Source organism: Lissotriton helveticus, chromosome 2_1 (assembly GCF_964261635.1).
Source record: "Lissotriton helveticus chromosome 2_1, aLisHel1.1, whole genome shotgun sequence".
NCBI classification, from domain to species: Eukaryota; Metazoa; Chordata; class Amphibia; order Caudata; family Salamandridae; genus Lissotriton; species Lissotriton helveticus.
The window spans coordinates 997,970,767-998,042,855 of NC_136059.1; the positions used below are offsets into that span (position 1 = coordinate 997,970,767).

Sequence of the window (72,089 nt, forward strand, 5' to 3'; positions counted from 1 at the left end):
GCTATGCATGATGCTCACGGAATGCTCTCTGATTAGATGCAAATATTTGCAGAAGCTTGAAAGCAAGATTAATGTTTCTTTGCTTTCAATATAAAATGTTCCTAAAAATGAAAGTAGGGAAATAACATTTTGCTAAACTACGGTAAAATTTCAAGTACCATTTCTTTGCAGCATAATTTAGTGAAATGTGTTGATGCATGCTAGTATTTCCCAAAAATATTCATATTGGAAAATGTGTAACCAGTTTCAATAAGATTATGAGAAACAAAAATAAACAAGCCTTGGCAAAGCCAGAAGGTCTGACATTGGTGGTTAGCTTTTTAGTTTTGGCAATGTGTGACTTGTTTTGGCATGGCTTTTGTAAAACCTTATTGATGTGAGCTGCCAGGCCCTCACCATTATAACAAACATTGGCAAAGGCAAAAGTCGTTTTTGGTCTCAAAAAAGCACACATTGCCGATTTAGTTACGGTCACTGAACAAAACTACTTTGTGTACCGATATACTCCTTGTGAAAGAGCAGAATGCTGTCACTCACAGTGAAGCCAGACGATTCAGAGAGAAAGAATTTTCATAAACACAAATGGTCATGGTTAACGCAAGACCAAATTAGGGGCCCAATTATTAAAGAAAGTCTCAAAAGTGCACCTTTGGTATATGGCTTTCGTGAATGCACAAGAATTTACATTAGTAGGGTAAGAAATTGTACTGCTACAAAATATTTGTGAACTGCATTTTAACATGAGCAAATATGCATGTGCAGATTTGCTCAAGTGAAAACCTGGATGTTTGAAAGTTCATTTTCCCTCCAGCTACTTTTTCCCCCAACTCTTAAAGAAGGTTTACGTATGCCACTCTCAGGAGTAAATTTCCAACATTTCTCAGTATGGGAAAGACTAGAGAAGATTTGTTGAAAACCCTAAAACATGCAAGTTAGTAGGTTTGCACCGACGCAATTGGGTATTCCAAGCCTGGAACTACTGCTTACCACCATCTTCAGTCCCAGTATGTGTAGCTGCGGAAACGTGGCAACATAAAATAATTACTAGTATTTAAACACTGCTATGGGATATGCCCTGGCATAATCCCAGAGGCTATATAAGAGCTCTTATATAATGAGATTGCTGCCATAAAATTGTGGCAGAACTACATGGCACCAAAGGGACAAGTGGATTTTGTTACAGGACAAGTAGATTTATGAAGCAATCTGCCCCATGGACAAGTAGATATTTTAATAAATTCCACACCCCCGTGTACGTATATTCTTTATTCGATCAAAAATATGATCATTTACAGTAATAAAAGCATTTCAAATATAAAACGATAAAAGATTAAAAACAGTATTTCCTAAAAGTCTTATGGCAGGCGGACTATAGCAGCACTAAAAAGGGAATACATAAAATACTTGATTTCATCACCAGAACTTATAATAGTCGTTATTAGCCAGTCGTATTTACAGCTGCACTTTTATACAGTTTGGACCTTCTCCACCAATCATACAGCAGAAATCTTGATATTGCAAATACGAGCCACCGTGTAGTATTCGATCTAAAAATATGTAGGGCTTCAAGATCTGAACGACAGTAGGCGGCAAACTGGGATTATCCAGGTTTTCCTATGATCAGCATGGGTGGGACAATAAAAAAAGAAAATGTTCAATGGTCTCAGAACTGGTGCGACACGTAGGGCACAGAGGTGTTACAACTGCATTAGCCCATGTGCTACTTCTATGATTCAAAGGTAAAGTTCCAAGTCTAAATTGAATGTACAAAGCTTTTGCCTGTGGGGGTTCAATATCGTCCATAAATATTTCAAAACCAAATACTCCTTTAAAATCTAAAAACCTAGTGGTTAAAGTGTCATGTGCAATACCTTCTATATTTTGGTGATCCCTGTACTCCCAAAACCTTTTTTTTTTTTTTTTTTTTCAAGGAGATGAACCATTGATTTTGTTATTTGAGCCCGGGTCATCCCAAAGGCACCCCAACCCCAGTGCCAAAAGCCAGTCCTTGATTTTGTTGAACCATTTTATACGGCCTGATTGTTTGTGCAAAACAATTTGTTTTACCAGGATCTCCTTCAACGGGACCTGTTTTTTACTGGTCCAGATTACAATACAAAACAGGAGAGCCCCAAGGATAGCAAAACGGTCTATGGGTTTTAGGCCAAGATCAAATCTTAGCAGCAATATGGTGGTGCTCGCAGGTAGGATCAGAATCGCCCTGATGAATTTGTTTTCAGCTAGGGTTAGATCTTTTATGTTTTCTAACCCCCAAAGCTCGGCACCATAAAGGGCTGCTCCTAGACCTTTGGCCCTATGAAGTTCCAAAATAAGAGACACTGTGCAGTAAGAGGACACCGTGGCCCTCCTGACTATAGCGCAGCCAGCATGTTTGAGGCTCACAATGCTAATCTTTATTTGGGGCATCCAGGACAACCCATCGCTAATGCGTACACCCTAATAGTCAAAATATTTGACCTGCGCCCGTGGTTGCGAGCCCAGCATGAGTTTGCCCTGGTTTGATTTATAGGGATTAAAAGTCATGTATTTTGTTTTGGAACTGTTTACTTCTAACCCCTTCTACCTACATACTTTATCAAATTTGTTTAAAGGATTCTGGATCCATCTAGGTGTCCTCGAGATAAACAGGGTGTCATCAGCAAAGAGTAGACAGGGCACAGAACTGCCTGCTAGTCTTGGGGGGTCACCACCACAATTGTACATTTCTTCTATTAGTCCATTATTATAGAGGGTGAATAGTGTTGGGGCTAGGACACAACCTTGGTGCACAGCTTTCTGTACTAATACATCTTTTGTAACGCTGCCTTCAGTGTTCCACCTACTCTTTGCATAGGTATTACGATATGAACGTATCAAAATATTAAGTAAATAGGCTGGGAAACGCAGTTCCCTCAGAGCAAGACAAAGTTGGTTGCAGTCTATCGAATGAAAGGCAGATTTTAAATCCACAAATACAACGTACAAGTGGCCACCTCTTATGGTCACTTCCTTCCAGATTAGTAGGAGAAATCTAAAGACTTGGTCAGTGGTACTTGTGGCGCCCTGAATCCCGCTTTGAGGTCTGACAAGATGTTATCCTCAATCCAGTTTTGGATCCTAGTCAAGATTATTTTACAGAACATTTTTGGGGACACATCTATAAGGCTGATCGGCCTATAGTTGCAGGGCAGCCCTTTATCTCCCTTTTTAGGTTTTGCCTGGCGAAAAGATGCGCTCTGCGCATCTTTTTCGCGCAGGCGAAAACCTGATGAGAACTGTAGTGTGGGTTTGGGTCGGCCCTCGTCATTCATTGGCTGGCTCCATAAATGGAGCCTAGCCATTGGACGAGGGGCCTGTCCGTCAATGCCGGACCAGATTCGGGGGCGTTCCCAAGATTCTTTGGCTTTTGCCGACGTCACGCGACGTCAGCCGAAAGCCGGGAACGCCCCCGAATCTGGTCCGGCCGGGCCGCAGGCAAGCCGGAAGTCCCGCCGCCGGTCTTTCTATGCCAGGAGAAAGGAGTGCGGCTGCCAGCGAGGCCCCGGTGCAGGAGAGCCCCGCCCGCGGCACCCGAGAAGAGAGCCCAGGCCCCGGCAGAGGAAGGACACCGCAAGCGCCCCCGCCGCCTCCTGGGAGCAGTCCGGTGAGTTTTCAGGTTCTCCGTGTCCCTCCTCCCGCCGCCGTCCCCCCTCCCGCTCTCCTGGTTTGGATGGCTCCAAGAGGACGTGTTATTTTGAGAGGACCCTTAATTGATACAGAAAATACATTTTTAATCTGGTTCTCATCAAATGTTTATCCCCTTTGATGTCATTCAGTAGCAGCTCTCAACAGCTCTCTATCAACACACCTTCAGGGTCAGCTGCGCCACCCGCGCTCACTTGCAGGGTTAATGCGACCCAGGCCGCAGCCACGGCTTCGTGTGAGTTGCTTGTGCCTGGAAGCGCCACTTTCCTTCGGCTCGGCCCCAGCGGTCCGGCACTGGATGTAGCTTCTATCTGCCTTCTACGAAAGTGCTCAAACTTCGCCTGCAGCAAGACCACACACCATGAGATGCCGTAGTACCCTCAGAAGATTTGGGCGGATGAAGTTAGACTGATGTTTTCGGGAGTGGCGCAGCGAAGCTCGGCTACCCTGCGGCCATGATTCCTGTCGGCAGTTCTGCAGGCACTTTTTCAGTGGAAACATTCATCTTCTGCCCAATCAAAATCTGTAATCAAGGGAATCAACATTTGGTTGTGGCCAAAGCCTAACTCTCAGTAGTGCTTCCTAAATCTCTTTTTCTATTCGTCAGGCATGGTTTGATGACAGCTATGCTACCAAGCCAAACTTAAAAGTGCTCTTAAGCTGCCTGAAAGCCAAAACAAACTAAGTAAGATCTGCTGGACACCCTTTCCCCAGTAACTATTTTTAGCATAATAATTTGTTGTGAAGAGTTGTGCTTCCACGAAGCAATACACCCACATCTGGAGACAGCAAGACTGTTGTGGTCTTCCTTTTCATACAAAGATCACAAAGGGGGAGCCAGGTGACAGAGGCTTTCATACAGAAGAAATTCTCGAGCAATCATCTCAACTCACAGGAGGGGAAACTGTGTGCAGAACAGGAAGAGGGGGTAGTTCCTCATTCGATATAGTTGGATCTGGGAGGGAACTCAGAACACATGAGAGGGACACTCCCTTCTGCCATCTTGAATGTGTGGGGGGGGCTTGCAGTGTGTGTGTGGGGGCTTGCAGTGTGTTGGGGGCTTGCAGTGTGTTGGGGGCTTGCAGTGTGTTGGGGGCTTGCAGTGTGTTGGGGGGGCTCGCAGTGTGTGGGGGGGCTTGCAGTGTGTGGGGGGGGCTTGCAGTGTGTGGGGGGGCTCGCAGTGTGTGGGGGGCTCGCAGTGTGTGGGGGGCTCGCAGTGTGTGGGGGGCTCGCAGTGTGTGAGGGCTTGCAGTGTGTTGGGGGGCTTGCAGTGTGTGGGTGTGTGTGTGGGGGGCTCTGTGTGGGTGTGTATTGGGGGGGCTCTCTGTGGGTGTTTGTGTGTGTCATTTGCGAGAGATCAAGCTAGTGGCATTGTAAATGACAATGCTATTTATTTATGTTAAAAAAAACATAAATAAAAATATTGTCAAGAGCAATGCCAATAGCTCAAACTTTAACAAAGGCAAAACCATTGCATTGTAAATGCTTGTTGTAAATGGGAATGATCTTGGCACCCCTCAAGGTTGCCGGGATTTCGCCATCAGAAAAGACAGCATTAAAAACTGCTTGTAAAAAGGTCCCAAGATTGATGGTTCAGCCTTGTACAGGTCTCCCGGGAGCTGGTCTAGGCACGGAGCTTTCCCTCTCTGGAATGCATTTATAGCTACGGTGGTTTCCTCTACGGTGAAGAATGTCTCCTCAGTTAAAACTGTATTTAGTAATCTAAGTTGCAAGCCTGGATCAAGTGTAGCACCCTGTCCTGCGTATAATTCTTTGAAGTACTCCTCCCACACATGGGGCTGAATATGAAAATCAGTTTATATTTTTGAGTTTGGGGAGCCTTTGGCAAGGATATGCCAAAACAGCTGGCTATTCTTTAGCTTTGCCGCCTTTAATTGTGCCTGCAAAGTGTGGTGAATATTTCAAACTTTGCACTTCTCAAGCACTAAGAAATTAGAACAGTTTTTTTGCCAGACAATTTTCAAACAAGTTTTGTTTTTTCAGAGATTGGTCCCTGCAAACTCTGCCTTCGCAGGACCTTGTCTCGCATAATAAAACGTTGCAGTCTTTATAAAGATGACGAAGTTCCTGTACTTTAGAATAACACAAATGACAGTTTGCCGAGGTAACCCTTCTCAAACTTGCGTGCGCATCAGAACTACTATCGAGTTGATGTAAAATGGAGTGAGTGATGGGGTAATGTTTCACGTCTGGTCGCTCTGAAAGGCCACAAGGGCTGGGGCTGAATCAGTCAACTGTCATAGTACGGTGGGGCCAAGTGCTGCTTAAAACCTAACTCAAGACAGGACCGAGCCTGCATGCTTCCTGCACCCACTTCAGCCACGACCACTCCATGTACAGTCTTCCCACGTCCCTCCACCCATTCTACTCACCTTTGTCCACAACTCTGGGGTTCAGATTACTCGAAGGAGCACACTTCGAACCTGCCAGGCCCTCTTCCACCCCACAGAGGGTGGGCATGTGTACAGTCTGGTGTGCAGAGGTGTCTGTGGACTCCCCCTTTGCTATGTGTGGTCCAGCTTCCGGGTCTATGCGGCACGTGAGGCTGTACTCTGCCCCGGGCCGTGTGGAGGGGGACTGGATAACTATCAGATTTTACGAAGTGCGCACAGTACCACATATTTACCTTAGGTTGCCCCGGGGCTCTCACGATGCAAACGTGTCCAAACGGCTGAAGCGCACTGCACGCGCAGTGCCAGGCCCATGTTACTGTATGCAAAGGAGTGAAGTGGGACGGGAAAGTGCAAACCCCGTTCAAAATCCACACAAGGGCTGATCTCCTAATGTACCTAATCTGGCATTAAGCGGCACTCTAGTGCACAATGAAAGCAGAGACAGGGGGCAGGTGTAAACTATGGCTAATGCATGCAATGTTCTCAAAATTCCACATGTGATGTGCCCCGTGGCAGTCTTGTACAGCAAGAAGCTTGCACAAAAGCGAGGCCCCTCGGCGACAACACTGCTCGCGTGCCTATGCGCGGTGGCATAGTGCTACTAAGCCTTGCACACAAATGACGCAATGGACGTGAGGTCGTTGCGCAGTTTTTTGCCCTCCGCTAATGCAGCGCTGCAGATTTTAATGCAGCTCTGTGCGTACGCTGGAAACCCTGGGGCAATGTTGCAGGAATTGTTCGAAATTACAGGCCGTTTAGGCCTCAAGTGGGCAAAGAAGACCCTGAGCACTGACACGATCATGGCATCCCATAGCGCCTCCCCACCGACCTTTACACAACCGGCTGTGAGCTACCGACCTCTGCGCACGAGGTTCTCCATGGAGGTTACCTGTTTACACCCCTGAAGTGCAGCCCAAGTGCACAGAAAATACAGAGGCCAGGCAGTGTCCCACGTGTGCCGGACCCCTTAACACAGTGGCACTTCCTGCCCCAGGTATTGTTGCAGAATATCCCATGCCCATAAAAGGCTCCATCGGTAACCCAGCCCTCTTTAGAGAAGGTGCGATCTAGAAATATTTACGTGAAAGCGCAAGCAGACTGTGGTTGCTTAACCGAAAGTGAAAGTGGGCGTCGCCAGCAGCGTTGAGCCTGGGGACAGACTACCTTCGTGTCAAAACGATCATCGCTCATGATGACATAGCTAGCTGCCAAGATTTCAGATTGCCATTTGTGACATTCATAATTTCAGAGTAATGAGTGACATTTTTCAACGATTATGAGTGACACTTTCTCGCGAGCAAAATCAATGTATGAAGGAGTGAAACGTAAATATCAGACATTACACTAATTCAAGGAATGATCAAATCCAAGTTAACGTGTGCAAAGCGCAAGACATAATTGTTAAATGACTTCCATTTATGAGACTCATGACCAAGTAATATACTTCGAATCATACAATAGCAGGAAGTTCATTTGCAACATATTAAGACTGCATACTAGCTCAGGAAGTTTTTTTTGCGGTTGTGTTTTATTTGAGGCTTGTGTTTCCAACCGTTGTGGACTCCAGCAGAAAAACACACACAGATTGTCAGCCTTTGTGGTGGGCCCTCTTCCAGGCAAAATCAGGAAAGCATCAGGCCTGGGCTTCTCTCTGACGTCACGTGAGTGACCCGGCCCAACAGGGTGTCAGAGGAGACCCAAACAACATCACACTCAGTTACCAACCTCACGTGGCGGAGACCGACCCACCTATTTCACCTTTTCAGTATCAACACCGGCAGGCGCTGCAGCCGCCAGATTGCTCGTTGCCATACACAGGCTAGTAACTTTAACATACGCTTGGGCGGCGGCCGCAGATGGTAGTCCGTTCGAACTGCGGTGGTGGTGACGCTCCATTGGAGGCAGCGATACAGACTGCCAAGGATGGCCAGGAGGCTGCAGGCACTGGCAGGCTCAGGCCAAGAGCCACTGTGGGCCGAGGCAATTTGGGTTTACCATCGGGCCCCAGCCCGCCTCCAGTGTCATCCGGGATGGCGAATGAGTCCCCCAACACACAGGAAACCATAGCCACGCCGTGATCGCAAACCAAGTCAGGACTAGAGCCATAATCACACAGAGCAATTGGGACACCTTGCAGGACCCGCATGCCTGTGTTTTAGTCTGATTTGCACACCAGCTAAGGGGGCGGTGGCCCAGTCGGGTGCAAGCGGCAGCAGGCATCATGATGCTGCGTGCGCCTTGATTGAATTTGGCGCCGCCAGTGGAGCACAGTGTGTGTGCGACAACATGCAGTTACAGTACTCCAAAGTGGCAGGCTGCATGGCCAAGTTGCTTAATGTCCCGAAGTCACGGTCAGTCCCCAGCTGGGTTGGCGAGGCTACCCTCCAACGCGGGTAATATGAGCAGCACACTTAATGCCGGGAGGGACGCAGACAGGACACAGCGAGCGACTGCCCAGCATGTTTTATTCCACTTTAAACAAGGAATACGCGCTGTTGATGCTCATGAGACAGTCTACAACCTGTCTTGATCACGCTGCCTGCACGCGCCAGTAGGAGAGCCAACTAGCACGTGCAGACATCGTGGACATACTGGTAGACACGTCTCATGGGAGTGTCAAAGCCAGAAAGAAGGAGGGAGGGGTCGGGGGTAAGGGGTTTTAGAGTGAAAGCCTGCGATGCGTGCGCTGTGTAACCCTAGCCCTACACGGGGACAGGAGATGTGTACGCATACAGTGTCCTGACGCCGTGCACATCGCCTGTCCAGGCGCGCACATGGGTTGTCTCCCTTCGCAAACCAACGACAATAGCCTCGCCAAGGCAAAGCACCGCATGTGCTGGTTCGCTAGGCGAGACCTAAAAACTACGAGAACTTTCCTGTAACTGCAGAGCGGACCAGTGACAAGTGGACCTGGACAGCACACAGATGTTCTCTGCTTGACACCCCCCCCCCCTCTCCTGGAGTCTCAAAGTGACTCCCCTGAGGTCTGTGGGATGCTTTAGAAGTGAACTCCTGTGATTGATGGGACTCAAAGGACAGTGTTCCATCACTGTAAGTCCCATATTGTGCATAGGTCCATCACGAGCACCATCATTGGCACTTTGTGCTTCTTGGCAATGTTCCTAATTACAAATTTGCATCTCTAGTTCCCCTTACTGGACTTCTCATTGTGGTGCGAGTTTATTAAATGTAATTATTTGGTTTGGGATTTTCTTGTTTTGAGACTTCATTACTGTATAAATATTTCACACATTGCCTCCAAGTTAAGCCTGTCAGCACTGCACAGCTACCAGGGGTTGAACTCAGGTTAATTAACTAGCTTTAGAGGTTCACCCTGTCAGCACTGCACAGCTACCAGGGGTTATTTAACTAGCTTTAGAGGTTCACCCCAACAAGAATTGTAATGACTACTTGGTGGGTTACATACCCCGCTCAATTAATACTCCTATTTTACAGCGGATGACAATACTTTGGTGCAAATGTAAGGGCATAGAAATTACAGCAAACATGCATTTTCATGTAAGAGGGGGCTAAGTGGGTGTGTGCTACCTGTCCTCCAGGCCAGCCACCCAGAAAAGTTATGGCTGGATGTTACTCAAGATCACGCAGCATGTACCAAGCATATTTGTTGTTTAGTACATGAACATTTTTGGAATCAAACCGTACAACTTCACCTAGGAGCAATTTCTGCTTGCTTATACAACTGAAGGATTTTAAGAACCATAGCAAAAGCAACTTGCTGTGGAACAAGCTTGGGGATGCAGACATGACAAGGTCTCCCCAAACCACCCCCTAAGTCCACTTTGAGAACTTACTTTAAATGCAAACCTGAAACCCCTTGTATGTTCTGTAGTATGGCAAAAGGATTAGATTAAACACCTGTTGCAAATTAAACAATTTAAGTGAAAAGACAGACTTTCGCAGTACTACCAGTCTACTGTAGAGGAAATGGAGGTATCGCTGAGTATCTGTCAAAGCAGAAGAGGCAGCAACCCACAATGATCTGTTCATGTAGAGAATTCCATTTTGCAAATCAGGTTAATTAATAAAGTGTTTATGGACTAAATAATGCACGTGCTAGGAAAAAAGGGAGGTTACATAAAATCAAATGAGTCCGACAACAAAACTGCATCAAATGAAAATAGTAGACCATTCAATAAACAAATCCATCTGTACATAATTTTATTTACATAATACAATATAGGGTAAATGCTGAACAGCATGATTATGTGCAATACATAAATATTAACTATCTGTACATGTTTGCATATCTAAGAACTGAGAACTTAAGTACATAAGTTTTAAAGCAAAAAAGCTTGATGCCTTTAAGTAAAACTAGGACTGAACACTGGAGTAAAATCATAAAGTAAAGACTTTTGTACATAACTATTTACAAATTAGAACAGGCATTACCACAATACTACTCTAAAGTTGTACATGTTTATATATAAAAACCCACAAACTTTCATACATCACAAGAAAACCTTCCATTAGAACACAGAAGTGATACCAGACAAGCATCAGTGAAGTATACTGCCTTTTCTAGAGTTTTGTACAAGATGCAGCCCATGCAATACACCCAAGAACACTACAGTCCTACACCCAAGAACAGTTAAAATGATTAAGCATCCTCAAAGAACCACTTAACAGCAGCCTTGGTATACCAATTGTTTCACAGTTTAAAAATAAAGAAATAGGTCACCTGCACACAAACAAAAGGTGAAATTTAATAGCAGTTTGAGATTAGTTTGTCAATGCACATCACATGCCAACTTAATTCAACAGCTGAAGCTACCATCAATGGCGTAGCGTGGAGACTACGGAGGAATTGTACTAGCGAGACAACCAGTATGTGCAGTGGGAAGCCAAATGGCAAGCTTCAAAAGTCACTCACCAACTTAATTTAAGTTGGTAAAGATTATGCAGCTTTGAGTCAGTAGGAAATTCATAGAACCATTACACAATGGCTGTCCTGCGACACTCTGGTGAAACACTGCATTCTGCTTCCAATGCCATGTACGATGACAAACTAAAGTTTGCAGTATCAATTTTGATTACAGGCACATGAACCAAATTACAGGTAACTGTTGCACACATTTCTTTTGGCACGCAAATAACGAAAATTGGTAGTTCCCCAACAATCCATTTATTCTGCAGGCAATGCATGGGGCTGAGGGAATATTAAGAACTGGGCTGCATCTCTTCAAATCTGCCTGTAACATACATACATCCTAAAAATTGACTAAAGAAAAACAAAAGTGAACATCAAAAGGAAAATGGCCATGCATCTGCTCTTTAATGTCATCCTAAGAACTATTAAAATAAAACAGAGTCTCTTCATAAGTAGCAACTTTATATTCTTTGAATCTTTTCAGCCACAACAACTGGATTTTCTTTTCTGATTTTTGCTGCAGCTTCTGCCTTGTAGTCATAGGGGCAGTTATGTTTGTCAGAGTAACGGTGAAGTCCACAAAATAAGTTACCACAACGGCAGTCAAATCCTATTGGGGAATAAAACAAATAAATTGTCAGAGATACTATGAAGGTTTTTTTTTTTTTTTTTTTAGAGATATTACATTGTGCAAAAAAAGCCACTATGAATAAAGGAATTAAGAGCGAGGAGTGTTATTCATGCAAAATAACACAAGCTTGAATTAAGTCTTGGCACAACTGATCACGGCAGCAAGCCCAGTAGTGCCTAGGAACACCACTTTTTCCAGCAGCTGCTGTAAGTTAGCAGATGCTTTGAGCTCTAAATAACCCGGTCGTCACGTTCCTAGCTTTTAGATTTGCAATAAGCATAGGAGGATTGAGGAAGGGCGGATGACCATTACCCTCACATGTATGCCGAGTTCAATTAAGGGGGAATGACTGCGTAATGTTAGAAGAAATGTGCTGAGAATGAACAAAATGAGAACTAGAACAGCTATATCATGCTGTTGTCCTAGCCAAAAAAACAAGCATTTCCAATGCAATAGGTCTCGCATTTACAAGAGTTTTGTAAATACGACACCTATTGCATTACAAATGCTAGTTTGTATAAACACCAGTTCAGCACTTACTGTCGGCTACGCCCCTTTCCATAGATAGAGGTGTCAACAGAAAGGGGCGTGGCCATCATTAAAGTGATCGCACGGTATGGGGCGCTGTTACAGAAAAAAGCATTTGTCAAGTTCACAAACAAATGCTTTTTTTGTAAATGTGTCCCATACTAGGATCTCACTTCAATAGCGGCCTTGACCCTTTTAGACATAGCTCGTCTAAGGAAAGGGGATCAGCCAACAGTAAAGAGCAAGTGCATCATGGGACAATAAAACAAAGAAATAGATATTGCAAATAGGTGCCAGGTTGTCGATCTTGTGTCTGTCATTGCTGGGTCGCATACCCCCCTATACCATCTCAGACTGGTTGGCTTCCAACCATCCACTGATCAGTTATAGAGTTTATTTTGATTAAGCACTCCATAAGAAAGCATGCGTTTTCTACTAGTGCTTCCTGAGTGTTCCTGCCAGATGCCCTTCACGGTCCTACACATGCCGTGATACTCATGTCCAAGAAGGACCCAGCCACGCACCCCCTCCAAATTGCACTCCATGTTGTTCTCTGCCCTTCCCATGCTGCTTACCTTCTGTTGCAGTCAGTGTTCTTTTCTCAATGTGCACTTGCCCTCTAACCCCCCCCTTTAACCCCCACCACTGTTGCTCTTCTGTGATGCTTTGCCCGCTCGCCTCATTCGATCCTCTGTTACACCCAACACCTGCAGTCTTTAAATGTCTCATTATGCAGAAAAAACCCATCCGTATAGAGATTAGACAGACAAAGTAATTAAATTGCACTTGTGTCAATCCGTGGGCATTCCGACGCATGCACTCAAGTATTGCATGTGCATTCCAGTGGAATGAAGACGTCCAGCAGTGCCCGTGCCACCTCATGCTCAATTTATTTTTGGACCATGCTGCACATCATTAGGAAAAAGCCTGGTGCTGTACACTATTGCTAAAGGGTATGAACAGAGCCAATAGGTCTCATGGGAAATGCCAATGCTTGTTCCAGATGGTGGGAAAGGAGTCATTCATGAAGCAAAACGTATATATAGTTCTCAAACCTAAACTGTTCTTTTCTGCAAGATAAACAGTCTACCCCTTCCTCATCCCTCACATAAACTCAATAGAGAAAACAAACTGAAAATGAGTAATTTGAGACGTTCTAATAAAGTCATAGCTATTCAAGTTAGTACCCTGCTGTGTTGCCTAGACTCTTCTGGGCATACGAATCTAGTTTCTATCTTTTGAGAAAGCGCGATACCCAGAGCCTTTGCTCATCAGTTTCAAGGCCAGCGGGAAGCTATGGAATAAAGACAACGCTCAGCAGAAAATGGTCTGTATGCCCAGCAGCGGGAATGTTTGCCTCTCTCCCAATAACTCCATAATGGCAGTTTGGCAAGTGATGTTTGGAGTCTAAGCCTGAACCTGACAGTTTACAGGAAGGTTCCTACTACAAATCCTGGCGTTCCCAAAACACTCACATGACAACGGAGCAGAAACTCTTGCCAAGCTGTTGAACAAATCACAGGCGAAAGATGTACAGCCCATGATTAAGGGGGAGCATGGGTATGTTGACTCCTTACAACCAAAGTCTCATTGAAGAGCCAGTGAGGATAAGAAGTTAGGAGAAATACTATGGCCTATGTAGGATTATGACAGTCCCTCCCACTTACCCATCGCAAAGTACTAACATCTAACAGATGCATCAAACAGTTAAACTACCTGTAAGGCCGATCTTCTTTCTACACATAAAACATCTGTTTTTCTTTGGTTTAGGCAACTCTGGAGACTTTTCTTCACTCGTGTACGGTTGGGATACTGATGGACTTGGTTGCGTTACAACTAAAAATGTAAAGAGAAAAAGAAATCAGATTTATGCATAAAATAAAATGGACTAGAATATTTGAGCAAAATAAACAAGCTTTACAAATTTTTAAAGGTAAACAATTTCCATCTTGCGATTACTTGTACAGACAGAAGTTTAGCAATAAATATGTCTACTCCAACCCATCCCCTAAATGTCAATAAAGCCGTATCAGAAAAAACCCAAAAAAAAACCCACCAAGATTTATTCTACGAATGGATAGGTGCTCAAACCCCTCTCCCTTACATTAACTAAAACCAATCATTACAAGGTGCGGGAAAACAATCTCAACTTCAAAGTAAAATTATCACAGATCATAAACGGGAATGAGAAAATTAAGATACTCAAAACAATCACTGCTCATCTCAAAACTAAGAACTACAAGAGTCTGGCTAGTTAAACTGAATAGGTATTCTACATGCATCATTGAATTTTCGTATAGTGGCTTATGACAAAGGTTTAATTTGTTTTTTGTCCCCAACATACCTGCGAGACCAAGCAAAGTGTGTACAACGTTACTAGGCACCATACAGGATTCAAAAAAACAAGCCCCGCAGTAAACAAAACTGAGTGGAGAGGCACATCATTCAAAATTTTCATCTACACAAAAACCAATCTGAACAGCAGCAAATGCCTACAGAGCAAAGAGCGTAGCATTTTCAGCATATAAATATATTTCATTTCCCCCAGCTGGCCATAAAACCTAGGTTAATAGCTCATAGATTTTTTCCAGGGAGGGGAGAAATGTAAAAAAAAAAAAAAAACTCCGTGATCAGGATCTAATTGAACAAAGATGTCATAAACAAGGCCATCTACCAGATCTCATTTTTTCAAATATAACGGATATGATAACAGAGGACCCCCATAGAGATTATATTGTCAGATCACAAAATACCCTTCCAACTATGCAATACAAATACCAAAGTCACTTCACCTTACCAATCCAGACTTGCATGTAACTGGGCGAAGCTGGACGTGGAAGCATGGCAGAGAATGTTAACCAGCTCAAACCCTGACCTGGTCAGATCTTTCAAGCACCTATAATAGCTTTGCGGTATGGATGTTAAATGCCCTAAAATATTTTGGTACCTCTGAGGCAGAGGTAAACACCTAAGAGATAAGGCTCCTTGGTTCGCGACAAAACTTAAAGACCGAAACAATAAAAAATAAGGAATTTAAAAAAAAAAAAAAAAGAGAAAAATGAAACGGAAGAAAAAAGGTATGAGGTCATTGTCAGACATCTAAAAGAAGGCTGTACAAAAATAAAAAAAACACATTAAGCTATTAGAGGGCCACGAATAAAGTACTTTGCTCTAAAGATTGATAGTGCAGCAAACTCAAGGAACAGCTCCATCTAGTGAGCAGTATGACAAAACCAGAAAATAGCAAATCTGGACACAAAAGGCGGGCCAGCGGCCTTGATCCTCCTGGATTTTGAGCACAGCTTTTGACAGTCACATCCGGGGTTAGTCAAAATGCTGAAAGATTCAGGTATATCCGGATAACAACTAAAATTGCTTAACTCCTTCCTCCAAAATAAAACATTCAAAGTATGTGAAGGAGTAGTACAATCAGAAATTACATTTCTAAAATTCATGTTGCCTCAGGTCTCCTCCCTAACCTGTACGTCACGTCCCAGGAGGTCAGAAAGAGTCTAGGCTTCTCTTCAATATCCTAAGCAGATGATACACAGATCATCTCACTTTCATCACAAACTGACAAACCTGCTGTCCAACTAAAACCATTGACTGGATGGCAGCGAGCAGGAAAAAGGCGATGGACGGGACATAACCCCACAAGGTGGCTGGAGATGAACTGGCCAAACTTTCTGGGCAGTTAACTAACCCCAAATCAGAGGTTAAAAGACTAAGGTTTGGCCTCGAAGCTCTCAGTGGCATCTCAAGCAAATAAAAAAAAAAATTAAAAAAAAAAACCCAGACCTGGCAACCTGCTTTGGCCTGCTCAGAACACTGAGAAAGCTTCTGAACTGTGTACCTGAACCACTGTAGTTCAAGGATTAGCCATTTCACAACTACTATGGTTGCTCCCTACACCAGGTAAGCCCCAAGGCTGTCATAAAAAGACTAAACGTTATCCAAAAGTTCACAGCCCACATACTGATGAAAATGCCCAAAATCTGCAACTATGGCCCTGCCAAGCCTGCATTGGCTGCCAGTGCTTAAACGATTACATGTTAAAGCACTGGGCTTAGATCATCGAGCAATGTACAAAAAGGGTCCAACGCAAAATCATTCTTGCACCCTACAATACATCAAGAATGCTGCACTCCGACCAGCAGCTGTTTGCAGTAGCCCAGATAAAGAGAGCTAGCAGGGAAGGAAGCTCCTTTGCCTTCCTGCTCCCCCCCCCCCTCCAACAGCTCTGAAACGCACTCCCCACATCACTTAATGAAAACTGAAACCAAACCATAATTTAGGAAATTGGTAATAGCAGTACTATTCAACTTAACCAAATCTTTGAGAAGTACCTGTAGCTTGTTAGCGCTGGGAGGCCCTTCCGGGTAGCCATGCACTCTAGAAATTCCACTGTTACTCCACAAACTGGAGTCTGAACTCGAAACCTCAACCTCGAAAGCATCCTCCTCGCGGAGTGTTTTAATGTAGGTACCTTCAGCTTCATTAAAGCGTCCTTGCAGGTGGCAAAAGCTTACAATAGATACAGAGGAAAGGAGGGGCACGCCCACAACGTATGATGCATAGTACTTTAAACATAAAGCTGGCTAACTGCAGTAATTCACTTGATCCAGTGGGAGAAAGTTTAATTGAACAGAGTGGTTACTTTCATCAAGCCTAGCGTCTTGACTCGGGCACAAATACCAGCATATAAACCACGGGGGAAAAGATACTTCATTAGCTTAGTCCAAACGTGAACATATGATAGCCAGTGTCTTGCCATCCTATATAGGACAAAAGGACAACCATATATGTTTTTTCCAAATTGAAATAGCTAATACATACCTAGAACGAAATGAAGATTTCATTCAGTTAAGGTACTAAATGTATTCACATCAGAAGGAAAAAGTGAGTCTGCCCTGCCAAGATTTAATGCGATCTCCAGAACACCATAGTAGTGTGCAGTGAGCATTCACCAAACTATGGTGCTGTACCCCTTTGTCGCATCTTCACTTTCTGCTCTAACTATTGCAGAGTAAATCTACTAAAGGGAATACAAATGAACACTGGATTACTCTATTGCACGAGGCTCGCACATGCGAAAGAAAACTTTTAATCATTGCAATTTATTTAAAGCATCTTTAATCCTAAACTGAACTCCTTGGTACACAAAATACACATACTAGAATATAAAAACTACCAGAATAGGATGTATGAGGCCACAACAAGGGTCATTTCTGGGTCATACTGCTGTGAGCTCCTTGGACTCTTGTAATGGACCCCATACGTGCAGTAAAAAATCCCACAAAGTAGGAGAGGGCAATACGCGATCTCTACACTCGACTCAATATCTGATGTTACTGCAAAATCTAGTTATTACAGGGTCAAATCAAATACAGAAACCAAACTGAGTCCTACCTCTACATAAAAATCACTTTACCTGGCATCTGACCTTTACATGGATATGGGAGAAAATTTAAATAGGTCTATCCTATTGCAATCACAAATCTTCACAATTTATGATCAGAACTACCACTTATGGTTCCTAACTGGCTACAGACGGAGGCAACTTGTGCTCATGTTAAGTGCTTAGGAAAGCACTTGTTCTGTCAGTACAGCTTTGTGGAAGACGGATACAACATAGTTACAACAACCATAAGCTTTTTGATTCGGGGAGCTGTAATATTAAAGTCAGCTTTAGCTCCCTTCCCCTGAATGATCTTTAAGAACAACAATTTTTGCTCCACAAGTATTTTCAGATTTATTTAACACTGAGGGAGAGAGCTTTGCTCAGCATTTCTTTTTTTTTCTTCTTTTTTTTTTTAAACAGTTGCTACTTGCATCATCCATCTACTATAGATGGGAGCTCCTAACAAAACCCACCACCAACTATGCAACTCAAATTGACACCAAAACCTAAACATGCTGAAAAAGGAAATAGGGGCAGTCGAACGAGGTGGCAAGTTAGTGCAATGGCAACTAGGATCGTGATCCCAGTTCCAATTTCACCTGACCCCATCCCATGACCAGAACAATTTGCTACAGCTCAAATTTCACTGTGCACATTAGTGTAATAGTTTCACATAACACTTCGGACAATATGGTCTCATAACGAAATTTAACATCAATTTTCATAACAATTTCACCGATATGTTCAACCCTCATTCTCTCCCCCAGTGTTACAAGCAAAAACAAAGTTTCCCTCTAAAATTGTTATTGCATACCTGGCTCAGACTCCACTTTTGCAGATGTGAAACTTTCATCTCTTGAAATGCTCATTTCAGTCATTTGCTGTGTAACAGGCAAGGCAGACCCAAGTACACTTCTAGAGAGCCAAAAAAGAAACAGAAGTATGCTTAATACAGGATACCAAATCCATGTCAATGCAACTTGCTCTTTAAACAAGAGATCCAAAACGTCCTCTGCAAAAATATATGCTCTAGTTTAATGAAAACAAAGCCATAGATCAACTAAGGCAATAAAGCCACAAAAAAATTAAAATACAAGAAATACAAAGTGGATTCAATACCATTACCATACAGACATCCTATTGCCACCAGTTAACATTTGATCCAATAACGGAAGAAAAAAAAATGCAATACTGGAGAGTCCTGCAGCACATCAACTTGATAAAGTCTCAGGTTAGCCATAAATTAGAATAGTAAAAGTACAAATTGCTTGTGCACACATAACATGCCTTGTTTCAATGACAAATATGAAACCTTCAATACGCTTTTTGTTCCCAGAACCATCTACGAACTTCAAAAGTTTTCAAACTGTGAAATCTGGTAGGTTACTTCTGAGGGATTGGGAAGAATCTGAATGCTCAGCTACGTGAAGCATGAATGACAAAGAAGTCTCCCGAAAGCTCTGGCATATGTATATTCAAAATTGTTTTCTGTGTAAGCTAGTGCCCTATTTATCCGATACTCAAGTAGCAAAGCTCTGGTTTGATCTTCATGCCATTTATACAGCGCACGGCTACGTCCAACGGTGGTGTCCTGGCGCTAACAGCAGATATGAAACAAGAGGGGGAGGAACAGACTAAGGTAGGCCGAACAGCCAGGTTTTCAAAGCCTTCCTAAACATAAGTTCTGACTCAGCCTTCTGTAGGTGGTCAGGCACAGAGTTCCAAAGAGAAGCAGTTTTCACTGAGAAAGCTTGACCGCCAATTCTAGCTGTTACGAAGCGAGGAATCCGGAGCAATTCCTGGAGATTCGATCTCAAAACCCTGGTCTGGCGGTATTTCTTGAGTCTCTGCTTCAGGTTTCCTGGGCCAATGTCTCTTGTTGCTCTATAAGCAAAGGACAGCGCCTTGAAGTCTATTCTCCTTTTGACCTGCTGCCAATGGAAGCTACGGAAATGAGGGGAGATATGGTGACAGAGTGGCACGTTTTTAATAAGCCTAGCCACAGCGTTCTGAATAGTTTGCAGTTTCCTAATCAAGTAGGCTGGGAGACCCAAATACATGGTTAGCATAGTCAAGCTTATACATATCTAGCGCGTGGATCACCGTATTCAGGCAATCCATAGGCAGGAGGTGAAGGAATCTCCGCAAGACTTTGTTTCCAGAAGCACGATGAACAAACATGGCCAATCTTACCCGAGGTTGGAATCAAATTTAAAAGCTAGATTTCTAGCTGAAGTAACTGGAGGATTTAGCTCCGTCTGCCACTAGAGTTGGTACCATGGAGAAGGTTGGTTGAAAAACAATACCTCCGTTTTGTCGGCATTTAATTTCAAGCAACTGTCTGTCATCCAAAATGAAATGTTGTTCAAACCGGGCTTAAAACCGTAAAACGCTGCCTCTGCGTGATCTTAAAAAGAGAACACCAGATGAGTTTTGTCAGCATGAAAGCACCCGCACCACATTGCTCGACTAACAATGCGAGAAGGGTGGGGGTGGGGGGGGGGCAGCTGGGTGACTCCACACATGAGGACCAGAAGAGGAGACATGGAGCGGAGAAATACTTGCGCATTGAGAAATGAGCAGAACCAAGCAAGGGTGGTTCCCGTCACTCCCAGATGCTCCAGTCTTTCCAGCAGAATCTGGTGCGATAGTGTCAAAAGCTGCAGACAAGTCCAGCAGCACAAGCACTGCACAGCTACCCTGGTCTAAGGATTCACATATAGTTTCCGCCACTTCCAGCCGAGCAGTTTCTGTGCTGTAGCCCGATCTAAAGCCAGATTGGGAATCATGTAGATGGTGGTTAGCCTCCAGGAAGTCAGATAACTGCCTCTGAACTTCCTCCTCAAGGATTTTGGCAGGAGAGATAGGCCAACAGTTCTTAAGTACTGCCGGATTTGCATCCTCTTTGAGGATCAGCAGGACATATGCCTTTTTTCAAATGGAAGGCTACCTGCACGTTGGCAGGGAAGCAATCCAGATGGGGTTTAATGGAGGGTTGAGCCAAGAGGCGAACAGCTTGAAAAATCTAGCTGGTCAAGGGGTGAGCCAGATTAAATTTTCTTCAGTTCCAAAAGGGATGCTTCTGGTCAGAATGGGAGAAATTCGGTCCATACTTTGGAGTGGTCTGGAGAAGGTAAAGTCATGGTAAGGGACCCCATCAAGGGGAAGAGGGGTAAATAGCTTGAACCTTCTCCTGGAAGAAGATAGAGAAGTTATCACAGAGTGGCTAAAGGAGCAATGGTACTCTTCACGGCTTGTGGGTTAATGAAGCCTTTCACAATCTTAAAGACTTCTTTAACGGACGTATCAGAAGCCATTATTTGATTGGCAATGTAGTTCCTGAATGTATAGCGTTTTAGCCCATGGAATTTTTTTGGGAGCTGCTTTGTAGGCACACGTGGCCTCTGAATTGTAGGTTTTCCGCCTAGCATGCTCTAGCTTCTTACATAAGCTTTTCTCCAAGCGGAGTTCTGTAGTGAATCAAGGGGCAGATGGCCTAATCCTGGCTAATTTCATAGTCTTATTTGGTGCAACATTAGCAAGGGCTGAGGTGACCCAGCAGTTGAAAGTAGATGCATCGTTGCTGGGGTCACCGGTGCCTCCTTTGAGTCCTATGATGGACAACAGCTCATTTTGAAAGAGAAGACAGGTGCATTAGATTAGCTAAGCCCTGTTACCACACAATTAAGATTCTGAATTCAATTGCCTACATACTTGGTATAAGTTAGCCCTTTGCAGATCCATTGCTCCATCCTCAGCGGTGGATGTGAAGGCCTAACAACCTAGAATGCCCAAGTACAGCATTGTTTAATGTTGTTAGGGGGTGCAAATGGCAAAACAATTACCAAATTCATGCACATGGCCAGAGTCAGAAACACGTCTCTTATATGAATTTAACAAAGAGGGTCCTGCTACAAGAGTATAATGTAGTAGAAGTAATTAAATGTCTTAACATACCATAAACATACCCTCCCTCAGCCCCACTCCAAAAAAAGGTCAGCAAAACGACCCGCTGCTAAGGTTACAATTACCTTGATTTTTCTGACGTGCTGCCTGCAGCACCTTCACAGTTGCTTAAGCTTTCTACTCGCTGTGCAGGTGAATCTGAGGTAGGGCTGTTCGAACCACTAGCTGAACCTGCAGATATAAAACATTTAGACTAGCAGTCAGATTTTGTAAAGATTTGATGCCATGGTTAAGTAGTAAGAACGCAAACAGTGTAGTTTAACTTGCGAGTCATAGACCTAAACATTAAACTACCTGCAAAAAGAGTCCAGGCATGGATACCCAGACCATGCGTACCTTCAATTGTGAGCACCTAGCCATTTGAACGTGGCACAAATAAAAGGCTGGCTTGAATGTTTGGCTATTCTTAGGCAACACTTACACACTTACCCATGGGACTCATTCTGCCGCTGTTTTGTCTCTGAAGATGTTCTTTGTAACACACCGAGCACATTCCATTTGTCCTGGGATTCCCATAAAAGCCGCACCCCGTGTTACAGAGCATAGGCCCTTGTGTTTGGTTGGTCTCCTGAGCCATTGTGCTGTAAAACAGAAAATCCAGACATTGGATTTGGTCGGACTTCAGAAACTCTACATTCAAGGAAAGAAAAACATCAAACGCATCCCAAGTCATTTTGTGCCAGATTTCCAACAGGGGGCTCAATATCGGGAAACAAGATGTAGAGCCAAATGCAAATGTCATCAACAAGCAAACAAACGTCCCAAACAAACACACAAGTCTCAGGTAACAAGTTTGATTCTAACACCTTAATATGGCATCCGCCGTGCACAAAGTCTCAAGGGCTCCCAGAGTCGCCAATACACAGCAAAGTTTCACATAGAGTACACCCCAACATCCTCACAGGCTGTGTTGCGCAAAACACGAACGAGTACCATGTACGAGCTGCAGGGGGTGCAATGATAGTACAAGAAGGTAAAAGACTGAGCAGTGGTTCCCAAACAGACCAGCGGCTCCATTAACCTATTGGCTGCGGCTCCCCATTGTTACTTTTTAGGTCTCGCCTGTCGATGCGCATGCGCATCGAGCAAGCGAGACTATAGGGGCTCATCCAGACTTTATCTAACTTGCAAGGAATCGTGGCGATTCCTTGCAGTGCCCGTGACTTTTAAGCTCAATGCGCATGTGCATTGAGCTTAAAAGCGCGTGCACATGCCCCCAGCCGCCTGCCTTGCCTACTCTCTCTCACAGCCTCCCCCAGCTCCGCCCCCTCACTACTTGATTGCACGGCCGCTAGGCCGTGCCTCCCCTACTCTCCTCCCCCCTCCTCCTCTCCTCCCCTGCCTGCCTGCCGCTAGGCCGTGCCTCCCCTACTCTCCTCCCCCCTCCTCCTCCTACTGCCGTGTCGCACCTCTCCCCTCTCCGCCCCCTCCCCTGCCAGCCGTGTTACGGTGAAAGGCTTGTTTGTTTATTTTACCCGCCGTGTCTCTGCTGCTTCCCCCTGTCCTGTCTCTCCTCCTCTCCCTCCCCCCCACCACTCCCATCAAGTCCCTCTGGCCCTTCCCTCCTCCCCGGACCCCTCCTCCCCTGCCCCCTCCACCCTTTCTTGTTTCTTTTCTTGGCATAGCTGATGACGTTGGTGGCCTCTGCTGCGCGAGCTCAGTGATGAGCGCAGACTTTACCCGAAGGTGTCAGAGCGCTTGTTTAACTAGCCGCCTCTTCCCGGCTAGCCCCACACTCCTCTGTGATCCTCAATAGAGAGCAGTCCTCGCACAGCCACGATAATGGAGAACAGGGTGTTCTGCTTTTCCGCCTTCTACTCGTCGGCCCTGGTGACCCCCCCTGACCTGTGCACGTGAGCTAGCCTGATGGACCCTCCCCCCCCCCCCCCCCATCACTGGCCTAACACTCCCTGCTGGCATGTGTGAGTAAGTGTGATGGAACCGCACACCCCTTGTGGCATGTGTTCCTCAGTGTGATCGACACTGCCCCAGGCTTGTGCCCTTGCCCCCCTCATCCTGCCCACCCCCACCCCCCCATTGACTGATTCTTACCAAAGTTCGAGGGGACCATTAAGAGGAGACAGTTCTAGCCGGTCACATTGGGTGTGAGGTATTGCGGGTGTCTCGTGTGTGTTTGTCCGTGTGTTCGACTGTACATGTCTCTACGTGCGTTTGTGTATTTCTTTCTGTCTGCCTAGTTGTGTGCCTGTCTGCGGGAGTGCATTCGGACTGTGTGTCCCCATTTGTTTATGTGTGTGTGTGTGTGTGCGTTTGTGTATATTCCCCATCGAGGATCTTATCCAGTCTTTCCTCAGCCTGCAGCCGATTGTTTCTTTCTCCTGTTTGTTGGTTGCCTCTCCACAGTACTCCCTCTGTTTCATGTAGAATTTACAGCGCTTTGGAGCCCTCTGAGGCGCTGCACAAAGACCGCGTTATGGTACTGAGCAGATTATGCCAAATTTCCCTTCCTTCTGTTGCTCCTCGACCTGGGGCGCGCGGACCTGGGCGCTGGCTGACCCTCCCCGGGCCGAGGGGCGGCGCTGTCCACTCTCCGCCAGCTGGACCCCCCCCCGACCTGTGTACGTGATCTAGCCTGATGGACCCTGCCCTCCCCCCCTTTCACTGGCCTAACACCCCCTGCTGGCATGTGTGAGTAAGTGTGATGAACCCTCACACCCCCTGTGGCATGTGTTCCTCAGTGTGATCGACACTGCCCCAGGCTTGTGCCCTTGCCCCCCTCATCCTGCCCCCCCACCCCCCCCCCCATTGACTGATTCTTACCAAAGTTCGTGGGGACCATTAAGAGGAGACAGTTCTAGCCAGCCACATTGGGTGTGAGGTATTGCGGGTGTCTCGTGTGTGTTTGTCCGTGTGTTCGACTGTACATACCTCTACGTGCGTTTGTGTATTTCTTTCTGTCTGCCTAGTTGTGTGCCTGTCTGAGGGAGTGCATTCGGACTGTGTGTCCCAGTTGGTTTATGTGTGTGTGTATGCGTTTGTGTATATTCCCCATCGAGGATCTTATCCAGTCTTTCCTCAGCCTGCAGCCGATTGTTCCTTTCTCCTGTTTGTTGGTTGCCTCTCCACAGTACTCCCTCTGTTTCATGTTGAATTTACAGCGCTTTGGAGCCCTCTGAGGCGCTGCACAAAGACCGCGTTAAGGTACTGGGCAGATAACGCCAAATTTCCCTTCCTTCTGTTGCTCCTCGACCTGGGGCGCGCGGACCTGGGCGCTGGCTGACCCTCCCCGGGCTGAGGGGCGGCGCTGTCCACTCTCCGCCAGCTGGTCTGTTGAACAAGGTAAGTGGTCTGTGTTTACTTTTCCAGAGCGCGGCGCCAACCACGTGTGTATTATAATGTTGGACTTATGCTTTTTTGTGAGACTGTGATTTTAATGCACAAAGTGTTGTTTTTATGTTGCATGTAGGGTGCTGTGAGCATAGGAGTGTGCATCCCAGAGCAGCCCGGGGACTGCAGCCTGGAGGGTGTTTTTCTTCCTTACACCCAAGCGCATGCCTTTCAGCCAGAATTTAATGGATATAAGTGTGTGCACAATTACATGTTGGTGGTATGCTTAGCCAGGGCTTGGTGGTATGCTTAGCCAGGGCTGTTGTATGCAGTTAGGGAGTGCAGGCATGGGAACTGTTTCTGCAATGATGCAGGAATAGTGTTCAGGGTGATGTGGCCCCATGACATTAATGTAGGTCCTTGCCCTGTTCCCCTGACTTTTGCATCAAGGAGAAACTATGGCATTGTCATACACAATGCCAATAACTCAAACTTTAATGCTGCGAGACCTATTGCATTGTAAATGCTTGTTTTCGGAGGGGGAGGTGCATGTAAGCCAGAACCCGGGAGTACTTCCATTTTTCTCCCTCAAAATAATCAGGATGAAGCTAATGAAGGTATTCTAATCATATACGCAGGGTGTATTACTATCGCGGCACTAGTAAAATATTCCTAGTCACACTTCTTTGCCCATGCATTTTTTTTTTTTAGAGAACCCCCTCAACTTTATCCCACTTACAGTACTAGACAGCACCCCATGCATGTAAACCCCATTGCCCAAAGTGCTTCTAAACTTGAATATTTGCTAGTTTTGACGGCGCACCAGGGAGCCACGGTGCACAGATTGGGAACCACTGGATTAGAGTTTGTGTGCATATTTTTAGAACAGGGGGGGGGGGGGGGGGGGAAGAGAGATTGCACAGGGCCATTTCCCTTATATACCCGAACATGTAAAGTTTTGGGGTGGGGGACCCCAACATAATATTGGGGCAACCTTGATCAGCACTGAAGAGTTTCGATTTTTGTGGTGGTAGCAGTCCTGGACAGCATCCACGCAGAAGTTACAATGCTGCCTACATGTGCTCACTAAAGCGCCAAAATATGGTTTGACAGAATGAATCGTTCTAGATGGTTAGCAGAATTAAATACTCACTACATTTACCGGCAGGCCATCTTCATCTGTATGAATCCTAGCAAGGCTGGTTCTCCCTTCCCAGGTAAAGGAAACAGTACCACTGAACTGCGCAACGGTAACACCTGATATTTAAAGTGCTTATGCAGAAGCGTGGTTTGTATTACTGTTAGAAACAGACTAGGATATGCACGTACGGCATGCTTCTGCCTTCCAGTGAGCGGCTAAATAACTGCAAATTAGGTGGTATATACAAGTGCCAGAGTAGTGTCGGACCCATTTCTGACGACAGATGATACTAGCTTCTAAAGGGATCGTGCACTCCCCACAAAGTGTAGTGGTTCCAATAGTTCCTCTGATGCGACTGAAATATTTCACATTGAATCTACTGTACTGGTATTTGTCCAAAACTTTGCACCTTATTGGTTTACTACATTACTGTTACCACCCATCTTGCTTCCCGATTTCTAGCTACACAAAAACAAGCATTGGCAAATTAACAAGTCCGGCATTACCGTGCCAATTAAAGCAAGAGCATGCGCAAACACGGTTTCACAGGATAATGCCAGGCTTTGCAAATGTAGGTGGGGGGGGGGGGGGGGGGTGGAAGAGAGGAGTTAACATAAAACGGCTGTGTATGGAACACACAAAAGAGCTGGAAGGGACCATGTCTACTGTGTGATGGAGTGTACTTTTCAGATGACAAAGAGTCCCTAATGCATTCCAAAGGAAGCACTTCTTGAAAAGTCAGAAAGCTAAAAGCCGGAAGGACACATCAAAGGCGGCTCCACAGGCGTGGCTCAACTGGGTCACGTTCCTGAGGGGGGCGGACAACATAACAGCAAAACACACACCGAAGACGCACAAACAGTCGACCATGTGGGGATCTTTAGATCGCTACCTGTCATCATCATACAAGCCGCCATGAACATCTGGGGTCACAGGCCGAAATAGGCTAGTGCCAGCAGAGCACCGAGCACATCTCCTACTCAACCTATAACCTAGACTTCTCTCTACTGTCCCCCGGGGTGGCGCGGGGAGCAAGCCGCCTGACAACAAACGCCAAGGAACACCAATGGGCGCAATATGGACTACCAGACTATGAGACTTTTGGACTATGAGACCACGAACTGGGAACTGGCGAACGATCTCAAGAGTATGCAATGCCCCCCCCCCCTCTCTCTTCTTTTCTCTCTTTTCTTCTTTCCACTCATGTATAAGCCTCTTCCATGTATGTAAAATTATATTTTTCTATATACAATAAAGAATTTCAGAAATAAAAAAAAAAAAAGAAAGCTAAAAGCCACAAGTGAGAGAAAGCTATCAGGGTGCAGCTAGAGCACTCTGTGTTTTTAAGAGCTGCCAACCACAATAATAATAATAATAATCCACATTTGTATAGCGCACAATCACCCGTTAGGGTCTCTAGGCGCTGGGGGGCCGTCGGGAAGATTAAGCAAGCTATTGCCCAGAGTCGCATGGTGCTGGGCTAACCTGCCGCCGGAGCCGGGGATCGAACCCTGATCCCCAGATTCCAGCGTCAGTCGCCCTGGCCGCGGCGCCACACCTCTCCCACAGGGCATCCACACATGTGGGTTGTCGACACAAATCTAGTATCCAATTAAAAAATACAGAGTCTACCTTTTTCCAGGTTCGAACCTCCTATCCGAGGTGTTTCAGACACCTGGTGTAACACCTGTTATAATGCATGAACAGACTTGTATCTGTAGAAATAGTGTGGCAACAATAGATATTTAAAAAGTGGTGAATCAATAGAATGAAATGGACGGGGAGGGGGGGGGAATAGAATACTAGTGACCATTCTTAATATTGTGGCTATTCCTGGCATAATAGTGGCCTATCCCAAACCTTCAATATAATCCTGGCATATGCTATAAAACATGACCATTTGCAGATGTTGCCATCCTGGACCATCTACAGGAAAAATGTTGGGGAAATCAAAACTGTATGAACAACAATGAACAGTAAAGGCAAATCTATCCATAAGAGTCAGTACCATGTATGCTAGGTGAAACTGACAATCTGAGGTTTGAGGATTAATAAAGATGAAAATCTGACGTTCTGGGGATGAAATGGTTCTTTCAAAACAGTTCTTTCGTGAAAGAAACCTGCTGTTTGAGGGAAAAGTACTGAGGAGTATGTCCCAACCCTACTAGGAAGTGCAAATATTGCCAGGCACACCCTGAAAGTATTGAAGAAAAGTATGCCATATGCAGTAACACAAGGCCATTTGTTTTTATCCTTTATCCACGCCCCCCTAAATAAATCTTGGCTGCAGAAGTCAAATTTAAGGAAGGCATCTTCCTTCCACCACCAAAAACCAGCAGAAAGAATCAAGTGAGGAAAGTAAGCTTTAAACAATTTAGAACTAAACCGGGCCAACATTTGTTCAAGAATCACCAACAGCCAAGCTACCACTCTAGAGGTGACGCTCATTTAGCCTCCGTGTCTTTAATAAAATCCAGATTTTCTGCCCACCAGGCTGTGAAAAATCTAAATTCTCTTGTTTAAAGGCCCCTATGCTTAGAAGGGGTTGCTTATCTTGCTACAGCCTATAATAATATAGTAGATTGTCTCAGGGTATTGACTTCATATAGGTAGCCTACACTATTGATCCAACTACAATGTTTAGTGGCTCAAAATTTACAGTGTTTTGTTTTACTGCATAGAAGATACAACTGCTCTGAAAAAAATACATGTGTTGCTTATAAAGCCCTTCCCGCCACCACCACCAATAAAATAATCCTGTGACTAAGACTGGTGTAGGAGGAGGGCTGCAAGCTTCAAACAAACCATACCTGCAGATCATCCTGCAAGAAGTCACATAGTCCAGACCTGTGGTACTCAGTATGGCACACTGGCTGCTTGGGCAAGCCCAGTACAGCTGCTCTGTAGCAGGCTCCCCCAAGCCTTTCAGTAAATACAAGAGGGCCGCTGGAGCATATGCAATAGCAACTTCAATGTGCATGCTCCAGTGACTCGTTTAGTTTTCCAAATTACTAAAGGACACTGTGTGTCCCAGTTTGACCCCACTCCCAACGCCCCTGGTTGACTGCTTGTTTGTTTATAGGGTAATATCAGCCTACCTGTGTTCATAGGTGAGCAGAATCTCACGTTTCTGCAGGTCTGTTTACAGAATAATGCTGGCTCACCTGTAACTGCATGTGTGTTATATGTTATTGCAATTTATACCACGCACGAAGACCCTTTGGTGTCTTCGCACTAGCTGAACCAGAGATTTAAACCAGTACGCTTGAATTATTGAAAAAATATACTTGTTATTAAAAAGCCATGCTTTAAGTTCTTTCCAGAACCTAAGCAATGAAGAGCTGGCCCAAAAATGAGGCGGGAGACTGTTCCAGAGTTTTGTAGTACCAATAACAATGCTTCTGTCCCCAGGTTGTTTCCCTAACTCTGGGTATTAGGAGAGTATTACATCCCAGAGAGCAAAGGGGTCTGCTGGGAACGTACCACTGGAAAATGAGTCTCAGAAATTCAGGATCTGTGTTGTGTTGAGTTTTGTGAGCAACACACACCGCTTTCAATTTTACACGACTTTGCACCGGAAGCCAGTGAAGCTTTCGGATTCCAGGCGACATAGCATGGAATATAGGAAGTTCTAACACTAATCTGGCAGTAGCATTTTGTAGTGTTTGAGCCTGTTGATGCGTTGTTCCTGAAGACTCCAGTAGAGGCCATTGTAATAGTCTAGCTTAAATAGAACAAATACAGGGACCACCTTAATTAAGGAGTTAATAGGCTGATTAAAAACATTTTACCGTACATCCCTAAGAGTGAACAAGGCTACTACTGCCGAAACATGTGCACCATAGTTTAACTTATTGTCAACATAAAACAGATTCTTGGCTTTTAATACAGGGATCGGAAAGGAGCCAGTCTCATTTGGCCAACACAAAGTGGACCAGGAGGGGGATAGCTTGCCAACGAACACCACTTTAGTTTTCCGAGTTGAGCTTTAAACAGTGGCTGTTCATCCAGGAGCAGACTGCTCTCATACAGTCGAGGAAGCACATGGGCACTGTATGGTCATTGATAGGCAGTGTCATCAGGGTAAGTGCGAAGTTATATCTTATGATCAAAGACAAAATCGGACAAATATATTAAAACGTGCAGGACTAAGCGATGATCCCCAAGGGTCCACACAGGGTAAGGAGAGGAGTCATAGCAGCCTAAAGCCACTGGTTGATTCCTACTTCAGAGAAAGGGGGTCAAAAGGGCCAAAGCCTGGTCTTTAACTTCTAGTTCAGGCAAACAGTTGATCAAAATGTTATGGTCAACCGTATCAAGGCTACAGATAGGTCAAGGAAGGTCAAGGAGGATAAGGGGCCGCAGCAAAACCCTAGTCTACGGTGGTGGCGATTTCCTCAGTAGCTTTGAGGGATGTGCCTGTGCTATGCCCTGGCCTGAACCCAAACTGAGTTGGGTCTGAGCCAAGAGCTGGTTCTCATGAATGAACAGAGATAGATGTGTTCAGCATTATTTCAATGATTTGCGGGGAGGCGATAATTGTTGGGGTCTGCTGGATTCAGACAGGGTTTCTTTATTAGACAAATGATGGAGGCTTTTTCCCCAAGCTAATGGAAAGACTGGTTGGTTGAAAAAACAAAAACAAATTAAAGATGGAAGAGAGATTGGTGGCAATCACTTTCGGTGCAAGCTTGAGAATCCCAGTAGGGCAGGATTGTGCAGGGAACCCCATTTCACTTCCATGGAGTACTTTAGTAACTAGCTATGGAGAGGTAGGTGGAAATTCTACAAGAGGAGCATACAAGCGGTCTTGGGAGTTAGGTTTGGATCATCATTTAACATATTAGATTAGTCAACGTTTCTAAAAATGTGGTCCACTTTGTCTTTGAAGCTAAAAGCTAGTGTGTCACAGAATTGGCTGAGAGTACCCAAGTTAATACTGGGAGAGGAGGAGAGTTTAGAAACCACCTGAAATAGTTCCTCTGTAGCGTTTGAATCAGAATCAAATCAAGTGTAGTAGTTACTTTTGTTTTATATTTAGCTAAAGAGAGTTTATAAGGGTGCTTTTCTTCTTGGTCATAGCTTCTACGCCAGCATCTTTACCATCTTCTGCACGCTTTTTTTATTTTTTTTTGGAGTTCGAGAGCCTCAGAGAAACAAAGGGCAGAGGATTCCCTTCTATTTGTTAGGAAGGGGACATTTTTAGACAGCTGTACTTAAGCCATTCAGTATAGTCGGCCACAGCCACCTACACTTCAGGTATAACAGTAGGCTGGGATAACAGGTAGTTGAGTTAAGATATTATTTTAATCAACTTAACTCCAAGTCTATGGCTAGAGTGACCACCTGAATTAAAAGGGTAGTTCCGTTTGTAAGGGATATTTAGTGCAAATAGAATTGTATGGTGGTCAAACCAGCCCGGTGGCAAGCACAGATTGCAGCATGAGGTGTGGATTGCTGCTAAAAGGCCATCTGGATGTGTCCTGCTGGTTGTGTAGGTTGCATAATAAGTTGGCTGATTCGAAATGAGATTCGTATTACAGTGTGATTCTAGGTGAAAATTAAAATCCCCTAGGAGTAGTAAAACAGTCTTCGCATAGGCTGTTTTCTAATAATGAACACAGGCTGTCCAAGAAACTATTTCTTGGACCTGGTGGACGATATACAAGCAGGCCTTTAAAGATGAGATTGTTAAGTCCAGGTTTAAAAAGAAGGCTTCACACTCTGGAGTAGATGCAGGCTCACAAATAGCGGTAAGGCAGCTGCAATAAATAAAAGCAAGCCCACGCCCCTTTTAAGTGGCCTGTCTAATCTAAGAAGAGCACCAGGAGGGGACAGCAGTCTTAAAAGGATTACAAGAGCATCACCCCAGGTCTCAGTGTTAAAATGTCGGCCTAGATGTTGCCTATCCAAAAGGTCTGCAATTTCCAATTTGTGTTAAGGTGGGGGCATCAGGTATTGATAAGAGCAAGCCAAACCATGACCCTGTTACTTCAATGAGAGGGGGCCGATTATTCAGAACAAGGTGGAGTTTGGATCCAGTTACACACCAGTTGCAGCAGGGGCAAGCGAATGTAGGCATTGTTTCAAGAGAGGAGGGATTGAGGCTAATGCAATTAGTGGAGCGAGGAGGGCAAATAGCACGAAGGTCCTTACCATTATAGATGAGGTTGTCCCCAGAGTGAAAGGACGAAGATCCAGGTGTCCTGGTGCTAGGTGCGATCTCACCCGGACAGGTGTGTCTTAGGAGCTGAGACACTCCTGCCATGTTTAAATATCTTAGAGGGAGCATGTCAAGAATAGACACTGCAACACAAGCAAACCCCGATTGGCCAAAGTAATCTGAGCTTCTAACTGGGGCCCAGCAACCCCTATAGCACTTGAAGGCTCATTTGTGGGTGCTGCCTACTGGCAAAGTAAATTTATAGGTGAACAATACGGATCTATCATTGCACATAAACGTCTATCAAAGAATGCTTCAAAGGTAAATGGTTTATTTATATAGCATGTTTAAGTGTTTCTTCAGTGTAAGTGCAGCGCTGGCTTGTAATATGCAAACACGGCCCACTTTGTTTACATATGTAATTCACAGATGAAGGCCACTTATTTCTGCCTATTTTCTGTTCCAGTCTGACGCTGCTAAAAAAGGATTGCCAATAATAAGGGGGTGACATCTACTGGTTGGGGCTCTGCGGAGCCTTACATTGGCGGCGTCATCCTAGGAAGGGGGTGTCCTTGTGGAGCACTGCATGCACTTGCCCTGACACTCCTACCCTGGGAATAGTCATGTCTTTTTTACATTTTGTTTACTCATGAATTCCAGTGTTCAATTTTTTTCTAGGATGTTTTTCTGTAGTTAACATCATGCAATATATTACTTTGGTGTGCTGTACTGTGAAAAGAGCTGCCTTCATATCTGTGTTCAGGTTATGAGCAGATGTTTATAATGGGGCACAGTTGAGAACTGTGCAGTTCAGGCTTGAGGCAAAGCAATCAGTTAAACCTGTGCTACATTGGGCCAGTGCTGAATATCTGGTTGAGGATTACCATAGAATGCCTCAACATTGTCTGTGTCCATGCGTGTGATTTATAAAGCGTGACTGTTACTCCAAGGAGTGTCCTAGCGCTATTGTAGAAGGACCGTCACCAAGAAGAACGAACGAACTAACTAGAGGCAGGAGAAATTGCTATTGACTAATAATAAAAATATATGAAAATGGAAACACCCAGTGGCGTCTCTTGTATCCACCAACAATCTTATTCTATCAAGAACTTAAATTCCAAGAGGTGTGGGGAGAAACGAACGCTGCAACATCTTCAGATAAAAAGTATATCCATCTTCGTACGTCAGCATGAATTGCCTTTTAGAAAGTGTGCAGTCTAGAGGCAAACTTTGTAGGAGCCAGGTCCCATGGATGAAGGTTATAAGTAGGATTCAGACAAATCTTGGCTATGCGATTTTGTTTACAAAGTATTTCTATGTGCCTCCTGCCATTGGTAAATTGAATCCCCACCATTTACATAGCAATGATGAACACTGCCTTAAATTGTTTGGGATTAATGATCCTAAGAATAACGGATATGAGGGGGGGGGGGGGGGGGGGGGAAGAACCAAAACAGACTTTCACCTGATAAACCAATAAAAATGACATTTTTTTTAAGAGGTGGCAGTCGAGTCTTCTAGCAGTGTCATGCAACGATCTCTGCTGTTCGAAGGTTTTAAATGTGGAGTCTACGCAGTGAGAGAACAACTTGTGCTACTGTGTCACACACCCATTTATGTTGTTACAGTTCTGCTCAGCTTGCATGCTTCCACACCTAGAAGCTATGGCATGCATATCTGTAGAGCGAACCATCAACCGGTAGGGTAGTCTGGCATTAAGCAGTTGAGTTTAGGCACACCTAGGGCCTAGTGGTACTACTCTAAAAGCCGGGTCTTCAGCTTCTCACTGAACTCAAGTAGTGAGAAGGCTCTTCTGTGTAGTGGCAGGTCGTTGCATGCTTTAGGAGTCATGTAGAAGGCTGGCCCGCCAGATACAGATTCCTGCATGGGGGCGGTGCCAGGAGTCCGGACAAGCCTGAAGGTTTGTGAAAGCAGACGCACTTGTTGAGGTATGATGGGCAAGTGCTATGTAGTGCCTTTAAAGTGTGGGTGAGGAGTTTGAATGGTGCTAGTTTCTCAATGGGAAGCTGGTTGGGCTTCTTTAGGTGTGGTGTGAAGTGATGAGAGTGCAGTGTGTGAAGTTGAGCGTGCTTCTGGCCGTCAAGTTCTGAAACCTTCTGCTGGGCTTTTTGTTGATCCCCAGCATACAGGATGTTCCCATAGTCTATCTTGCGTGTAACCAGGGCGTGCGCAATAGTTTTTCTGGTGCGGATTGAGAGCCATTTGAAAATCTTCCTCAGGGTTGGGCTTCTTTAGTGTACGGAAGCATGAAACAGTGACTGCATTGACTTGGGGCAGTCATGATAAATACTGTGCAGGCGCCATGCTTTGAGCCAAGTGTAGATTGTTTCAGCTTAGTGATTTTCCTCCATTTAGTTCACTGACGGTGTGCAGTTTGAATTAGTGTCCATGACTGGAATAACTAAGCCTAAACAACACAGTGATGCGTTAAGTGTGCAAAGTCAATGCTCCCCGAACCACGGTTGCTCGATAGTCTGGTTTTTAGTATAATTCACTGCAGGCAATTCATTGCAGCACACACTGTACCAGTTGCTTTCCGTCAGTATTGTTCCTTTGCTCATCTCCAAGTACTTTAAGATAAAATCATTTGTGCTCCTCTACTTTCTGCCCTATGGTTGTGAGGATTCATGGATGAAGAGAAATCTCAAGAGGGGATATGTAGGTGGGCCATGCGTGGCAGCAGTTAGATCCCACCACATTTCTCCAGGTATGGCCACAGTGCCAGATTATCCAATCTAGTTTCAAACACCCCCAGAATAATCCAGCCAAACTAGTTTTCGCTCTTTAAACAAGGAGTACGTGTAAAACTAGACTACGAGTGCTTTAGTGTGGTAGCGCTTCTTCCGCAGTCTGCATTTTGCATACTAGGAACACTCCCAACCCAGAAAGACCACCACTTCCAAATGTTCCAAAGAGATATTGGTTTGGGAGTGGTGTGGCTCACTGGTTAGAGACGGCAGACCTGGAAGCAGAGGATGGGCCGGGACCAGGGTTCAATTCCCGACGCGGCAGGGTTGTGGACCAGTGTCAGCGGACTCGATAATTCTCGCCTCGGTGCCTACTCTAATCAGGGATCACACTCGGCAACTCTGGGCATTAGCTTGCCTCATCTCCACAACGGCCCCCCACATACGCCGGGGATGCCTGGTTTCACCTTGGAGATACCCAGTAGGGACCATCTCACAGGGAAAGCCAGGACGGGTTCCCCAGCGCAGAGATACTCCTTCGGGAGTCGATTCTAGCGCTTTAGAAACCCACAATTAATTAATTTTAATTAATTAATACCCTTCAACACATTATATAAAAGGATCGATCAGTTGAAATAAGAAAGGCACAGACATCTTGCCTTCTATATTTCATGAGTCATGCACTTATGGGGGTGGTGCACTTTGGTGTGGTGCCGCATGACCAGTTGTGCTTACAGGAGATACACAAAAGGCCACTAACCTTGCACGTGAGAAGACTGGAGCCAATGGACATAGGTGCTCATAATGGGCATTTGATATTAGGTCTCCTCTGAAGGAAACCGTATGTAATTACACATCGAATTAAAAACCTCTGCCACAAATCTTTTGTCCAGAAGGAAGAGGAAATTAGGTTAGGGTCTCGGCATTGCAAAACATTTGACGGATTAAAATTAATGGGCACGATTCTGGTGTGGGCTCTAGTTTGTTCGCAGCTGGAAAGTTTGTTGGCCCTACAGAGGCAGATTGTACCCCCGGCACAATAGCTGCTACTGATCGTATGTATGATTTGCACAGCATAAACCTACCCAAAAAAGGCATGGTAGCACTGTACACAGACCAAAGCAAGCATACAGTGGAGTGTGAAATAGAGGATGACACCAGGTGCCCAAGTTTAGTAACTCAGGAACCATTTGAGCTAGAATCACAAACCGTTTTACCTATGCATATTTTTTTTATCATGCAGCTGGTGATGGATTATGTGGCAAAATGATAATAAATCTCAAAACGTTGCAGCCGCACAATTGAATAATTCCAGCAGACCATAATGTGGCTACAGGTAAGCCTGATATTCTTGGTGCATATATGGAAGGCCTGCTGTCCTTTTTTGTCCCTTTGTGTGCGGTTTGTGCGTGGGTTGTTGTTTTCTGAACCATTTAGGCAGGGGTCAGAATTATGAGTTGGGTGGTACTTACTGCATCAGTTAATTCCCAGGTGTGAGCACCTAAAGCTGTGCAGTTCCCTAGAAACTCATTGTAGTTGCCATTTATTGCACCCACCAGATAACGGACATACCTCAGGGCATTGTTATTTATTCACTACGATGAACACCTGGATTCTGAAAAACTTAAGAAAAGTGCCTTAGTCTCCGGTTTGATGGTGGTCTGGCTACAAGGGTTCCAAGATACACCAGAGATTACGAGCTTGCCTAAAAAGGTAAGCAGGTGGACTGGTCAGGGTGGCTTTGTAAAGGAGGCCTGTGGTTTTGAAGATAGCATAGCCAAGAAATGGGAGATGGTGGAGCTCCAGCCAGATGTACTGCAGCATGTATGATGCCCCTAATGGATGTCAGCGTGGAGTTTGGGAGGCCATGAAGCAGGGTGTAACCACCATCCAGATGAAAGAGTATGATGATTTGAAAAAAAAAAACTGTTGCGCTTTCTTTAAAAGTGACTTGGTACAAGACAGTCTCTTTTGCCAGTATGCTCTAGGACGGTGATGTTTGTGTCCAAATTACCAGACATGCGTTTAAAGTTAGAAAGAAGTCATGGCGTTAAAAGACTATTTGTGATTCGAGCCCCAAGAGTCACAGAGATTGAAGATGGAAGGAGGCAGGTGTTAGCAACTTCTAGTACCAAGAAGGAACTTGTGTGAACAAGCCGGTATAAATTGTAAAAGGTAGGAGAACTAGTGAACACTGTGCAACCAACATCAGACTGCAGGACAAAGGATTTAGAAAGTCAACTTACACTGGGATCTTCTAGAATGACTGCAGCAAAGGGACCTTGTGCCTAGTTTTTACAGCTCCCTCACTGAAGGTAGTGTAAATAGTACTTGATGAGCTTATGTACTGTTGTCACCAGTCTTACTCTCTTTACGCAGTGTAAACCCAAGTACTGCAAGGAAGAGTCAAGCTTTTAAGTTGGCATATTGGTGAGAACTAAAGATTCACTGTACCTCTTGGAAGAGAATATTTAAATTATTCACATTTGCACAACAAGAAAAATCGAAAGAGCAGGCAGTTCTTTTAGCAATTTGTTCAAGTCTCCATTGTATATTTTGCAGTTTGTTACAGGAGGAATTAACCATCACTATTATATTGTAGATCTAGTGTGCCCTTTATCACCCAAAGCATACATTTACATGTTTTATAAGCAACAGTACCAATACTGTGTGCACAGACTTAAGCTTGTTGCAGTGATGTGCAGCATGAAACCAGCGTGTTGCAGTGATGTGCAGCATGAAACCAGTTTTGTTCCAAAAGCATACTCCCCCACCAACTTTTTTTATAAAGGTGTTTTGTAGCATATTCACGGTCTAAAAAGTAGTACAATGTACACAGTAATTGTGTGAGAAGGCTTTTACAGCCCGGATCTAGGAGTCAAAGATGTATATTTCTCAAGACTAAAATATCCCATGGGGATTAGTGAGATTGTTTAACAAGGCCAATACATTGGCACCTCTAGTTAGTTTGCAGTGGCCCATGCTACTTTGCCTTTAGACATGGCATCCCTCAAATTGCATTACGAGGGAAATATCCATTTTCAGATTTGTATCTCGCCAAAACACCTTCTAAACTAAAACGTTACTTTCCTAGTCCGTTTGTTCACCAAGTACTTATCTTGCATTCACTGTAAGGAAAACAGTGAACAACGTTCTCAGAGCAAAAATTGAGTTTACAAGAGAAATCGAACACAACTGATCCTAATTTTTACATTTAAATTAAGGACCCATTGAGACTAAGGAATACTACTCTTTCAGCCACAAGTCAGAGCGCCAGGCAGAATCATTGTACCTTTGGAAGACTACAATAGTATTGGCAGTATAAACAGACTGAAGAAGGGTCCAAGTACGTTGCAGCTTTACAAACAGGAAACCAATCTTGGTTAATTTCGATAACCGACTAGCCACCTCTGCATAGGATAAAGTTGGGACCTCTGACAGACTTGCAAATCGTGATAAACGAGATTGAGATATACATACACACAAAGCCAACAAGCGAAATGTTTGTGTTCGCTTAGACTGGCTAAAATCAGTTGGCCTAGAAAAATAAAACAGTCCTTACGTGCCCTAAAGTACCCACAAACCCATAATTTTTTTTTTTAAAAACACGAACGTTGTGGCAAACACAAAGACATCCGGCACTAGCCGTCAAGTTCAGTTGCATGTAAACAAGGCAGACGCATATTTAAGGCCCCTGAACTACAAGTAAACAAGACACGTCAGGTAGGCCTCAACTGCTATGGTGAAATAATTTGCTGACATGCTAAAGTCATAACAGGAGTCACGGCAGTGCGTTCCTTCAAAATATGTACACGTCTCGTGCACTATGTAACATATGTTTCCTTAAAGAAGTAAAACAGCTACGTCGATATATATTCACACACACACACAACCTATTATCGGTAAAGGTAGCGCTCACTAACATTTAGCGAGTATTGGTGCATACCGCACTTTGAATACTTACTGATGAGAGGCTACAACTAACGTTAAATAACTGTTCGCAATGTTTTAGTTGGGTGCACTTGGGAGTACAAAAGTAAAAAGTAAAGTCCACATTTGTAAAGCGCACAATCACCCGTAAGGGTCTCTAGGCGCTGGGGGCCGTCGGGAAGATTAAGCGAGCTATTGCCCAGAGTAACATGGTGCTGGGCTAACCTGCCGCCGGGGATCGAACCGTGGTCCCCAGATTCCAGCGTCAGTCGCCCTGGCCGCGGCGCCACACCTCTTCCAAAAGTATTGGAAAACTTGGATGGAGGTAGTTTGTCTGCGGTTTTATCAGGTAAAAGTACATTCAAATTAAAACGCGGAGGGGGGATTCCTGTGTTTTTACTAGGCATAGGACAATTAACGCAACAAGACAAGGGGATAAGTCACACAAAAAGCCACGTCTCACGAGTCCCTTGGAATTCAAGAAGGTGGTAGAGACAGGGCTGCTCCCAAACCTACTACTCCTACCTTATAATCCACATTTGTATAGCGCACAATCACCCGTTAGGGTCTCTAGGCGCTGGGGGGCCGTTGGGAAGATTAAGCGAGCTATTGCCCAGAGTCGCATGGTGCTGGGCTAACCTGCCGCCGGAGCCGGGGATCGAACCCTTACCAACACAACGAAGGGCAGCAGCGTACACAACAGGTATGTATATCATAGGTATGCAGGTATATGTTCAGCCTCTAAGAACAACCCAGGTACAAGCGCATTTAAAGGACGAGGTACTTGGACAATTTAAACGCTTCCCACTTAGTTTAAAAGGTTTGTGAACAACAGGGTAGCCTCAGTCACAACGAGCGCTTCGAAGACTGAGCGATTTGCTGCACTATACAAAATGTTATAATGCATTTGAACAAATTAGGTTCCATTCAAAATACTGGCCGTAGAAACAACTTGTTGTAGAAGCCTGTTTACATTAGAAGAATGCGCAGTACTTGAGTGAAGAAAACAGCGTTTCTAAACTCATGTTTAGCAGCTCGTCCAGTAAGTACTGGAGGCACAACACTTGAGCTAGCATAGTCTTCAAAATGCGCCAACAGAAATAAAGATACACACTTAACTCGAGTAAGACTATAACCAAGGTTAAGAAAACGTTGCTCGCTGGCACAATAATAATAATGCATGTTAAACCGGGAATGGATGGATGCACGCACTGTACTGTAAGGAGATGCAATGCTCCAAGCCGTCACGTGGTGGCCAACTGCTGCTGGGCACATCCTGGTAGATAACAGCTGCGCTTGGCCGAGGGCAGTAGGGGACGGGCGCCGGCAGGTGAGGCTTCCCGCCCTCTGACAGTGACTGACAGACCAGCTGTGCTCCTGGTCGTCCCATTGTCCTGCGCGTGAGCGCGCATGATCACGTGCCGCTGCTCGCGCAGCCCATCCAGATGCTGTCACAAGCCTGCAATGTGACACAGCCACGAGAAGCTGCGCGCGCAGCACAGCCCGACGCTGAGATCAGCGGCTATTTATAGGCAGACCGAGGCTGCCACGGCCGTCACTACCTGCAGCTCCGCTGACAGAGCCTGCGCCGTTCCCCCAAGTGAGCAGTGACCCCAGATCGCAGCTACTAGCATCGAGGGATGCCGCGAGCGCCCGAATACTACGTGCTGCAGGTCGGTACAGAGTGAACTAATAAAGGCTAAATCATCCGTGACAAGTGTTAGCAAACTTGCCCCAACCTACCTGGACACAAGTGTGTTGGGGCGGGAAGAGAATGAGAAAACAAGTACATTCACGCGTCCTTTTCTGGAGTATAAGAGCCTCGATGATAACGCAAAGCAAAACACCAACAGCACCATGTAACATAAAATACTAAAGTATAGTACAAGGCCATCAAATCGTCCACGTTCAGCTACCAGCATGGAGTCATAAAAAGAGCAACACAATGAATATTTAGCAAGTATAGTACAAGGCCATCAAATCGTCCACGTTCAGCTCCCAGCATGGAGTCATAAAAAGAGCAACACAATGAATATTTAGCAAGAACACAAAACGGTGATCGCTTCACAATACAACAAAACGTTGACTACAAAAATAACAGGGCCACGGCACTAGTAAAGAAACAAAGCCAGATCAAGTGCTTCACAGCAAACCGCAAGCTGTCCTCGGTGTCAGGCCAACCAAGAGTCTCCCGACTCCGCTCAGACTTATCCCTGCCTCGACTTAAACAGGATACAATAAAGAGAATCAAGTGTTGATTACACACACACACACAACTTTACAACACCTTCTGAAAACTACAGGGCTGCTGGGCTTCCGCTTGACAGGCTCGCTTCCCCTGGGTTACAAGTTGAAGGCACTAGGCTTCCAGCACCCAGGATAGAGGCATACACCGCCTGGGCTCCTCGCACAACATTAAAACCCTGAGTCACGGCGAAGGCCTCAGCCAGCGACGCCTCCGTTTGTGCTTCCGGTTAACCAGGCACCCAGCAGTAGAACAAAGACGAGAACTGCCTGCGGTGCCCCAGATCATTAACATCCCAAAGCAAGGCGAGTTCCGCACTCAACCAAAGCCATAGCAGCCTCTTGACTGTTTTCCATATAAGGCTGTCGGGTGCCTCCTCACAACGCCTGGCAAACCACCGTGGAGCTCTAAAACAAGATCCAGCAAAAAAAAATTAGAAACCCTTGGTGGGTGTAGCACACTCCAGTCAGAGAAAGATTTCACCCGGAGGATTCGGACAAACGGGTTGTTCCTTTCAGCACCTTCGAAAACAAAGAAAGAGTTTGATGGGCGCTTCTTACTCTCGAGTAATCCGAGGGAGGTACAGACTCTTTGTGTCTCCCGGTTGCTCAGCAGAATAGGTGGTCTCTATCACGGTTTCTGTACGTCTCGGCTCCCACTTGTGACCCCCCCCGCAGCTCCGCCTCACATTCACCGGACCGAGCGCCGCCAGCAGCCTCTTCCACCTCTGAACTGAAGGTCTCTCCCCGCGGCCCAGGCTTTAGAGTCACCGCCGCGGAGGGCGGAGCAGACTAGCTGACGAAGACGAAACCCCCAGCAGGCAGGGCGCAAACAGAGCAGGCTGTCTAAAATGGCGTCTGCCAGCTGCCGGAACTTGGAAAGCCGATGCCATATTTGAAATGGAAATAATCCCTGCTTGTTTTACACTCAAATAGATATGGTCTGTGAAATAGAATGAAATATACTTGCTTTTTATTCTTTATGCCTGAAAGCAAATCACATCTATATTAAGCTGTGTCATACCAGCTGTTCACAAGATTTGTTGATTAATGACGTTCAGATATTCATATGTAATTTGTTGACGTAATCTACTTACTTATTTGTAATTTACAAACATTTGATTTTTGATTGTTTTTTGTTTGGAAAAAATGGATTTTAACCAGCGCAACTTGTACACATAAAGAGGAAAAGGCTCTCTTCCAAGATGGCGATATCTCTAACGTCAATCTGAAAGAAGCCGCTCACTGGCCGTTGTATTTAGTCTTTCGTTTTGTTCTATGTTTGCACGAGCACAGCAACAAGGACGTCGTCACTGCTTCCCGTCCCAATACCAATTAAGCTGGCGGCAGTGGCAGGCTTGTAACGGCAGTTTAGCACGAGAATAGTATTGTACTGGGTCATGGAAATGAAAGACTGGTGGCGATGACATAGCACTTCAGTGTTGTCAACTTTGGGGCTGCCATCTTCGAGTGTTCAGCTTTCTAGTTAGTGCTGGATTTAGTGCTGGAAGAGAGGGTTTGTTTCTTAACGCCAATATAGATATATTTTTGTACCCGCTTAAACATATTTCCATTTTAAAATGGAGATCCAGATGACATATAGCACGATTGTTGACTGTTAGTTCAGGTTACGACTTTGCATGTATTATTACAATTATATGTATGTTTTTCAGCTAAAACGGCGTGTTACATTTTTTTTATTGCAAGTCATTGCGTTTTCCTGTGTGAGACCAGCAGACTGGCAATGGGGAACAACTTTTAAGAAGGCGCTGCAAAAACCCGTCCTTCTTTTTCTTGTTGCACTAATTGGAGCCCCTTCTTTTACTACTGGCCTCTTAGTCACGGTCTGTGATGGGAGGGTTAGGCGATTGAGTCAACAACCACGCGCCTGGCACGAGCCCAAAGTACAGTATCCATAGACAACGGCGTGGTGTGGGAACCACTGTGCTTCCTACCGAGTTTTATGTATTGCCTTCCCGGAAATAATCTTGTGAATCCAAGGGTTTTCTTATTGGTGATTTCTTCACGTTTGACATTGGAGTCAATAAAATAAAGCGCCTTGTTTGCAAAGACAGTGTGGGGCGCTCCAGACTGGCGGAGCTAATTAGTGCTGATGTATGCGAATTTGCATACTGTTCTGTTGAAAGCACAGTGCACACCCGAGCACTTATTTCTCTGATGTCAGTGTGTACTAGGTACATGACTGCAGAAATGTTTGTTTTCATAACTGTATGTGCTTTTATGGACATGTATTTTATCATCACCTGGTTGCATGTCCAAACATAAAATTACGTCCTTCGGGACCATGTGCCTGTGATAACAAGTCAGAACAGAGCACTACGCACTTTCTTTTTTCATGCCATTTGTATAGTGAATTGCGGAAATTCTATTTAAAGCCCATCCTAAAAAGATTTGGTGTAAGAACAATTATAGAATCTATGAAACTGCTTTTTAATATGCATCACCCGGACATTTGCTTTTTTACGGCCACTTTCCTACTCAAGGCAATTGGTGTTAGGAAAAGTATGTGTTTTATTAATGAATTTTAATTTATTTATTCCAACCTGCACTGGATAATTATAATATCATGTATATATGTGTTTTTCTTTTTTAATGAAATGTTTGTTTTTATGGACATGTATTTTATTGTTCCGAATAAAGCTTTATGAAATGAAATGACTGCAGAATACACATGCAATTGCAATACAGTTTTAAGAAGAGATTATTAGGTATCGCGTTTGATACTGATCCAACTGGAGGGCAACCATCAAGCAGATGGTTGCCTTTATTTGCTCCAAACGTAACCACACTGCCACCTGTTTTTTAAAATCATCCCTTGACTCCTCTTGCAACATAAAATTTGTCTTGCGACTGTAGCTATCCTACCATCAGAAACGAAGGTTTGGGATTAGTAAATTGCAAAGAAGGTTGTCAAACACCTAATACACTCAAAGGTACGTGACCAGTAAATATTGATTACACCAAAGTCTTAAAGGGAAATCCACAGTGGATTATACATATGCAAGGACAACACACCCATGCGTTTGCAAAAGTAAGGCAAAGCATACAAGTGTCATGGGTAATGTCCCACTCAGAGCTGCCTAGTATGGTTTTAGATTTGTATAATATCGTGATACTCAAAGTATGGCCCCGGGTCCGCACGTGGCCCTCCTGACCTTTACATGCGGCCCCCTGGGCTGCTGTTTACTCGACTCAGCACCAACATGAAAGAATGTTAAATATACATCAAGCACTTGTTTAAAGGTTAATTCCAGTTATTTAAAGGTTAATTGCAGCTAGGGATAGGAAGTAACTGTAGTGTTGGGGCCCTAGGCCCACATGGTGGAAGGAATGAGACACAGGACACCAGTTAGGGGATAGCAGATCTGGCCACGAGCACGTGCGCTCTGGCTCTTTTATTGGCAGCGTCACCTGACCCAGTGACGTCTGTGGTGGGTGGGTGTATAGTGTATGGTTACACTGCAAACAACTAGACTGTGTCCTAGCAGGACACTACATTCCTCCCAAACTTTAATGAAAGGAAAACGAATGTCCAACCTGCAAGAAAACAGAACAATAACAGTTGATAGCCCCAACAGATCTTCTTCAGGCGATCAGCTGGGAGAATGTTGAAAGTTCCAGGACTACAAAAGTCAGTCAGATGAGCTTCACCTCGGCGGTGTACTTCAGATCATCCTTGTCTTGCTGTGTTGACGCTTATATGCAGTGTTCATCACTTGGAGCATTGGGAGCAGAATGGGTGTGACCCTTGAGGGGTCTCGCAGGTGTTCCTAGTTCAGTGGATGACAACGCTTGTTGGTTGTAGGAGACGACTATGGCACGAGAGGTCTTTCTTTGGATTTGCTGATCTTGATGCCTTGACATCTCCGTCCGGCCAAGTAACTTCCGACTTGCCTTTCTTGCCAGACTCCTCTCTCACTGGGGCCTCGAAGACTGGCCTCTCCTGCTTGGACTCTTCTCTCACTAGAGACGCTGGGAGGACCCTCTTGCCGGACACGATGGGACCGGGTGGGCCGCGCGGGCTTCGCATGAGCCGCGCAAAGGCGTCACTGCCGAACTGCCAACGGACTCACTGCCAAGTCTCTCATGATGCCCTCAGGGGTGTTGATGTCATCCGCCAGGATGGTCTTGCCGTTAGGACATGGGTTCAGTGTCTTCACCAGACCGTTTCTCGGTGCCAGGTAGTTACCTGGGGCCTTCATGCTTCCTGTTGCCTGTTGTGGAGCTGCCGCTGCTGCACCTCTCCCATCCGGATTCCTCTTTCACAGGACATGCGGCCGAGGCCCTTGTCCCCTGGACTGCCACTTGATTGCGTGGGCTGTGCGGGTCGCTGCGGAACTTCGGACATGGCCACAGTCGAGTCTTGTGTAGTCCACAAGGGTTGATTGTCTAGTGCTCGGGTATGCTCTGCTTCGGCAAGCTTCAGGTTCACGGGGCACCCATGCAGTTCTTCAGTGGTTGGTCTCCTCGAGTGCAGGTTGTAGGGATTACTGGGATCCACACGGATGTTGCGATGTTCCTTGGCCAGCACCGATGTTCCTGTGTGCTGACTGTTGCGATGCTCCTTGGACAGCACCGATGTTCCTGTGTGCTGTGGTTCTCTCTCCTCTGTGGAGTGATGTTGTGATTCTTCATTCTTCTTTTTCGTTCACTTCCTCGACGCGGTCCGGTCATCTTTCTTGCTTACTCATGCTAACCAGGCTTCTCCATGTAGCGGGCCCTCTACATGTCGTCCTCTTGGTCTTGTCCATGTGGTAGGACACTGTCTTCACTTGGCTTGGTGACTAGACCTGTCGTCATATCTTCCTGTCCCTTCTTCCTTGTCTTTATGGCGTCGCGCCCTTCCTTTCCATGTTCCTTCTTGCGACGTGGTCTGGTCCTCTTGCTGTCGTTGGCCTTCCCGACCAGTCTTCCCCAGGCGGCGTGCACTCCACCTGTTTCTTTCTGGTTTGGGCACAGCTCTCCAGCATGGTGCTCGTCTCTTCTCTGACTTGACCAGTTGTCGCGATCTTCTCTGTTGCTTCTCTTCTTTCCTTGGCGACCAGACTGGGTGGTCGGCTTTCATCTTGGGCATGAGTTGTCATGCTGTGCTTTTTACTTTGTGGTCGCTATTCACCGTCACAGTGTTTTGGCGTTGGCGCGCTTTGTCTGCGCGGAGGAGGGTTGTGTCACCGCTCCTGGTGCATGCCGCCATGCCTGCTGACGATGGCGTTCTGGTTGCTGTGAGACATCGCTGTCTCCCTTGGGGAATTTTGTGTTCTGTCCCGTGGCGTTGGCGTGTCGCTGTGCAGCGTCACTCTGGCGCTCCTGGCACGTTCCGGCGCAGTGCTGCACGGTTCTGGCGTGCGGGTGTGGAGTTCTTGCACTCCTGTCGCGTTCTTGCGCTTTGTGGTACAGTTCTGTGCTTCTGGCACGTTCCTGCGCGGTCTCCCTTTTGTCCTCAGGAGGTTGCGTATTGACGTGGCGTCGTTTGAGCGTGGCAGTGTTCCTGCACACGGTTTGCTCAGTCTCTCTTTGTGTTGTTGCAGGCTTGCACTGATGCGTGGAGTTCCCTCACTCCTTGCGTGTTGCTGTTGCTGCGCAGTGCTGGGGATGGCGGCAGCACCACTGGCAGACGTGGATGTGGCTTTGTCTACTTGTTGGTATGGCATTTGCTTTGACCAATGTTTGTTTCTTCCTCGCCGGGAGTCCTTCGGCTTATGGAGTTGCACTCTGCGGGCACTGTGTTGCTGCGGGCTTGTCCTAGGTTGCAGTCTGTATGTGGTTGGCCCAAGGCTTGTTTGCTGCTCCCTCCTGTGCTCTTCTTACAGCCGGCCACTAGATGGCAGTGTAGGGTGTCCTAATGCCGATTACGGTCGTTTTTCTATGCTCCTGGACCCTCACTCGGTTTTGTGGTGCTGCCGGTTGCTTTGTCCGGGCAGGAAACCCTTGGGGCTGAGGAAACATGCCGGGCCACTCGTGGTGGGTGCTGCCTCACTACCTACACACTGGCCTCACTTTTCTGCTGGGACACGTCGGACAGATTCAGTCCCTGCAGACCCTTTGCACTCGCTCCCTGTGGGGGTCAGGATCGTTGGAGGGCTTGTCAGCTGAGCAGGACTGGAAGGCGCCGATCCTTGCGGTGAGTCTGCTTCATTTTAGAGAGAGGGGGGGGGGGTGGGGCAGGGCTCGCGCTGCTCCAGCTCCTTTCACTTATGCTGGGAGCTACCGGCAGTCACTCATGCCCGCCTCCTTGTGAAAATGTAACCTTCACAGCCGGGACAGTCTCTTGTGGTTCTCCCCGCCGCCTTACTTTCCTCACGCGGTGCGGCGGGGGAGGGGGTCGATGTCCGCTGGTTAGGCTGCGCAGAGGGGGTGTTCGCTGCTCGTACCTGCTGCGGGTCGGGCGCTATTCTTCCTCGCTTCCCAATTGCTGCGCGGGTGGAAGGGGGCGCCTCAGGCAGGCCGCGGGTGGGCTCCGCTGGCTCTGCAGTGTCTGTCCTTCGCTGGGGTGCCACCGGCAGGCCGCGGGTGGGCTCCGCTGGCTCCGCTTGGTCTTTCTTTGTAGGGGGTGCTACCGGCGGGCCGCGGGTGGGCTCCGCTGGCCTGTTGAAGGTCCAGACCACGTTGCGAGGGGGGTGGGAGGCGGTTAGCTACTCCGCCCCCCCCCCTTCGTTGGTTTGTTGACTAGGGGTCCGGCAGCATGCTCCCCATGCCGTTCATGGTCTTCACGCCCCACCGCTTCCACTCATACACGCGGCGGGGGCAGGGGACGACTCGGGCAGGCCGCGGGTGAGCTCCGCTGGCCTTGCCTTATTCGGAGTTTATTTTCGGCCGCGTTGCACGCAGGCCATGCGGGTGGGCACCGCAGTTGTGCAGTATAAGAGGGGGTCGCTCCTGGCATTCGTGGCCCCCTCCGCTCACCTTCGCCGGCGGGCCTGATGCTCTGTCGCGGTCGTGGCGGGTGGGCTCCGCCCGGCCGGTGCACCTCTCCGGTGGGGGTCTCTGCCTCGCGGCCGTCGCAGGTGGGCACTGGGCGGTCCGCTCGGCACCGGTGGTGCTGGATGGTGGCGGCCGACGCGGGTAGGCTCCGGTCGGCTCGTCCTTGAAGGCTGGTGCGGTGGGCCTCCCGGTCGCTGCAGGCTGTGGGGCTCAGACGTGCCCACCGGCTTTCCGGCGCTTTGCGCCCTGCTACAGGGGGTGCCCTGCAGGCGGGCAGCTCTCTCCCCCTTTTTCCGGGATGTTTGGCAGAGGCACGCGTGGGCCTCACTACCGACCTCGTCGCCAATGTAGTGTTGGGGCCCTAGGCCCACATGGTGGAAGGAATGAGACACAGGACACCAGTTAGGGGGTAGCAGATCTGGCCACGGGCACGTGCGCTCTGGCTCTTTTATTGGCAGCGTCACCTGACCCAGTGACGTCTGTGGTGGGTGGGTGTATAGTGTATGGTTACACTGCAAACAACTAGACTGTGTCCTAGCAGGACACTACAGTAACTAGGCCCCTAACTTTAGGTACCCCATCATTTTTAAAGACAGCAAATGTGTGCTAATACGATAATCTTTTCAAAATTCAAAACGTGTATTTCATTGACCTGTAGAACTATTTCACCTTAGTAAATGAAATGATAGCAGTGCATTCAGAAGTCATTTTCTTAAAGTGATGTTTTTCAAACATGAATTTAGAAACGTTCAGGCCCCCCACCCCGAAAACAATGCCATTAGTGATTATATCCAAGCACAGGAGATGGTTTTGAACAGCACACATCCTGAAATCATGTATTTCGAATTCCTTTTATATGTGATAATGAAGAAAAAGGAGGGAAATTGAAGTAAAACAATTGCCCAAGGTCACACAATTTGGTCAAGTGGAGAAGCCGGGATTCATCCCAGTTTTTCTGGTTTCACATTGCCACTAAATATACATGCTTTGCTTCCCCAACACCGACTTTACACCCGCCGCTAGCACCAGCGCTGCCCTCAGACACACCAATTACCAAACTTTGCGCCCCCGGGAATATGTTTGTGATTACCCATGGTATAGTATGTGCAGAAACCACTTCTCAGTCTGACTTGTGTACACACAGGACATAACTAGACCTGTACCATTTTAAAAGCTGCTTTGGATTAAATGTTGAATTGTCAGTGGTTTGTCAAGTGCACCCCTTGTGTGCTGTGTAATACAAAAATACATTGGGGATAACCGGCAAAAAGATCAAATGAGATGAAAAGTAACAATGTTAGTTACAAATTAGGGTAGTTGCAAACCGAAAGTGCTAGAACATTTTGGCTATGAGAAACGCTAGGGATGAGTGACCAGTGTCCATGTATGTTAGATATTGTGACTTGGCTCTCAAATGATCCTCAGGTAATTTCTGTTCACCAAGTCAAGGACTTCTCCTCAAACATTTTCACATTTTCAAAAGTAATATGACTCATTTTAGTTGCTAGGACAAGCGCATCTAATTGAAAAACTACCAGCCCCACTTAATGGAAAACGCATGGTCTCCACTGTAATGGTGCGGTCCGTGCGGTAACAAATAAGGTGACACAGACCCCAAGTAGTTTGTGACTAATACTGAACCACGCCTAAAGCCCAGCTATCCTATTGGCCCAGGCACGCAAGGATGGCGGACTGTACTACGATCTGGACGCCATCAGGATATGCAAACTAAACACGGAATTACAACTTCCCCCTTAAATGGTATGCCCTCACCGGGGTGGGGCCAGGTGAGGCTCACAACCCTTCATCCCTCCTTCGTTTTAGAGTAAAAGAACATGCATAACCAACGGTTTTTTGACAATAACATTTAGTCACTAGTCTGACACAAAGTCTCTGAGCTGCTGTGACTGGGTCAGATTGGCCCAAAGGTGATATCGCTCATCCCCTCGTTGAATTAAACAGGGGTATGTTGTGCGACCTCACACAATTTGGTCAAGTGGAGAAGCCGGGATTCATCCCAGTTTTTCTGGTTTCACATTGCCACTAAATATACATGCTTTGCTTCCCCAACACCGACTTTACACCCGCCGGGAGCACCAGCGCTGCCCTCAGACACACCAATTACCAAACTTTGCGCCCCCGGGAATATGTTTGTGATTACCCATGGTATAGTATGTGCAGAAACCACTTCTCAGTCTGACTTGTGTACACACAGGACATAACTAGACCTGTACCATTTTAAAAGCTGCTTTGGATTAAATGTTGAATTGTCAGTGGTTTGTCAAGTGCACCCCTTGTGTCCTGTGTAATACAAAAATACATTGGGGATAACCGGCAAAAAGATAAAATGAGATGAAAAGTAACAATGTTAGTTACAAATTAGGGTAGTTGCAAACCGAAAGTGCTAGAACATTTTGGCTATGAGAAACGCTAGGGATGAGTGACCAGTGTCCATGTATGTTAGATATTGTGACTTGGCTCTCAAATGATCCTCAGGTAATTTCTGTTCACCAAGTCAATGACTTCTCCTCAAACATTTTCACATTTTCAAAAGTAATATGACTCATTTTAGTTGCTAGGACAAGCGCATCTAATTGAAAAACTACCAGCCCCACCTAATGGAAAACGCATGGTCTCCACTGTCATGGTGCGGTCCGTGCGGTAACAAATAAGGTGACACAGACCCCAAGTAGTTTGTGACTAATACTGAACCACGCCTATAGCCCAGCTATCCTATTGGCCCAGGCACGCAAGGATGGCGGACTGTACTACGATCTGGACGCCATCAGGATATGCAAACTAAACACGGAATTACAACTTCCCCCTTAAATGGTATGCCCCCACCGGGGTGGGGCCAGGTGAGGCTCACAACCCTTCATCCCTCCTTCGTTTTAGAGTAAAAGAACATGCACAACCAACGTTTTTTTGACAATAACATTTAGTCACTAGTCTGACACAAAGTCTCTGAGCTGCTGTGACGGGGTCAGATTGGCCCAAAGGTGATATCACAGGGGTATGACAGGGGTATGTTGTGCGACCTCCCGAAGGGGGCTCTGCTTTGGGACGAGACCCCAGGTGATGAGAAAGCAGATCTACCCTTGGCACGGGGATGTTGAGCTGCTAGCGAGGTTCTGATCCCTATCAGTGAGATCGAAAAATGAGTCCTCGGCTTGGTCTTCTTCTGGAGAACTTTGATCTGAATGGTCAGTACCCAGAGTTCCTTGCAGTTTCCTGAAAAAATGGAAACATTCCTTGTGACTTTGCCAGCCTCTTTTCTGGCAGTGACCATTGTCTCCTTCACAGCTCTGACCAGCAAAGGGGATGGTTCAAACAGCAAACAAAACTTCCCAGCTGGGTGCCGACCCTGCACCAGCACAAAATCTCCTTATTGGAGGTGGCTTTGCTTGGCCCTCCTCTTTCTTGAGGCATAGTCGTTGTTGTGGGCTTGCTGAGCGTCCAATTGAGTTGCAGGATCGGGGTGTGTGGTCCACACGAGGTGATTGGGAATCGTATCATTGACTGTGCGTCCTAGACATAGTTTGCTGGGAGCTATCCCAGTGGTGGAGTGTGGAGTCACATGGTACTCCAGCAGGAACAAATAGATTTTTTTTGTCGCAATTTTATATAGCGCAAACTTGACACAAAGGTATCAAATCGCTTTACATGAGCACCAGTTGCATTACAAAGTTTTTATCAAAATCTTTTTAAATTGTGGATATTGTTAGTCATTATTGCAATCGCACTTTATTCCTGTTTTATCCTTTTTCACTTGATTTTTAATTGAGTACACACATATAAATGTTGCATCTTAGCGATTTCCTCTTAGCGATTTCCTCGGTGTTTACAATTCTCATTACATGATACTTGACGATTTGAACCTGGTGTATTAAATATCTACTTTTACTTGTGTTCACTGTATCATGGGCTACACTGCTAAGGAAGAATATGTGTGTATCTTTTATGGTTTTACAACCGAAATAAAGATTATGATGAGGAAAGGGCTGGACAGCCATCTTGGATTGAAACGCCTGCCCAAACGCCCGCTTATAACCTGCAAACGTCCCTCTCTGCAAGGAGCGGACTGGAGCCAACAACTTTTTGTCCTCCGCTGTCTTCTTAATCAACGGCTCCCTAAACAGTTTAGAGCCCTTGAAGAGAAGCTTCATCACTGCAGATTTTTGAGCAGCCTCCGCCTTCCAAGGCTTAAGCCACAACTGTCTCCGAGCAGCCACTGAGGCCCCAGCAGCAGCAGCCACCGCACTAAGGGAATTGAAGGACAAATCCGCGAGGAAGCGCAACTGCTGCTCCAACATGGACAAAGATTCTGAGGGATCCTCATCCTGCAACAGCTGCACAGACATACCCTGACAGGCCTTCAGAAGCGACTGAACCAGGTAGCAAGTGTAAGCCGCAGATCGAACAGCAAGATTAGAGACAACAAAGGACTGCTTCAAAGCCCCTTCCACCCGCTTGTCCTCAGGATCAGAGGGAACCGCATCCTCGAACACCACCAGGCTCAGAGAAGCCATACCAGCCAGCAGGGAATCCACCTTTACCACAGATGGAAATTCCTCGGCGAACCACTGTAAAGGATACCTCTTAGCGAGAAACCGGGGAAAGGAATATCTATCAACATCCTTCCACTCTCCTTCCAGCACATTCCTCACAGATTTATGAATAGGAAGGTATTCAGGCTCTTTCTTCTGGTAATTGGCGAAAAAGACTTCTTACTCCCCACCTTCCAAGGGACTAGGGAACCCCAAATTGTCCCGAACATGTTGCAGAACACTGTGAAGGTCCGCCCCTGGACAAAACGACCCTTCACCTCTTCATCCTACTCCCCGTCCAGATCGACCTCAGCCGAGGCATCCAATTTCTGCCTTTTAGGCCCCTTGGGATCACGAGCCAGAAAAGCCGCATCTACTGCAGCCTCAATCATCTTCTGCACCTCAGGCTGGGAAGGAACAGCAGAAGGCCCAGCAACCACCACCTCCTCCTCACATCTGAGGCCACCCACATCTGAACCTCTTCCCTCCATGATGGATACAGGAAAGTAGAGCAACCAACCTCCTATAAATACACTGACCAATCAACCAAGCCCATAATTGCCAATCAGGGAAAACACCATTACCCTTAGCCAATCCCCAACAGGACCGGAGGCCGGCTTCAAAACTGGCCAACCAGAGACACTGTAGCTAACCTTTAAAACTACTAACCGAAGCATGCCCCATCTGTAACGAAAAATCAGACCGTGCCCCAGAGCCACCTACAACCGGAACAGAGAACACTCCAGGTAAGGCTCCCTCATCCAACTCCACTCAGGACAGACTGAAACCCCTGGCGCTGAACACAGCACCCCAAAGGCATAGAGGCAGAGACCGCAAGTGATAGGCCGCAGATAGTACATTGCTGGGAAACCAGGAAACCCCTGCTGCCCCCTCAAACAGGCCGTAACGCCACACAGAGGGGGGAACCAGCCGCTAACAAGATGGCCCACCCGGTCACTGCATTTAGCACCCAGTGACTCCAAAGCAGAGGCCCGAACTGGGGAACAGCCCCCGGCCACACAAAACAAACACAGCAGCTCCCCTATGGGTCCCACGAAGCAGGAGACACTGCATCCAACAGCGGGGCAACTTTGCGCAGAAGACCTCTGAGGAGAAGTCCGTCCGCTACGCCTTCGGCACACCGATAAAGGAAAAGCCACGCCAACACACCTCCCCTACCTCCCCAGGTGTTCCCGCTAGAGCAGGGAACAAACCCGGAAGAGGGGAAGCTGCAGCTGGCCCGCTACTACCCCATAGCAGGTAGCCCGGCCCCTTAAACCCAAGTCCCGCTATAGCAGGGACTTTAAATGCATCCAGGCAGGCACGCTGGGAAAAACAACATTCGCTCAATGCATACCCCCGCACACTTACCGAAGGGAGGCAGCAGGCACCCCCATGAAAAGTCAAGCCCGGAACTGCATCCAGCAGAAAAAAATGTCTCGTTACTTACCGGCAATATTCATTACTCCGAGTCGTAGCCTTCCCCATCCCAGTCCGGGTTCCCATCCCTCCCTCCCTGTTCGGCTTCTTGTGCTTGGTGGTACAGGATGTGGATAGGGGGGGGGGGCATGGATTATATGCCACAGGATGTGTGAGTGGCCTGGAGGAAAGGGATGGGCTTAGAGTTTGGCTTGGATGTTTCTGGTGGGAGGATCAATGCTCATGTGGTTTGGACTTGGATGAGGAGGGCTGATGAGTAGGTAATAAGAGCCAATCTGGCGCTGTGGGGCCAGGGATGTCCTGGCCATCAAGATGCATCATCTGCACAGCGATAAGCCGACTGCTGATGGAACATCTATGCACTGTGCGGTCTAAATGTCATTATATTTGTTGGTGTACAGGGGGAACAAAAAGTGGGCGAGGACACACCCCTGTCACACGCCCTTTTCGAATTTGAATATTTCTGTACATTCCCTCTGTTAACTACAGATCCTGCCTCTCCATAGAGCTCCCAAATAAAACAAATGAGGGAATTTTCCACGCCCATCGACTCCAAAAGAACCCACAATTTTGAGTGATCTACGCAGTCAAAGGCCACGGACAAATCCACAAAAGTAATACAAAACTGGCCCTTTTTTGCACATACATATTGTGCTGTAAATAAAGCCAGATTGAGCCCTTGGTCGATCGTACCCCTCCTCGTTCTAAACCCATATTGAGTCTTAGCTACAATGTTATTGGTGAATGCCCACTCCTCCAATCTATTTAAGAGCAATCTCTCCATTAATTTTGCTGTGTTATCCAGCAGAGAGATTGGTCGATAATTTGTCAGGTTCATGGGATCTCCTTTATTATATATAGGGATGATCACCATTTGTTTCCAAGATACTGGAGGTCCCACTTTAGAAACAGCATTAAAAACTTGTGTCAGGAGCGGAGTCCATACATTTTTGTGTACAAAGAAAATATCCAGAGAGACCCCATCCGGCCTAGCTGCCTTTAAGGCCGGCGTTTGAGAGAGTGCAAGCTCGATTTCCTATATCGAGAATTCCATCCCCCAGTGGGCAATCATCGAGTCAGCCGCTTGTTTTGTAGCTCTGTCCTTCTCTACATTGAAGGTACTCAGGAAGTGAGAGATCCAGGTGGATTCATCTATATGAGTATCAAGAGAGGCCCCCGCTGATCCTGCAGAAAGGGGGCATTTGCCACCCGAGTGTTTCTTGTGGCTGGGCGTGTAAAATTAGAGTTTATAGATGTTAAAAGTTTATTAAATGCTTTTACTACCTGAATGCTATCAGTACTGGTATCTAAGCAGGATTCAATCTCAGGTAATACCTCCTTTACAACCTTTGGGAGGAAGTGAATTGGATTGATTTTTTCCCATTTGAGAGTAAATCAGTTTTTTCTACTCAATATCGGTTTTGGTTAACATAAAGATCTTGACTTAGCAGAAAAAGACCAAACAAAACAAAAAACAAGGAAAGCATGATCACTGAACTCTGTCAGCTCTACCTTAGAGGATTTAATGCTACTCTTGTGGTTGGCCTGTATAATTATAAAATCAATTGTTGAGGTAACTTCAGTGCGTTGAAAAGTAGGGAGGGGTTGACCTGTGGATTTATGATAGCTAGATCCCAGGTTAATAAAAAACTGTTTAAAATATTTCCATAATTATGATGCATAAAATGAACACACAACAAATCATTAGAGTCAATTACCCCACAAATACGCTGATCCAATTTAAGGCAACAGTGTACATTAAAGTCCCCTACCCAGATAAAAAAAATTATCGTGGATGATGTGTTAATAGAGCTTCCAATATTCCCCCTAGCTCATCTGTCACCTGTGTGGGATTCTTAAAATTATTATCATAAAAATTATTCAGTAGCAGGTCAAACTTTCCCAGAGCCTTCAGTCATAATATCATGAAAATTGGGTGAATTATTAGTGAAGGTCACCCTACCTAGGGTGATCGTGTTTGCAATAAGTGTAAGTAAGCTCCCCTTGGATTTACCTGCTGCTGACAGAACTGCTGGGGTAACATAGGGGCGATAACCATTAATAGGCAGGCTGCTCTGCCCAAGTTTCCTGGAAGCAGATAATATCCGAATTCATAAACACACAATCAATTTTGATTATCATTTTTATTTTCGTAACCCACTATTCTCCATGAAAGAAGCTTTATTTTACTTGGGGACTCTTGTGAGTGATACGCCATCAATACTGGCGAGAGCGATAAAGTAGGATCAATTAGTAAAGGCACAATGCTGTTAAGTGAATCTCGGCCAGCCTGCTGATCCCTCTCTCCAGGTACCAGTTCAAAAACCATTTGATCAGAAATCAGTCAATTACATGCCTCCATATCTTCCAACAATGAGTACCTATTTGATAGAACAAGGGGATCAGAAGCCACCTGTACAGACTTATGGCTGGTTCTCACTAAAAAGTTATCTTTATAATAAATTATTTTTAAAAAAGACCGTTTTTTTAGTTTTATATAGCTCGAACTAGACCAGAAGGTGTCAGAGTGCTTTACATGAGCACCAGTTGCTTTACTGACGGACACATTCATATTTTTTGTAAGGCACAGGGAGATTAAGTGATTTGCCCAGAATTACAAGATGTGGAGCGTCCCTGCAGAGACTTGAACCCAGTTCCCCAGCTTCAAAGTCGACCGCTCTAGCCATTAGGCTATTCCCAATGTCTTGGCTTGGGAACATTACATTGTGTAAACATTTTTTAGTTATACCAACATGAAAGTAGTGGAGTAGACAATTGTGTTTGTTATATTGTTAGCTGCTTCGCTCCATAATCTCTGTAGAAAGGCTCCTATGCTTTGGTGGCAATCTTGGATTGGGAAAATTGCAAAGGGGCTACTACTAGTGTCTGTTATTTTAGCATTGGTTGCTTGTTAACTGTTTGGCTTCAGAGTTACACAGTCAGTGTTCCATGGAACAAACCAAGTGTGGGAATAGATGAAGAAAGCTTGATATTGTGCATAAATCAGTAGAAACATTCTTGGTGTGTTAGTAGGTGGATTTTAAAATAGTGGGTTAAATTGTTTGAGAACACTTGAAAATATTGGACTCGTGTAAGTATTACACTAGGTCAACATTTACATTTTTTTTTAAATTAATTTTTGAAAAGCAAAATTGCATATGTATACACAGTATAGCAATACAGTTCTCACAATGTCAAGGCACGCATGTCCAAGCTTAGACACGACTCGGGATAAACGGTAACGTGTCTGTCATATACCGAATGAGGACCTTGATAATAGGATAGGCGAGATGACCGATATCACAATTCATGAGGAGAGTGGTACTTGCTTTCGAATAGCGGACAATCTGTGTACACGTAGTAATCAATATCAACAATCAGAACACAATAATCAAAAAGATGAACAAAAAGTCAACCTGCTTTCACTGTGGCAACATAGGAAGTCGTAAAGTCCAGCCAATCGTAATACAGTAGGGGAGTACATGCAGGCCTACATGCTGGTCAGGGAGTAAAATGGTAAGGGGGCACATGCCTGAGGGAGATGGAACAAGAGTGTATATGTCCCCAACGTAGGGCTGGTACAGGGAGTGTGCAGGGGTGGTGGCAGGGAATCAGGTGATTGGTCATAATGGAGGCTCCCAGGTGTGGGATGCGGGAGCCCTGTGATAACTCAGTAGATGAAAGCAAATAGTTGTACAGGGGTCACTAGATGTCTTTTGGTCTGGAGGTTGAAGAGGGGCATGCAGCTCGCTAGTGGTGTTGCAATATGTCATGCTGGTGAGCCAGTTATTAACTGTGGTAGGGTGAGGCGTACCTTAGTATAAAGCTATTTCATGCTTGGCTAGCATCAGGTCCATGGTAGCGAATCATCTGATGCCCTTCAGGAGTTCTAGTACAAATCCCAAGAGGAAGAGGAGTGGGGTCATGGTCCAGGTCGACTTCTACCATGTGTGTCAATTGGGAGAAAAACTTCACCCAAGAAGTGTGCAGCGTGCCTGCATTCCCACGTCATGTGCTGAAAGTCTGCACCAGTAATGTGGCATTTGGGACATTTGGAAGATTGTGTGTGGTCATATTTGTGTTGGTCAGCTGTGGTAATGTAGGCTCACTGCAAGAATTTGAAGTGAATACATTAATGACAATGGTTGGGTGAGACCAATTTAGTTTGTGCCCAGCTGGCAGTCCACATCTTGTCCGTTATGGATCGCCCCAGGTCCTTCTTCCAGTGGGCTCTGAGTTTTGCGTCTTGGGCTGGTAGCAATGTTATACTAGCGTGATACAATTTGGAAACTAGTTGTGGCCCATCAGAATTATTTATGATTAGGGTTAAAGGAGAAAATTAATCAGGCACCAATGGACGCGCCAATCTGTTGGCTCTAAATGCTCTGTATATGCAGTGCATGATGAAACGGTCCATAGCGGTAGCCGTGACGAAGCAAGTGTCTGTGGAATGTATCTTGGCGCGAACCTCCAGGAAAATGTACCCAAACGTGGGTAGACTATAATTCCTCAATGTGCGTTTGACTAGTGTTTCACAGGTGCTGGGGAGCCAGGGTTTATCTCAGGGCGTAAGGGTGGAGAATAAAATAGAGTGCCCTCCAGGATACACTGTTGCTGCCGCCATGCCTAGCACGTGGTGGACAAAGTTTGGATATCTCGGGAATCAAGAGGGGGTCCTCTTTTTTTTTTTTTGTATCCTCATCCACGTTCATGGTCTCTAGCTGCCAAACACCAAAAGAAGGTAGTGGGGCACATAGAGCACAGTCGTGCTGACTCATTCGAAACTGGCAGGGAAGACAAGCGGTTTGTGGTAACAGTTTCCATCAGCGACAACTGGCTCATACCCGACAAACCAACTATGTTGCACAAATGGCAGATGATACCATTAAGCCAGTTGCTATCATAACTGATGCCAGCTGATAGTTGGGCATTGCAAAGTGATTAGACCATTGCTGTGTAATCATCCGACCTGTGGAAAAAAAAAAAAAACCCGGGTTCAATGTGCCCAGTCCAACAGATGCCAAAAGGCTCTTCTATCTTTCTTCCCGGTCCTGGCGAGGTCTAGTTTCGAGATCTGTAAAATTGAGTTACACCAGTCGTGGAACGTAGAGGGGGAAGCATCCTTCCAATGTTTACAGATTTCTCTTCGAGCCGCCAGAATGGAGTAAAAGAATAAGTTCTTTGCTGGACTGCGAGTCTGATCCACAACTCCAAAAATTACCATACCGAGATTAATCACTACATTTAAGCCCAAAGAAGATGAAAGTTTACTGCTAATTGAGTCCCAAAAGATCGCCAGCTGGGGGCAGTCAAGGAACATATGAGTATCCGGGGCCTCTTTTAAACCACACCTTGCACAAGCCACAGGGCCTCCCGGAGAAAACTTTGACAACCTCTGTGGGGAGTAATATGCCCTATGTAGGGTAAAAAGATGATTTCTACGCAGCCCAGCTGGTTTAACTAAATCCCAGAGAACCCTACAAGAAGTTGACCAGAGATCTTTCATATTAACCCCTGGCATTGATTCTCGCCACAGTAGGTCTGGGAGACGGAAGTTGCCATCAATCTCCTCTAATATTAATTTGTACCACACAGCGATCTCTTTCTTTGCTGGTGGTTTATCTACCAGAAGAGTTTCAAGTTCGCTGCCTCCTCCTAGTAGCAAGTTTGCTCGACGTGCAGATTGGGTGGTAACTGCTTGAGCCCAACTCGATATTTGTAGATATTTAAATCTAGACATGTTGGGCCCCACCTTGTTTACTAGATATTCCCAAGGAAGCAAGGTCCCTTCACCGAACAAATCTCCCCAGGTATATATTCCAGCCTCTCTTAATGGGAGTGCTAATGCATCACACGCCCAGCTTGGAGCCAAGGGTAGATCCCAAATTGGAGATCTACTCGAATAATACCCCAAATTAATTGTAGATCTAATCTTTGCCCAAGTTCTTGCCAGGCCATAGAGCACCTTCAATTTTACTTTTTTTTAAATTTGGGATCTCCAAACTTGAAAAGGTAGCCTGATAGACCGACTCCTTCACAACGTAGGAGAGCCGAGAACATGTTGCCTATTCCCGCTTCTGTTGGTGTTTTAAGAAGCATTCTTGAGTGCGAGAGCTGAAACGCCCACGCATATATCTGTATGTCGGTGCCCGCCAGTCCACCCTTCTCCCTGCGGCGCCTAATCTTTTTCCAGAATATCCTAGGATTTTTATTTTTCCAGATAAAGGAAGAAATTTCTCCCTGTAACTTAGCCAGTAAAGAAGGGTAAAAAAAAAGTGGAATTGTGTTAAATAAAAAAAGAAACCTTTGGTAGGATTGACATCTTTACAAGATTCGCTCTTCCCAACAAGGACAGGGGGAGGTGTTGCCAAGATCTCATTAGCTTACGACACTCCTTTGCAGTTGCTGCAAAATTCAAGGGGGCAATCTGACTGATGTCTTTGACGATATTCAGCCCTAGATAACGCAGACTTTCGCTAAGATGTTGATTAAAGCCACTCGCATCGTCGTTCCAAGTCATAACATCAGTCTTTGAGGCATTTACCTCATAACCTGACACCTGCCCGAATTCCAGAGCTAATTTAATTGCTGCAGGGAATGCGGTACTGATGTCGGAAGTCATTATCATGATATCGTCCGCATACAGGGCCACCCTCTTTTCCCACTCCCCGTATATGAAGGGTTTGATGGTATTATCTTCTCTTAATCTCTGCACGAAGGGCTCTATATAGAGATAAAATAGGAGAGGGGATAGAGGGCAGCCCTGCCGTGTACCTCTAGTTACTGCAAAGGGTTCAGACAAAGACCCATTTACCAGCACGGCGGCTGATGGACAATTACACAGCGATTTCACAGCTCTACGAAATCCCTCTCCCATGTTGAATTTTGTCAAGGCCCCCGACAGGAAAGTCCAATTGACCCTGTCGAATTCCTTGGTGGCGTCCAACGTGAGGATAGACAAAGACATGGAGTCTTTAATCGCTAAGTCTATGGCGCCTATAAGATCGTAAGTGAGTTTGTGCAATTGACGACCCCTCACAAAACCCTTCTGATTAAGATGTAGGATATCAGGGGCCACCTGGCCCAGCCTGTTTGCTAAAAGAGATGCGAAGATTTTATAATCCGCATTCAGGATTGATATGGGACGGTACGAACCACAGTTGTTAGCAGGTTTGCCAGGTTTTCAAAATAGGTGTGATAGACGCACCATTCCAAGATGTAGGTGGTAAGGCCCCCTCCTGTAGTATGTGATTAAAGAGTACAACAAGGAAGGGCGATATTTCAGCCACCAGGTTTTTGTAAATTTCAGCTGGCAGGCCACTCGGGCCTGCTGCCTTGTTGCTCTTACTTCCCTGGATAGCTGATATTATAACCTCTTCCTCGGTAATCTCCCCATCCAAAAAAGCACTTTGTTCTATAGATAGTGATGGGAGGGAGACACCGTCTAACCAACTGTCTACATTTTCTACGGTGATGTTCCTGTCCTCCTGATATATTTTTTTAAAGAAATCCTTAAAAGCTGTTCTGATTTCTGTGTCCAAAGAGAGGGTGCCATTGCTCGTAACTACCGAGGCTATGATGTTGCGAGCCTGGTCAGTTTTAGTCTTCCAGGTCAGCAACTTACCGTCTCCCTCCCCATATTCAAAATGGGATAATTTGCTACTCTCCCATCTCTGGAGGATACGCTGATTCAAAACCGTGGCCATTTTCTCTTTCAGGGCAAGCAGGCTATTTTGTAGTAATGCTGGATCCTGGTTAGGGGCACTATAAACGGCTTCTATTTCGGCTTGTACTCTAAGAAGGTCGGATTCGATGGATACTATTTCTTGAATATATTGCTTCTTACGGAACACAACCTTATTTTTAATTGCCCCTCGAAGAAAGGCTTTATATGCGTCCCATACTGTACAATGATCCGCTGAGCCAATGTTTGCTTGCATGAACTCTCGGGTATCAGTTTTAATAGATAAAATATCATCCAAAGATAAAAGAAAAGAACGATCAAATGACCAAGATCTAGAAGGTGGTGTAGTTATTCCATACAAAGTCAATGATACTGAGGAATGATCAGACAGATGTGAGGGCAGGTATCTTACGTTTTTCACTGAATCAACCAAGTTGCGACTAATTAAAAAAAAATTGATTCTGGATTGATGCCGATATTTGAAATTTCTAAACGAAAATCCAGGTTCCAACCCTGCTCTCACCCACCAAATGTCAGTGAGACCGTATTGGCTCATGCAGTTAAGAAGAAAAGCTCTAGTTTTTGAGAAAGTTTGCTGCCTACTACTTGGGGGTTTATCGAGCAAGGGATCCAACACAATGTTAAAGTCCCCTGCTATAATAATAGGCTCTGAGAAATTTAAGAGGTGAGAAAATAATGATTCAAGAGCTGAGGAATCATCCTGGTTAGGCCTGTAGTAGCCTGCTAGAGTCAAACGAACTCCACCTATATCTATAGATGTAATAGCCCATCTCCCACCGGAATCAACCTCCTGTGAGATGATTCTTGCATTTAAGGGTTTTTTGACGAGAATGGACACCCCCCTTGTATTCAAAGTTTGGGAAGAGGACACAGATATGTCAATCTACCTATTTTTCTTAACCACTTCAAGCATCTCAGCCTCAATTAGGTGTGTCTCCTGGAGTATAATGACCTGCAAATCTATATCACGCAAGTATTGCAAGATCTTATTCGCTCTTGGCTTGGTGCGCAGGCCATCAACATTCCAAGAGAGAATCCTGAGACTACTCATGGCTCAAAGACCCTATCATAGCTGTAAATCCACTGGATTTAATAAAACAAGAGTCAACACTCACTCCTGCCCTTTTTAGATTCACTACCCATCTTTTAAGATAAGAAAGGAATAGCCAAAAACCTAAGCGTAAATGAGGACATTTTGTGTTTATTGCCCATCCCCTAACCCCCCCAGTGCCCCAACCTACCCCCCCCCCCCCCTCCCCTGAGGAACCCTTGTGCTATCTAACCGGAGCAAGTCCGGTAGATGGCACCCCCTCCCCCACCCGAACCCCTGCAGAGTGATGTTGTGTTTTTTTTTTTAATTGTATTTATTTATTTATTTTACTTGTCATTGTTTTATATTTTTTCCTTCTTTTCCAATTATACCCCCATTAATTTTCTCTTTTTTCCCTTTTTATCCACAGACTGCTGCTATAATTAAATAGCATTGGTTTTCCACTATTTATATGGACAAGGGCTCTAAATTGATTATTCCCTTTTTTGATTTTCAATTGCCCTTTTTTTTCCCTAGCTCCTCTTTCAACCTAACATAAACATTCATGCTAGAGAGATAAGATGTTAAGAACCTAATATTGACAATAACTCCTAATACTAAGGCACTATGGAAAGATTGGAGGAATGCCGCAAAGGGAAACAGCCAGTATTACCGGACCTGATATTATTGGTCCGAGATAAAATTGCTTTTAATGTAACCAGAGGCCCCCTTTTTCCCTCCGAAGGACAACAACAGCTCATCTGTCACCTGAACAGAACGAACGTTATACATCTTGTTATTCAACATGATCTTTAGAGCTGCAGGAAAGCCCATTTGAACCGTTGCGCCCAAATCTCGAAATGCCTCCATCCTCCTCCCCAGTTCCCACTGTTTCTCCAGGGTGATCCTACTTAGATCTGATCGTATTTGAAAGGTGAAACCTTTGCCTGATAAAGATTTTTGCCTTAACGCTAAATTGAGGATCTGCTCTTTTAAAGTATAAGTGTGAAAATTCACCAAAATCTTTCTAGGTTTAGTTCTTTGGGGGTTCCGCCTAAAGGGGTCTCTATGGATCCTTTGAATATCCTTAAGGAGCTCTTCTTCCGGCATGTCAAGGTTGAGGGACTGTTTTAAAAGCGAGATAGTAAAGCTTTTAACAACTGATCCCTCACTTCCCTCTGGCACATTTAGAATTCTGATGTTGCAGCGCCTAGCGTTGTTCTCCAATGTTTCCATCCTCTCTGCTAGTGACAGGTCTTCTCTCTTGAGTTTTGATATTTCGTCCTTAGTGTCTTCTAGATGCAAGGATAACCCGCCCACTGTCTCCTCCAGAGCCTCCGTTCTTGCAGTGAGACCATCAATCTTACTGTCAGGTGACTCACAGTAGTTTCTGATCTCTCTCTGGATTGATGCGGACTCCTCAAAATCTCTCTTGATGTCAGCTAACAGGGTTGAAAACATGAGCTGTAGGGAAGCCATTGAAATACCGGAGGAAGGATCCGTGATTGGGACAGTGTGGCCGCTGGCTATTGACATATCATCTGTGATCGGGAGCACATCGGAAGTTGGTTGCAGCAAGCAGTCTGGGTTTAGGTGCTCCACAAAAATCTCCCCCTTGTGACCTGCCTGGTCTCCTTCTGAGCTCTTACTAGAAATTGAGGTTAGAGTTAGAGTAGATAGAGTAGAATCAAACTCTAATAGATTAGAAGAACCCTGTTTATTGCTGCTAAGGGGAGTACAGCTGGCCTCCTCGAATTCTCCGTTATGAGCTACTCGCTCAATCAATACAGAAGGAGACATAATATGGTTGTCTTGATCATTGTGGTTTGATGATACACTCTTCTCCAAGACCTGGGGGGATAGTGAGGCCCCCTACATATTTAGAGGTAGAAGGGTAGCTGGTTCAGAAGCCAATACGTCTACCACAGGGAGAAATTGAGGAGTTGGCACAGGGTCTAGCGGGGGTACAAAACTAAAAGCTTCCAGAGAGCGTAACTGCTTCAGAGTACTGAAAGGGCCAGAATTACCCGAGATAGAGGGGGAGAAGTCACATGCAGGTGGAAGACTATCTTGGACTAAATCCAACACCTGGGGAACTACTTTAAAAAAAGAGCCTAGCGAGGGCGTAATCTTAGAACTAGGAATAGGTGCTGGTTTCGTTGTCCTGCTCCCCCTGTATGAGCGCTTGGCCTTAACCTCAGCTATTAGATATGAGGATGGTTTACTGAGTACTTGGGCCCCCTGTAGAGGCACGCTGCACGAAACCCCCCCTGCTCCTGCTCACAGAAAGGCGCTGTGGGCTGAGTTGCTGACTGACCCTCCCCACCCCCCTCTTTTTGCGGTTATATTTTGCTCTGCTGACTCTACTGACTCCCTTGCACTGTGCTCCTTTAAGTGTAGAGATTGCTGCAGCAGAAGGGGTCAAACCTGCTGCTTGAACTTGATCTTGAAATCCAACTAATTGCCCCCCTTCCTCAATCCCCTTCACCTCGTTTTCCAGCGCCGTAGCAGTTACACTAAAAGTCTCCCCAGATGATGCAGCCGCTGCAACCTCCGTCGTTACATCTGCCGCCTCTTCTGCCCTGTTATCACCACAGCAGCCTCCACCTCCGCTGATGGAAATCTGTCGCTATGAGCGATAGAATCTCCAAGATGAGAGTCTCTCCGGAGACTCCGCAGGCGCCTTCCACGGCAGAGCTCCAGGGCGGCACAAAGCCACAACCACACGCCTCCCGGCGTCTGCCTCTGCGAAGCTGCCGCGTCCCTGGTACGAAGAGCTGCCGGATCGGCCTGCGAGTCAGCCTGCACCACACCCACAGGAGCGTAACACATCAGACCGGGCGTGCCGCAGGATGAGTAAGGAAAGCAGTAGAGTTCGATGTGGAAGGGGCGAGAGTTTTTTACATTTTACATTTGGCCAGGCTCAGCAAACTCGGCGAGGGAATTCTACAATAAATCATAGACCACAACCATTTCCGCCATATCTACTAAACACTCTCTGCTGGGGCTCGGGACACGGAGCTCGGAGTACCGCGGCCGCTAACCTGCCGCCATGTTCCTCACAACCACGCCCCGTGCCTACGGATATTGTGCAACCAGGTAGTATAGATGGAAGTGAGGCACACTGAACCCGCCTCTCTCTTAGGGAAGTACCAGCATGTCTCAGCTTACACAAGGCCGCCTGCTGGCCCAGATGAGTTTCAGGAGCAGACCGCACAGCGCAACAAAAAATGAGTTGGTAAGTGGTATGGGGATATTTAAAATGAAATACAGAAACCGTGGGAGGATAACCTTTTTGATTATTGCAATCCTCCCAGCCATCGATAGTGGTATACTGATCCATCGATCAACTTGCGTGGATAGTGCATCAACGACGGGGCCATAGTTCAGCCGCACGACCTGTTCCATGTCCTGGTGGAGAAAGATACCTAGGTATTTAACTGGCCCGGCGCACTATTTCAATGGAAGCTCATATTGTGCTGGTTTTGTAGTAGGGCTGAGAGGGGAAGCTCAGATTTTGACCTAGTAATCTGGAGACCAGAATGGCCTCCAAACTGGATCACATCACAAAAAATCAGCGTTACATTTTCTTCCGGATGTAGTACAAAAATGAGGACTTCATCGTAATAGAGTGAAATAATAGGAGGGCCTGGTTTGAATTGTAGGCCACAATGCACATGACACATTTGGAGATGTTGAACAAGGGTGTTAATGGTTAAGACAAAAAGTAAAGGGGACATCCCTGACGGGTAATGGAGAAGGGGGCAGTAAGTGAGCCATCAATGAGGAAATCCATGAGGTATACCTAGCTTGCCGAGCACTACACAGAGAAACAACCAATCTAGGGAACTGAATGCCTTCTCGGCCTTTAATAGCTGCAGGAGTGTCTGGGGAGATAGAATTGAGAACAGAGAAGAGCATCAATATTTACTTCATCAAGCATCTCCGATTTCCAGATTCAGAGCCGAAGAGCGATTAGGGACTAACCCCGATTGTGCCGGGGATTTGATCTGCTCAATTAGGCCAACTAAAAGATACTCATCACAAGAACGATGAATGCTTAATTCACACTGTTGCAATCAACTCTAATAGACCATCAACTCTCCGTAACCGAGGAGTAAACAGCAACAACGTCTGCGGCCTCCTAAATAACTGCCGATCAGCAGCAAAGCATGCCTCCGACATCGCCGCTCTAATCCTGAGCCAAAAATCTAACGTAGCAATCCTTACTGAATCATTGCTCAATGAATAATCGTCACCTAGATTTATTGGTCCCTTCAAATTATAGCATCATAAGGCTTGACAGGCAATTAATAAAAGGGGGAGGCTTTGCTTGCATTTACCGTTCAGATCCCCTAGTCACTGAACTTCATACTGACCCCACCCACCGACTCCTGCGAATATCTTGCACTCTCCATATGTAACAACGCTACCCGGTTGTACAAACTGCAAATCTTCTACCTCCCCCCAGGCTAAAACGACACCTTCATTGACCACCTCATGGAAATCATCGCACACATATATCCTGAGCTTGATTCCAGAATTTTAGAAGTCCTTATTAAATCAATACAAAAAGGGAGATCTTATTCTAGCCCTGACGAAGTCTGAGGTTGACACCTTTAAAGATGAAGCACGTGTTGGCTAGGATCAAGTTTGGATACATATTGAAATGAATAAATGATGGACATTAGAAGATCTCCCTTTTTGTATTGATTTAATAAGGACTTCTAATATTCTGGAATCAAGCTCAGGATATATTTGTGCGATTGTTTAAAAAGTAGAGAACCTTTTCCCTGCTTTCTGGTTGATGGTGGATGACCATCACCTTATCCTTTGAGCTCCTGTGAAAATATTGTCTGATAAAACTGGTTGCAGCCCAGCGCAATTTCCACCCAGTCATCTGGTCGCTATTGTTTTTTTTTAATTTTGGGTGTGCTGTGGGTTGTATTGAAATTTTAAGCTATTTCACACTGTACAATATGTGCTCACGAGATGAAAGAAATAAGGTGGCAGATGATTTATTTAAAAGTCTCAATGCTGGTGCCTCAGTAAATAAAGCAGTGGCACAGGGTACAAATAGACCAAATGAAGGTCTTAAATAAAAATTTAACAGATTAGAGAGATTAAAAAAGATAGAGATTAGCAAATGGTGGGGTGGTGCGACATTAAAAGAATATCAAAGGCTAGACAGGGTCCCTCGGGGTCTCAGGTCACAACTATTCCCTACGTATGACGACCTTGAGGAAGATCTGATGTTGATCTGGGAGAAAGAGCTTACAGGTAACTCTATGAGGGTAATGAATCTCCTAATAGAGAATTCAGAGAGAAAAGTGTTGAAAACAATTACAGAAGTTGACCAACTTGAAAAAGAGATAGCAGATTTGAATAAAGCAGGAGGTACCAAAAAGAATTATGAGATCCTGACAGGGATTTTAGAGAAATATGATGACGACATAAAACAGGAAGGCACGTAAATTGAAGCGTGACAAACAAGACTATCAGGGTCTTTACTTTTGCTAAACGTTTTGACTTTATTGTCAAACAGGATATCTCCTCTGGAGATAAAATAACATCGTCAACCAACAGTATTAACACAGCCTCATCCAGTAACATCTCTAGTAGTGGGGATGAGAGCGTTACTGGTCTGTCCAATGAACAAACAGGCAGCAACTCTTTTTTAAAAGAGGTACAAAGAATACGAATAGGGAACTTGAGACAAAGAGAACAGATGGTAGACAACAATGTAGGACCAAGAGAGGAAAAAGGGGCGGCCGGAAATGTAGGAGAAAGGGAACGTTATCAGACACTCTCATGGAACGCCTATCAAAAGAGATAGACAGCCACAGTGATATACAAATTATTAATCTTTCAAGTAAAAATCTGACCAATGAAATGAAAACTGTTTTAAAAAAGGGAATTACCTTCTGTCCCACTATGAGATGTGACATTAACGATGTGAGGATTGATGTTTATAAACTGGTAAGACAATTGAAGATTAAAATTTTTTTTGCTGGAAATGTTGTTAATAAAGATCAACTAATTACAAAATGTGTGGTGATGCCACAATCCAAGATATACATGCACTAGAATGCTGTTAGCCATTACAGAAGATGATAGTGATCCGGTTACCTTACACCAGGTATTACAAGATCTTGAATGCTGTACCGATAGAAGTGAGAAAAGTGGATTAAAAGTCAAGTCCAAATGGACTCCACAGTTAACAATTGGGAATAATATAGACAGCTTCTACACCAGTGTCAGCAAGGAATTAGATATCCTGGAAGAAAAAATCAAAAACACCAAACTATCACAGTATAACAGTAATTTGACCTATAAAAAAGAATGGCACTTGTAACACTAGGGACGGACACCTCACTTATAATTAAAGACGCAGATAAGGGAGGGAATTTCGTACTAATGGATAAAGTCAATTACAATACTGAGGCATTAAGTCAACTTAACAACACAGATTGGTACACTAGATTGGCTCATAACCCTATCTTTGACCTTATCAACATCATCAATACACATCTAAAGGAATGGCATAGCAAGACAATCATTAGTGATGACAAGTTTAAATATCTGAACATAGACCGCCCTCGCTTCCCTTGTTTATACACCTTAGCTAAGGTCCATAAAGACCCATTACCACACACCTCCTGGCAGGCCCATTGTATCGGGCATAGGTGGTCCTACAGAAAGGTTAGCGGAATTTATTGATGTGTTCATTCTACCGTATGTAACAAATTTACCATCCAATATAAAGGACACTAAACATGTTTTGAACATTCTTGAGAACTTTGTATGGGATCCTGAAATGATGCTAGTGACAATGGATGCAGTTTCTCTGTATACAAACTGCTGGACTGACCTGCTGTTGCTTTGCTGCGAAGGAGAGGGGAAGGACTTTGCTGTTGAGCTGTGTCCCCTGTCTTGAAGGAATCTCCAAGGGCCTGAGTAGAGCTGGCTCCCTGTTCTGAAGTCCCAGGAACAAAAGGACTTCACCCCCAGCTTCCCTGAGTTCTGTCCTTCCTAGAGTGCTTGATCCAGTCAGTTGTGGGGGCCTCTGGAAGTTGTACCTGTGCTGGGAAGCTTGAAACTAAGCTTGAGAGACATTTGCAATTGAAAAGTGTCGCATCGCTCGCTTGCGGAGCGCATCCCCGACAGTGCAAGAAGTTTCCCGCCGCTACGAAGGTCGAGATCGTCGCAGCGCCTGACGCCGCTGCCAGAGCCGTCGCATCCTTCGTTTGCGGGACGCACCAGACCGGTGCAGAAAAGTCGAACATCGCTGCGAGTGTCGTCGCGGAGCCTGTCGTCGCTGGGTGAGATCGCCGCACCGCTTGCTTGCGGACCGCATAACGTCGCTGCGAGTGTCGTTGCAGAAACCATCGCGTCGAAGAACTGCGAGAGAGAAGATCACCGCTGGTCCGCGCATCGTCGCAACTCCAGAGATCGTCGCATCGTGCCTTTGCGAGAACAAACTTCCTACGGAACCTCCGCACCGGAATCCATACAAGTGGCCTTCCTCCCCATACAGACCGGATTCGTCGCAACATGCCCGCTGCTGCAGCGGGGTTGTCGCATCGGCTCCCCAGGGTCTCAGGAGTAACGCATGGCTTGTTTTCCACCGCACCAGATTCTGCTTTTGGAACTTTGTCGCAACTAAAAGGTACTGTGAGTAAACATGACGCAACTGTGAACTTTTCAAGCACCTGTGGTTTATTTTACCGCGACCTAAAGAACTTTATCGCAAACCTTAAGAACTCTTTTGAAACCAAATTCTTGAACTGTGTATGTTGGATTTTTGTCTTTTTGGTCTTGTGTAGTTTAGATTAAATACCTTTCTTTTTCTAAACTGTTGTGGAGTCAGTTTGTGGTGCTTTCACTGTGTTACTGTGAGTGTTGGAACAAATACTTTACACATTGCCTCTGGTTAGCCTAGACTGCTCGTGCCAAGCTACCTAGAGGGTGAGCAAGGGTTATCTCAGAGGGTTTCCTCCTTACCCTGACTAGAAGCAAGGGTCCCTATTTGGACAGTGGTACCTACCCCTGCCAACTAGAGACCCCCAGTTCTAACATTGTTGGTCAGCGGTGCGGATTGAACTTGTATTTGTCCTAGACCCACAGTAATTGGTGTACATCACTAGTGAGTGCAGACCACTACGCCACCACATACTACTGGTTTTTGATTTTTGATCCTATTTTTAAGTAACTCTTCTAAAGCATCATGTCTTTGAATGGGAAGGCACCCAGTAAGGAAGCAGAATTAGAGTTTTGCATTGAGGATCTGTATTCTTACAAAGTTACACAGCTTCAGCAATTCTGCAACCAGTTTGAGTGCCCCATAAAGAGCGGCTACAGGAAGGATGAGCTGCAAAGAATCTTGAAGGCCCATTGGGAGGCACAAGAGGGAAATGATGATGTGGATGCAGGGAATGCTTTTCAAGCCACAGGATCTGCCTGTGTCCACAGCGGCCTCAAGGGCTAGCAGCAACCATTCAGTTGACAGTTTTTCACCAGAGGAGTTGGAGGAAAACCAAAGGGTGAGAGATCATAAGTTAGAAATGTTGAGGCTTGAATTGAAGATGAAGCAAATGGAGGAAGAAAGGGCGGCGGAGGAGAGCAAAGATGCCCGTGCCCTAGAGGAATTGAAATTGACCTTGGCCCATGAATTAAGAACGAGGAAGCTTGAGTTGGAGCTCAAGAGGCGTGAGGCCATGAGGGTCTCAGCTGAAGAAGAAACATGGGTAGCTCCAGAGGTGAGCTTTGCTGAGTTGGAGGTGGAGTCCAGCTCAGATGGTGGCAGCATGATTATGATATCTAGTGCGGAGAGAGAGGTACAAACACCCAGAGATGTGGCGCCTGACTTGAGGGAGGGGGTCAACATGCACCAGGGGGTTCAGGTTTATGATGTAGTTCCAGTGGAGTGCAGTGTCCCTGAAGTAGATTGGGGGACTGGCACAGGGGACCATATTCCTAATGGTGGGAGGGACACTCTATTGACTCTAGATGAGAGGTACAGGGAGAAGGGTTCCCCCATGGTAGAAACCTTGGTGTCTGTGTGTGAAGACCAGCCAGAAGAGTGTGGGTTGTGTGACAGAGATAGTCAGATACTGTCTTGCCAGTCTCAGGAGATTGGTGTGGGGTACTTGTGTGAGGCACTGGAGGGTGAGGCAAAGGGTAGCTTGGTTAACAACTGTGGGGGGCTGTGTGATTCATTTGTTGGAGAGCATATTTTAAGTCCCTGTTTTCCAGAGCTATGCCAACACCCGGTGGAGTGTGAGCTCTCTGACCCCAGAGAGCTTGCATTGGAGGCAGACCTCTTGGTGGATTCCAAAAGGTCTGAAGAGGCATTGGGGAGTGATCACAAAAGTAGTGGCTCAGATATCTTCCAGACCTGTGAGGTGGAAGAGGTTCAGTGTAGCCCAGTTAGGTC

The 72,089-nt window shown here is 45.8% G+C and overlaps 1 protein-coding gene across 2 annotated transcripts; it reads right to left on the minus strand.

Annotated features, from left to right (window-relative positions):
• Nucleotides 1–10,263: 10,263 nt before the first annotated feature.
• On the minus strand, nucleotides 10,264–41,783 carry ZFAND5 (zinc finger AN1-type containing 5). Of its 2 annotated transcripts, none has more exons than XM_078675762.1 (6): nucleotides 41,551–41,783; nucleotides 21,945–22,096; nucleotides 21,581–21,686; nucleotides 18,364–18,464; nucleotides 13,865–13,984; nucleotides 10,264–11,599 (listed from the first exon to the last, which is right to left on the minus strand). In XM_078675762.1, exons 2-6 carry the CDS (start codon nucleotides 22,090–22,092, stop codon nucleotides 11,451–11,453), a joined length of 624 nt encoding a protein of 207 aa, XP_078531888.1. In that variant the 5' UTR covers nucleotides 22,093–22,096; nucleotides 41,551–41,783; the 3' UTR covers nucleotides 10,264–11,450. The 2 variants fall into 2 exon arrangements, with proteins under 2 accessions (XP_078531888.1, XP_078531889.1); XM_078675763.1 differs by having other exon boundaries at nucleotides 41,033–41,724.
• Nucleotides 41,784–72,089: the final 30,306 nt, after the last annotated feature.

Bases quoted from the DNA above. Each gene is read 5' to 3' on its own strand.
- ZFAND5 (XM_078675762.1), bottom strand. From the start codon at position 22,092: ATGGCTCAGGAGACCAACCAAACACAAGGGCCTATGCTCTGTAACACG. The intron at 21,687-21,944 runs GTAAGTGTGTAA...TTATATCTGCAG, and splicing joins CGGCAGAATGAGTCCCATGG to GTTCAGCTAGTGGTTCGAAC. The intron at 13,985-18,363 runs GTATGCAATAAC...TTACATTTTTAG, and splicing joins AAAAGTGGAGTCTGAGCCAG to TTGTAACGCAACCAAGTCCA.